The sequence below is a fragment of the Cotesia glomerata genome, unplaced genomic scaffold, assembly GCF_020080835.1.
Source record: "Cotesia glomerata isolate CgM1 unplaced genomic scaffold, MPM_Cglom_v2.3 scaffold_17, whole genome shotgun sequence".
In the NCBI taxonomy this organism is placed as follows: Eukaryota; Metazoa; Arthropoda; class Insecta; order Hymenoptera; family Braconidae; genus Cotesia; species Cotesia glomerata.
Genome location: NW_025402108.1, coordinates 4,241 through 59,503, shown reverse-complemented (window position 1 = coordinate 59,503; position 55,263 = coordinate 4,241). Strand labels below are relative to the sequence as shown.

Below are 55,263 nucleotides of genomic sequence, written 5' to 3'. Positions count from 1 at the left end.
AGCCGAAGGCACAGAACTGAAATAAAACAATTATTTAAAACAATATCGCGATTTATTAACAACAGAATAATTCACTCTCACACTCACGCCGTAAATCAACTTAGGGTACAGGCGGGCAAGACGGATAGAGCGAGTAAAACGAATAATCGTTTCAAATCGCTGGTCGGTCGATAGAAAAATTTTAGACTGCAATAGAAAATGGTAAGTGTAATTACGTACTATATTGATAGATTGCATTCTAAAATTTTTCTATCGACCGACCAGCGATTTGAAACGATTATTCATTTTACCCGCCCTCTCCGTCTTGCCCGCGCGTACCCTAACAATATCTTCCACCCCAGGTAGGGTTTGCCAATGCTGATAAATGGCCCAGCCTTGGACCATTTGTTACTTTGCCAAGCCTTGGTAAGTTACCGCTGGCCTAAGCCTGGCCCGAGGCTTGGCCCAATGGTTCAATATTTTGGAACCAAGCCTAGGGAGATCACAACTGGCCGAGGCCTGGTCCGATGCTTGGCCCAATGTCTCGATACATTTTAACCAAGCCTTGAAAAATCACTACGGACTTAAACCCGAACACTGATAGAAGAATTTAATAGAATTTAATAAATTACTTATCAACAAAAAATTTTTAATAAATATATTTATTAACCGTTGACAAATTATTTTTAAAAATCATTTATTTGTGGCTGAAAAATATATAAAACTCTCGAAACTGCTCAAAAAATATTCAAAAATATTTTCCATGCGACTAAAAAATGATAAATTTAATACTGATAAATATTGAGAATAGTTTAAAAATATTTGTTTCTCTCCAAAAAAAAATATTGAAAAAAATTGTTAACAAGTAAGTTTATTTATCACTCTCTTATACAAATACAAATTACTTCTACAAATACTTCTATCAGCGAAACTATAGTTTTGGGAAGTCACTGACACCCGAGGCTTGGCCCGGATCTAGCTCGAGACTTGGCCCAATGGTTCGATATTTCCAAATTGAGCCTTGAGAAGTTACCATTGGACCAAATATAAATTCAGAACTAGCTTGGTGCTTTAATTGAATTATAGAAAAATTTTTTTTAATGATAAAAATATTAATTTTTTATGAAGAAAATATAACGCTAAAAAATGCTTCAATTATTCATTATCTATAGTCACATTATCTTAAATAATAGTAAGAACATTTCTTTAAAAAAAATTATTAAATGAAATTATAATAAGAAGTTACTTTTCTATAAATAAAAAGTTACAATTTCTTCCCTGGCGGTTTCGGTGACACGGTGAAAGCACGGTCAATTCACGGTTGTTTCACGGTCGTTTCACCGTATAAAGTTCGTTCTTACCGAGCGATTTGTCAGTCAGCATCGGAATATATACGGTGCATACGCAAGTGAATCTACGACGTTATGACCGACGCTGTATGCTCAATATACTGTCGAAATACGGTAATTTTACGCTACTGTCGCGGACAATAAAATAAAAAAAAATATTTTGGACAGTTTAGACCGAGACTCGATCCCAGCTCATCTAAATGCGCGCCCGAGACTTTACCAATTCGGCTATCTGAGACACTGTTTGAAACAACTAATTCAGTCACCTCATAAAGTGTCAAAACCAAGTCATTTTTTTTCTTTGTACAGATAAAAATATCTTAAATAAATTTATATTTTTTCCATGACTTCAAAATAATAATCGTAATAAATGATTAAAATTTTTGATGATTACGAAAACCTTGATTTCGAAATTACGGTAAAATTATTAACTGTATAAAAAAAAATCTGGAAAAGAAATTGCTAAAAATTTAATTGTTAAAAAAAATATCTCATAATAATTTTTCTTGATGGCAAACAATTTGTTCGTAATTTTGAAATTAAAGTTTTCATCTCTAAAAAAAAAACTCAAATCTTTAATAATTGCTTCGAATTTTGAAATTACGATGAAAATATGTGACGCGCAGAAAATATGTTTATAGTTAAGTTGAAAATAAATTATAATTTATTAATTAATTGTCGAATAAAATATCTGCCGATAAAAAAAAATAATATTGATTATTATATTTTTCATAAACAAAAAGTATTATGATTTTTCATTTAAGACTATGAAAAAAATACAACACTTGTAAAGTGTTTTATATCCTGTTACGTGAATGTGGAACGCTTCACGTAATAATTACCGTAACTCCTACTCTTTCCCGCTTCACAGCATTATTTATATTTGTAAAAATGCTTACCGTAAGATGGACGGTGTGGCTTAATGTATATAGAATAAGCGAAAGGAAATTTAGTATAGACCGGATAGCTCAAATGGTAGAGTAGCCGACATGTCTTCGGAAGGTTCTGGGTTCGAATCCCAGTCCGAGCTATCTAATAATTTTTCTCGCATATTCTATAAACTCACATTAAGATGATCCTCTCCACATTCCTTTCTCAATCCTTTCCTACCAATATCCTGTTACGTGAATGTGGAACGCTTCACGTAATAATTACCGTAACTCCTACTCTTTCCCGCTTCACAGCATTATTTATATTTGTAAAAATGCTTACCGTAAGATGGACGGTGTGGCTTAATGTATATAGAATAAGCGAAAGGAAATTTAGTATAGACCGGATAGCTCAAATGGTAGAGTAGCCGACATGTCTTCGGAAGGTTCTGGGTTCGAATCCCAGTCCGAGCTATCTAATAATTTTTCTCGCATATTCTATAAACTCACATTAAGATGATCCTCTCCACATTCCTTTCTCAATCCTTTCCTACCAATATCCTGTTACGTGAATGTGGAACGCTTCACGTAATAATTACCGTAACTCCTACTCTTTCCCGCTTCACAGCATTATTTATATTTGTAAAAAATGTGGAACGCTTCACGATTTTGCGTGTCATCCTTTTAGCGTAAGGATATTAGATAGCTCGGACTGGGATACGAACCCAGAACCTTCCGAAGACATGTCGGCTACTCTACCATTTGAGCTATCCGGTCTATACTAAATTTCCTTTCGCTTATTCTATATACATTAAGCCACACCGTCCATCTTACGGTAAGCATTTTTACAAATATAAATAATGCTGTGAAGCGGGAAGAATAGGAGTTACGGTAATATTACGTAATAATACTTTTTCTGAAAAGTATTGAAATGATGAATCTCTGTTGATTGCAGTGTCTCCAACTCTTGAAAAAGCTTTTCCCTAAAACTTTCAACAAAAGCCCTTAAATTAAAAACAAAATGCCCTAAAACTAAAATTGAAATTATTTAAAAATTAGTCAGATTATTTTTTTTTTAATCAGTGTTTATTTTTTAAAAGGTTTTAAAATAGAAAATAAATTATTTTGTTTCTTTTTTTTAAACTTCCTTTAATAGACTATACATCATATTTTACATAAGTATTCATATTATGTAAATATTTATATCATATAAATAAATAGATTTACTTTGCGTGTATTGTTAATAACAAATTAATAAATAAAAATTTCTTTATCATATAATATCACATATTTAAATGAACTATATTGCATTCGTTATATTAAGCAGTTCTTGAAACTCTACATCACTTTTTCAGTGTCGTTTTTAAAATCATACATGTGTACCGTAAATCTGCTCAGTATTTCTTTAGTGGGCACAAATAAAGTGCACTGTTCGTAATCTCGTTTTAATGAAAATTCAACCATCATAATACTCTGAACCATTTCTAGTGCTAACTTGTTCCTTAATTTATCCTTTATCACAGCATATATGGAAAATGCTCTCTCAACATCAGCATTTGAAATAGGAGTAGTTTATAGTGCTAAAGCAAATTTAGAAACATTTTCAAATCTTCTATTAACGCCTGAATCACGATCCTCGTAAACTTCTGACTAAAATGATACTGTTTCATTCGTATTATCCCACTGTTTATGAGATAGCATGTTCCGTTCTTTGATAATAGTATCTTTTGATCCATATAATGATTCCCTAGTGAATTGTTCCAACAATTTGGATAAATCAGGTTTTTTCTGTGATGTAGCGTAAGTAGGTGTCAAGACATTCATTGATTTCGATATAGAAATATTCATAACAAAAATAAGTCTTCTAGCAGTTTAAATATTTCAACGTTACTACTTTGAAATAGCTTATTTGAATTAGTTAATAATTCTAAATTTGAATGCAAAAAAATCATAAATAATTTATACGCTGGACAAACCATAATATCATATAAGTATTGTGCTTGTAAACATTTGTCATTATTTTTAGCTAATTCAAATAGTAGTTTTAACTCTTCCCATTGCTCTCAAATAGTATTAATTGCAGAGTATCTAGCCAACCACCGAGTCCCGCTCAGACCAGCAATTTTTTTCGGATCCTTTTTAGCTTCATCACCATTCATGACTTTATAAAGTTTTTTATATTCATCCTTACACTTTGGACTATTGGAAAACCAGTTGTGAGCTTCTCTGACAAGATATTCTAGTTGGCGAGGTAATGTTTCTGCAGCTTTTTAAGCGCTCAAATGGAGAGAGTGACAGATACATTTGATAATTACAATATCAGGTACTTCTTGTTTCAAAAGCGATGAAACAGAGTGGTTCACACCGACCATCACATTTGCACCATCAACTCCAATACCGACTAAATTTTTTAAAGAAAGTCCATCAACTTCTAATTGTAATTTCAAAGCCGAATGAATACCATTAGCAGTTGCGTCAACTATTTTTACAATACGATAAAATGTAGTCAATAATTTTTTCTTTTTAAAAGAAAAATAGCGTACCATTATGCATAGAATTTTTTCAGTCGATATATCAGTGCTTTCATCAATAATAAGTGAGTAGGGAGATTCCTTCATATCATTCACTAAGTCTTCGAGCATACACGGGCCTAAAATATTTTTTATAAGTGCTGCAAACTTGGTTCGATGCAATTTCATCTTACTAAAAACATCCGAATCCGGTTCAATTTTTTTCAACAATTCTGTCAAGTGATCAACTGTGATAATTGATGTATGTTCTACTATAAATGCGGCTAGTTGAAGTTCAGCAACTTTAACTTTATGGTTAGAAGGTTTTATCACGTTTATTGGACGACATAATTTTGCTTGTTTATCTTTATCAACAGCATTTTTATGTTTAATTGATATCGCATGCTTGCCTAAATCTTTTTTATGTGCTGCCGATAATTTAGTCGAATTTCCTTATAAAACAGACAAGCAATGAAATAATCTCTTCTCGCTGCAAGCTTTAGCCAACCTAACTTTTTGAAATATGGAGTAACATGTTCATATTTTGGTACTTTATAGATAAATCTAACACATGAATTCAATTTAGGCTGCACCTTTAATAATAATTTGTTTGACATATTCGTATACGCCGCACAACAATAATCAAAGAGAGGAATTATTAAAGTAGATACTAGCTTAATACGTAAACTTTCACTAAATATGTCATTGTTTATTTTTAATTGTGCTAGAATACTCATAGCGCGATTGCACAAATTTGTTACTTGATTCTCCCATGAGAGAGTACTATCTATAGTCACCCCAAGGTATTTTACAGTGCTACTATAAGGAATAGCACACCCCTCCAAAAAGATCGTGTCGGCTAGTCTGCACTCATCACTACTAATTTTTGCTTTACTTCCACAAATAATTGCTTTCGACTTCAAAGGATTCATTTTTAGATGATTAGTTCTGCACCAATCTGTGATTTTTATTATTTCACCGTTAAGCTTATTCACACAAACACTGATTTGAGAAAGATGGCAAGAAAGGTATATCAGTAAGTCATCAGCATAGAATAAGTATTTGCAATCTAAACGTTTAGCTAGATCTGTAATGTATAGTGAGAATGATAACGGACCAAGCACACTTTCCTGAGGTACACCACTTACAATTTCTTCCCACGACGAGTTACCTTCACTAGAGCGTACGGACTGCTTTCTGTTTGCTAAATAAGATCCAATCCAATCAACAGCTGAATTCGACATGTTCATAGATGACAATTTACATAATAATCTTTTGTGATAAACAGAATCAAAGGCCTTGCTAAGGTCAAACGAGATCGCAATTACAACCTTTGACTCATTCACCGCTTGTCTTATATCATCACAGAACTTTACAATGGCAAACTGCGTACCCAAACCTCCACGAAATGCTGTCTGATATTCATCGAAGTAATTATTGTCATTGATATATTTAACAATTTGGTCATGAGCACACCGTTCCAAGGCTTTTTACAAGTTTGGCAATAGCGATATAGGCCTATAATCTTCACAGTTTGCTGGATAAGCCTTTTTTGGAATAGGAATCACATGTGATAGCTTCCAATTCTCCGGAAAGACTCCTGTAGTTAATGACACGTTGAAGAGGTCTGTAATTGCTTGCTGAAAAAAAGGCAGCACACATTTATATGACTTGATAGAAAAGCCATCCGAGCCACATGAATTTGACGTCAATCTCATAATTGATTTTCTAACTGTTACTGTGTTCAATTCAGTGAAAGTGAATTCATCGCCATTATTATCAACCAACAATATGTCTGACCTGTCAACATCTGAATCGATGACGTTACCCGATGCACGTGCAAAGAATTCATTTAATTCATTCAAGTCAACTTTTATAATAGTTTGTGATTTCTTCTGTTTAACAATGCCTAATCTTCTTAGATCATTCCAAAGTTCCCTCGAGTTTTTTGCATTAATTAATTGATTGTCAAAGTATTTTTTCTTTGCTTCAGTAATACGTTTTTTAACCAATCGCCTGACGTTAGAGTACTCTTTATAGGCATAACCCGTCCTTCTGTAGATGCGATAAAGCTTATTTCTCCGACATTGGAGACTTCTAATATCATCAGTGAACCATGGAGCTGGTGGTCGACGCGGAACAACCAATTTTTCAGGCGCAATAGCATTTATAATACGTTCAAGGTGTGCATGTAAACAAGTGTTCATTTCATCAACTGAGCCCAGCTCCTTCAGAGTTTCATAATCAATATCTTCACACAATTCTCGCAGCTTATCATCGTCAATAGCATTCCAATTTCTGAATGTAAAGCTGTTCAGCTGTTGTAATTCGACTTTGAAATTATGTCACAGAAATTAAGTCATGATCAGAAATAAATGGCTCTGAACATTGTTCTGACGCCAACACCTTGGACAGATCATCCACAATGCAAACATCAATCCAAGAATCCGAGTTTTGTAAGTGATGAGTAGGAGCATACTCAACAATATGCAAGTCTAAACAATCACAAAACTTCCGATGTTGATCACCATAAAAATTCTTTTTACTTAAGTCTGAATTTAAATCTCCAACAATAATAATATTATTAAATGGCACCATTATGTTTTCCATCTCCTCCTCTAAATCATCTAAATGTCTTATGTTAGGTGGTTTATAGACCACACCAACTAGTATCTTTTGCTTTGATGAACTCAATATTTCAACGAATAAGTACTCTGGATGTTTGTCTTCTGAGTTTGCTGAAGATGCAACATATTCAGCTTTAATATTATTTCGCACATAAAGAGCTACCCCACCTCCACTACGAAGATGGCGATCATGGCGATAAAGAGTGTGATGTGGGAGAGACACCATGTTATCAGGTATTAACCGATTCAACCACGTTTCCGAAACAGCAATTATGTCATAATTATGATCTCTAAAATATTCTTTGAAAATTTCAAAATGACACTCATTTCTGAGCGATTGAGCGTTTACATGACAAACTTTTAAATTACTTAATCGAGTTGAAGGACTCTGCGATGAGACGATGGACATTGAAGATGGTGAGGGAGCAGTGATTTGTTATTGAATTAAATCCTGCAGTGAGCCTATCCCCACTGTAGGTCTCAACTTAACAGGTGGTTCATCATCTGCATACCTGACATTTACTAAAGTATTCGAAATCCAAATGTTTTTAGGATGAATTGTCGGGTACTTTTTACGGACCTCGAGCCGGAGCTTATACAGAGATGACGGATGCCTACGATTAATATATATAGTAGCATCTGCATCCTGGACCTGAACGCCAGGCATCAAAGTATAAACTTTTACTTTGTTTTTTTTTAATACCTTTAATGCATTCATCAACATGCTTCAAGCTATTGAACTTGACGCAAACACTGCGATGGCTCCTGTTACTCTTCCTTCCCAAACTTTCCGCGCTGACAATCTCATTTTCAGTAACTGGTACTTTTAAAGCCTGCGTTAATTGTACAACGACGTCGGGAAGCTTTTCTCCATCTAATTCAGGAAGACCAGTAATCGTTAACTCATCCGCAAGTAAACGTGATTCCATCTGCAGCATTCTAGCCTCTAAATCACCATCAGCAATATTTTTCACAATAGCTGTAGCTTTTTCCAAAAGATTATTACCACCATCAGGTTGAACTTCCTCAATTTTAGAAACCCTAGCCTCCAAATCCTTGACATTTTTCTGCAACATATCATAATTAGAAATCAGTTTGTCAACCTTGTCATTGACTGACTTCATAGTTTCATCAAACTTGTCCAACTTTTTTCCGAACTTAGCCACGTTCTTATCTACTCCATCTATTTTGTTTAACTTCTCAGAAATTTCCTTTAATATCGGTGACACATCAGTGACACAAGCCGGACAGCAATCCTTAACCTTAGCGGCCGCATGTGCCTTAGATGGTAAACAACATCGCACCTTCACACATGTGTTATGAAAGTAGTGTTTACAATAAGCAATTGTTTGGACAGCTGATGCGGCGTCACTGATGACCTTTAGGCACAATCCACATGACATAGACATTGTCACAAGAATTGTGAGATGGCAGCACAATATATATACCAAACGCAAGATGGCAGCACACTTAAATTTTCTAATAGGTTAGCCAAAATAAAACTAACCTAAATCAGAAATTGCAACTGTTTTCTTTAAATACAAAATCCGTTCAGTAAGAATTACAAGCGATTATTATTTCAAAAAGAAGCCAGTATTCGAAAATATAGTTTAAATAAATTGTCTATATCAGTAAACCACAATATCATTTACAAATAACACACCAAACGCACCAATGCAAAAACACGTCCGCACTATACAGCGCACTAGTGAGATTCGTGTGATGACTGGATATGGACCGACGTAGGGTGCTTCGAGTGGCGCTTTGACGTGGTCACAACGAATGAAGACGTGTGAGCAAGTGGCCAAGTCTTTCAAAATGAAAATCCTGGCTTTGTTGTGGTGCGCAGTAGGTGTGAATCGAATTCCACGCATGTGTTCGCGGAATTTCTCAACGAAGATTTGCGGTTCCGGTGGCATGTCAGCGGTGACAAAGAATTCACCAGGAATCCTGAGGCATGTCCCGTACAGCATTTCTGCTGGTGTAGATTGGATATCCTCCTTAAAACTAGTTCTTAGTCCTAATAATACTGTTGGCAGGAGCTCGGTCCATGGTTTGGGTGAACACATTAGAGCAGCTTTGAATGTTCTGTGCATTCTTTCAACGATTCCGTTCGACTGTGGGTGGTACGGAGTTGTTCGTGTCTTGTTTGCTCCTACGAGCTGTGCCAAAGCTTGGAATAAGGCTGACTCAAACTGCGTGCCCTGGTCCGTCGTGATTGTCACAGGAGAGCCGTAATGACAGATCCAGTGTTCGTACAGAGCGTTGGTGACAGTTTCAGCCGTCATATCTTTAATTGTTATTGCTACTGGCCATCTGGAAAATCGATCAATTATTGTTAGGCAATAAGAATAGTCATTTACCTTAGGCAGGAAGATGATGTCCATGTGTATGTGGTTGAAACGGCTGTCAGGAACATCGATGTGGTTAGGTTTGGTCTTATTGTGGCGATGAACCTTGGCGTGTTGGCATGCAAGACATTCTCGTGACCAGGCAGTGGCGTCTTTGCGTAGACCGGGCCAGATGAATTTTTCCCGTAGGATTCTCGACGTTGTTCTACCGCTGGGATGAGAGAGATTGTGAACGACGTCGAATGCAGTCTTCCGAAGTGTTCGAGGTAAGTATGATCTGACGATACCAGAGGTTATGTCGCAGTATACATCGATACCATCAATTGTAAGTTTCTGGAGCTTCAACGATGTTGAGTTTTGGATTAGATCCTCTAACTCGTCATCGTTTTGTTGTGCTTGGTGTATGACTTGATGAGTGAGAGTTGATGGCATGTCAATTGCGTTGATTCGGGAGAGTGCATCTGCTACGATGTTTTCATCACCTTTGACATAGACTATATCGGTTGTCAACTGAGAAATGAAGTCAAGTTGGCAGACTTGGCGTTCCGACGCTTTGTTAAGCTTTTGTTTGAATGCATATGTCAGCGGTTTGTGGTCAGTCTTGATGACTACACGCCTGCATTCAAGGAGATGGCGAAAGTATTTAGCAGCTGCGAAGATTGCGAGAAGTTCTCGATCGTAGGTGCTGTACCGTTGTTCGGTCGTGCTAAGCTTGCGCGAAAAAAAAAACCAATGGGTTTCCACTTGTTGTCTTCTAGCTGTTCTAGTTTAGCGCCGATAGCCGTTGATGATGCGTCCGTGGTTAATACCATCGAATCTTTGGACGATGGGAGTCAGCAGTGTTGTTGTCGCAAGTTGTTCTTTGCACTTGTTGAAAGATTCTTCCGCCTCAGTGTTCCAGATGATCTTGGTTTTATCATTCTTCTTGGATTCTTTGAGGTAGCTGTTGAGAGGTAACAGCAGTTGTGCTGCGTTCGGGATACTTTGGCGATAATAATTGACCATTCCCGGGAATCGTCTTAATTCGACGATCGTTTCTGGTTTTGGGTAATTGTTGATTGCTTTAACTCGGTCAGCTTTAGGTGTGTACCCGTCAGCAGTGATCGTGTACCCGAGGAAGTCGATCTGAGGTTGAGCAAAGCTGCATTTTTTTACATTGATTGTAACGTGGTTGGTTTAAATGGTCCAAAAGAATTCGCACGTGTTCTTCGTGGTCTTCCTCGTTGTCTGAAAATACCAGGTAGTCATCGACATAGAGGAATGCGAAGTTGAGGTCGCGGATTATTGAATCACCGTGGCGTTGGTATGTTTGGGCCGCGTTTCGGAGACCATAAGGCATACCAAGATATTCATAGAGTCCCCAAGGTGTGATGATGGCCGTCTTTTCTATGTCATCTGGGTGCATGGGTATGCCCAGATAAGGACGCTTTTTCAGCGTCTATCTTGGAGAAGACTTTCTTATGGACCAAACATGGAAATAAGTCTGAGATGAGAGGTGACGGGTATGAATCGGGTTCAGTGATGGCATTCAGTTGGCGATAATCACCGCACATTCTGCAGGTTCCGTCTTTTTTCGAGACCATGTGGATCGGACTGGCGTATTGGCTGCTAGATGGTCTGATGATACCGGCGTCAAGTAGTTTTTGGATTTATTTTTTGGCTGCTGTGGCCTTTTCACCAGCCAGTTTGCGTGGTCTAGCTGTTGGTGGCGGACCATATGTGATGATTCGGTGTGAATAACCTTTTTTGCTCATACACGGTCTGCTGAGTGGTTTGGTGATGTTAATGTACTGTTTGAGGAGTTCAGCGTACCTGGACGGAATCAGTGAGCTGACAGTTGATATATTGTAATGTTCGATTGGTCCCGTTTCGCCTTTTACTGCTAGCTGCGTCGTTGAATCAATTAATTGACGGTTTGCTATGTCAATTAATGGGTTGTAGTTTGCTAGGAAGTCTGCACCGATTATTGGCGTTGGTACATCCGCGATGATGAATGACCAGGGAAATTGTCGACGAAGATTGAGATTGACATCAATGGTCTCAGTCCCGCACGTGGTGATTTCTGATGAGTTTGCCGCGTACAAGGTGAGAATATCTGGGTTGCGATTTTTCCGAAATTTGCTGGCTGGCAAGATGGATACCACCGAGCCAGAGTCGACGAGGAATTTTAATTGTGTGGTTATGTCGAAGACATGAAGACGGAGCTCACGTGGTTGAGTTACAGTACTGTCGCCGACGGCTCCGACCGACGACAGTGACATTAGTTTTCCGGCGGCGTAAGTTTTAAAGTCCCGGAGAGCTTGCAGGGCATAGTGCATTTACGAGCTTCTGCTCCGAATTTGTTGTCGAAATAGCAAATGCCGTTTCTGTTCAGCGTAGTTGACCTTGATCGTGATCGATGTCCTAGCTGGAGTGATTGCAAAGTCTATTGTAGTTGAGCAAGTTGCTGTTGGATTTGCTGCTGTTGCGAAGCGAGGTGCTGGAATTGTTGTTGTGTGTTGAGTTGCTGAATTCTCAACTCATTGATGTCATTTGCCCCTTGGTCAATCGACTGTTGCATTTTCTGCAATTGGCTATCTGCAAGCAGAGGATTAGATGCGTAATTTTTACCTGATGTGGCCATTACCTGGGTTTTCGGTGACATGTCGCAGAATCGGTCAGTGAACTCGGCAATTGCGTCAAGCGGTAGTGTGCTCGAGGTTATCAAATACGGTTGTATCTATGCTGGAAGCCGCTCGAGCCATAGTTGCTGCAAAATGGTATCGTCGATGGATCATTAGCTAGTTCCCGCATTTGTCGGAGAAGTTGGGTCGGTTTTTTACCGTCGAGCTTGACTTCTCGTAGTAGTTTGTTAACCTGCTTCTACCTAGAGTCGTAAATTCGTGCTATAACAGTTTTTTTTAGAGTTTCATACTTATCTGCGCTGGCTCTTGTCGAATCAAGTCAGATAACTGCTCAATCGTCTCGGAATCCAAGGCCTTGATGACCGTGAAGTACTTGATTCGATCATCGTGGATGTTGCAGGTGAAAAATTCCGCTTCCGTCATCACAAACCAGAGATCAGGACGGGTTTTGCAGAATGCTGGCAGCGTTGGTCGTGCTACATTGTATTGTTGGTCCGGACGCAACATGCTGCTGTAAAGAAGCGGATTAATTGGGTATGTTGCCGTTTGTTTACCTGGTGGTAATTGGATTTTCGGTTTTGTGCCCGTATTGGTGTTGTTGTTGTCTATTTTCAGGCTATTAATGATTTCTTCGGAACTTGCGTTGTCCAGGACGAGAGTATTGTCATTCTCGTAGACGGGATTACCTTGGGCGTCGTATCCTAATAATTTGTTGTTGGAGTCCACAGTTTTCTTGTCCGGTGTGCGAGTAAGACTCATTTTTATCAATTTTTTATAGTTTTTTGATTTTATAACTTTTTTATTGCGATGTAATTGGTTGCGCGTCGGTTTATTTCGCGGTATTGTCTTTGGCGGGATGCCGTGTATAACCGCGTTTCGATCACTTTGATCACGTCGGGGTCACCAATTGTGGATTCAAGGGGAATACACTATACTAAAAATAACTAGACCAAAGTGATACGATTATTATTATATATAAGTCCACGAAATATATTTAAATAATTAATTATTATTTAATAAACTTTTATTAGATTGGATTGCATCCACAGCTGTGGTGGTATATAGGGCGATTTATTTGTGTCCGTCTGTGTGTGTTCTATATTCCGTTGGAGGGTCCCAGTTGTTGGCGCTTGGCGGTGTTGAGGCGTTTTTGGTTGCAGGTCTGCTGCCAGAGGCGTGACTGCGCTGATAGTACCGCCACAAGAGTGAGTGGGGACAGAGCCGAGGAAGAAAGAAACTCACCAACAAGATTCAGAAGATTTAATGTGACTGAACAGTCCAGCCAAGTAGACACGCAAAAAGTAATAAACAGCTATCCCAGGTAATTATCTTATTTCGCTCGACTTTTGTGGAACGAAGCGATAAAACTTTATTAATTATTGCTTGCTAGGCCTTTCTGTCAGCTAGCATTAGTTAATTTAATTTGTAATAAGTACTAATGCCGATTTGCAGTTACAGGTAAAATATTTGCTGGGGAGTATGTGACGCGACGCGCTGACCAAGGCTTTGCCGTCAGACCAAGTAACTACTCACCGAGGAGATTTTAGTACCAGCATCGAGACGAGGAGTTTGCAGCTCGACGAGGGAATGCACAATTAAAATCATAATAACTCCAGGTACAACTATTATGTCTAAATGATCTCTTGGTGGTGCGGCGTCAGCCAGGCATTCAAGTCGACTGAAGGTCATCGCCATTTCGCGTTCGGTCACAATCATTAGTTTAAGAATTGAGTCACTAGAATTTACTTAAAATATTGTATAGAATTTATTAATCAGAAATCTTTAGAATGTCAATAAGAATTTAGTCGTATAATTTACTTAAAATATCATTTGGAATTCATTTATTTAGAATTTATTTACGCAGAATATTATTTAAAATATTATTTAGAATTTATTCAAGAATTTATTTCAAATCATATTTGGAATAAATTTCAGAACAATCGAGACAAGTCCAGAATAAAATTAAGAATGAATTTAAGAACAAGTTAGAAATAAAAGTACTAAATATTTAATTAATGAAACCAGGAATTATTTCGATTAATTAATTTACTACGTAGGCAGAGTTTGGATTGACTTTACTAGGAATAATTTCGGTTGGTCAATTCATGACTTCGGTGCCATGTAAAACAAATTGTCTTTGGTAATTGACCTTAAGTGAATTTATCTAACTAATTGCATAAAGTAAAATCAGTAAAACGTTTTAGAGAAGTTTTAGTAAAATCATTTGAAGTTAAATTAATTAAAATCAGTAAAATAAGTTATAATAAAAATTTAATTGCTCAAAATAAAATTTGTCTGTAATAAAATTAGAATCAGTCAAAATCACTAAAATTGTTAATGTAAATTATTTAATTGAAAGTAGAAAATAAAACTGGTAAAAATTCGTCAGAGAAAAAAAATAACACCAAAAACTTGCGACAGAGACGCAAGACCGAGCGAGAGCGTCAGCCATCTTGTCCCGCGCGAAGCGCTGAGTAGAGGACACTCAAGGTCGAGACTAAAATCTTACTGTGTTGCTAGACAGAATATAATCCTCAAATAAAATAAAATAAATGCTAAGTTTTTCAACCAAACACAATAGAAAGTAAAATGAAATAATTTAGGTAAAATAAAACTCGGTTATTCAAGGACAAGTAAAATAGTTTAGTCAAAATAAAACAAACAAAATCAATTAATGAATTTTTAGTTAATAAAAATTGAGTTCTTAATTAAATAAATAATTCTTAAATTCTGGGAAAATAATTCAGACTAAAATTATAAACGACCTAATAAAATATTTAATAAATTCTGGTAAAATAAATTAAGTAAATTTAATGTTAAAACTTGGAAAAATTAATTTGTAAAATCTCGGAAGTAACCAAACATTGTTGGCAGATTATTAAGACTTCTGTCAATAGATTTTAATCTATTAATTCAAGATACAAAGACCTCTTGTAATTAAATATTTATTGTTGTATTATTAAGACCACGGCAATAAATTAGTTAATGATTTTAATTTGAAATTTGGAATTAGGATTTATAATTAAGTTGGGATGAATGGAATAGTAATTTTGGGAAATAAATATATAAATTTTAATCTGTAAAATCCGGGGAAATATTTAGTGTGTTTGGAAACTAATTAATAGTGTGGGTGGGTTAGTATTAAGTATTGTAGTGTTGCCTAGGGATTCATGGTATCCTCCTCTGTTTCCTGGGCACACTTAGAGTCCTTTGCATAGACGCCCAGGTGGGGGTGCAATAGGCGTAAGATAGAAAATTAAATATTGTGGGTGTGTGTGGAAAATATTATTGCAGTGTAGCCTAGGGATTCATGGTATCCTCCTCTGCTTCCTGGGCGCACTTAGAAGCCGTTGTATAGACGCCGGATTTGGGGTACAACGGTAGTAAGCTAGAAACCGCGGTATTGACGCTCCATATGAGGGTACTGTCGGGAATAGTAACTATGATAGAAACCGCGGTATAGACGCTCCATATGAGGGTACTGTCGGGAATAGAAACTATGATAGAAACCGCGATACAGACGCTCCATAAGAGGGTATCGTCGGGATTAAGTTTATTTGATATTTTGTAAGAGGATTTTATTGTATATTAATGGTTAGTTAAATAAAATAAATTGTAAAAATGAATTTCTTTTAATAATTTCTGTATCCTTCCTAATGATCTCTCACGACCCTGAGTCTTCACTCCATGTTCTGGTCCAGTTTCTGGATACTGTACGAAAAATCCAGTGGTGCCCTAAATAAATTTAGGGGCGACCAAGAGAGCGGTAGATTCCCGTTTCAATCCAATCTAAAACAATATTGAAAAAAAGTATTGTTGATAAAAAAAAATCTTTTAATTGTGTAACTAAATAAAACATTCTTGAGATTATGGAAAATGCTTTAAAAATTATCAAAAATATAACAAACTAACCTTTTAAGTTTTCGTCGTGTTCCCATTGCTTCGAATATTTTGGAGCGTATTTTTTTTCTTTAAAACAATTTGTTTTATTGCTCATATCAACTATTTGTGTTATAATAAAGCTGCAGTTATTATACACGATATATTTAAAAAGTAAAACTTGATTCTTACTAGACTAAAAACATGTCAACGTTTAAATGTCAAAATCCACTGGGTATCATATACTATAATACAGGTGCGTAAATCTATAGCTATATTACATCTACAATAAGTTTGTAATGTATATAGGTATAACTCCCGAGGGCTCCACTTATACTTTGCTTTAGTATATATACATTGAAAATGTTCTTTTAAAAATTAATAATTGAAGAATTGTTATTTTTTATTAATTTTTTATTTTAAAATATATTTTCTGACGAATATAAAATTCCCAAAAAAATACCCTAAAAAATTTATCCCCTAAAACTTTCCCGCTATTTGCAAAATACCCCTAAATTTAGGGGAAAATCCCCCAAGTTGGTATCACTGATTATCCCGTATATTATTGTAACCCTTGAGTCATAGTCATCTGTATAATCTCATTATTGTTAATAAACGTCTCTTAACCGAATAACGCGTTCCTTACATATCCTTGAGTGGATTTTGGGATGAATTAACACCATGAGGTAATTTATAACGTATCGGTTAAAGTGACTTCCTTAGTTGGAAAATTTAAGACAAGTAAAAGAGAAGTTTTACAAAAAAATAGGTTAATATATAGACCGTAAAGAATTAGAGGAAATATATATTTTTTTTTAAGAAAGAACTTGTAAGTTGTAGAAGTTAGTTGGATGCATTTTTTCGTTTTAAAATGACGACATCCTTCTAGGAAGAGCGGCCATACTTGTAGAGCACGCAGGGGGTCTTACACGGGTACGTATTCTCGGTACATGAGTATTCAAAAAAAGTAAAGCATGATGGCGTCTTGGTCTAGTCGGATTGGTAGTTAAATTACCTTAATCCCGCCTAGTCCAGCGTTGGGCAGCTTGGTCTGTTTTTCCTAATGTTACCGAGGGTGAGGGACCAGAGGGGGGACAGAGGTATGACACGTGGATAGTCGGGTAACAAGGATTATGCTAGCTCAACGTTAGGATATTTTATCGGCAATATAATGTCTCAGTTTTAACGGACTTTTATATGGTTTAGAATTTATTAATTATAAAAACTGGTTCTAGTTACGCTGGCCGTAACACTGAGAGTTTTATTCTCTTCTTCACGTTAGTTCGATGGAAATACATCAAACTTGAATACTAGTAAAGCTGGAAGCTTGTGGTATCTGTTCGAGTTATAAAGATGTTAATTAAGTGAAAGATAGTGAAAGAAAATTTGAATGAGAGCAAAGATGAACTTTGAAAAAATAAAATGGGGATTGGTTGCCAAGCCAGGAATCGAATCTGGATCTCCCTGATAATATGTCAGGAGCTCTCATTCAAATTTTCTTTCACTTAATTAACATCTTTATAATTCGAACAGATAACACAAGCTTCCAGCTTTACTAGTATTCAAGTTTGATGGATTTCCATCGAACTAACGTGAAGAAAAGAATAAAACTCTCAAACAGTAAAGGGAAGATGGACCGTCCATCTATCGGCTTGAATCAGATTCACTAGTCACTGTGACCAAATAGGCTGAATAAAATTCTAATTTAAATATATACGTGGGTCACTGAAAAAATAACTCTGAAAATTTATATATATATATATATATATATATATATATATATATATATATATATATATATATATATATATATATATATATATATATATATATATATTAGGGTGCTTCATTTAAAACGAAAAATTTTTTTTTTTCGCTCATACATGAAAATTTTGTTCCTTTTATCGAAAATTGCATTTTTTATATTATAAAATCTCTACATGTCAATTTAAAAAAATTTTTTTTTGTCATAATTTATTTGTTACAAAAATTATTAAAATTATCAAATTTCTGGTAAATTAATTTTCATCACAATTAAACAGCTTGATATTAATTAATTATTTTTACTTTCGTTAAAAATATGAACGTTGTAATGTCAACCTCACTTCTTCAATATTGACAGTTAGATTGTGTTTTTTTTTGTTATTTATTTTAATTTTAGCAGTTTTCACCGTCAATTCCGTGCGACAAGGATAGTTTGAGTGCACTAAGAATAATTTGCGTGCGATAAGTAAACTTGTCACACTCAAATAACAGTTTCATCTATGAAAAAACTCATGCGTAATTTTAAAATGCGCAAACAGCTCTTTTTCAACCGTAACAGCGAGCGCCAAGATGCTACTTTTCCCGCATGAGTAATACAAAATTATTTTTTGCATTTGTTACTTTTATTTTTATTTACGGCACTGTTAACCTTAAGTGTTAATTAAGCAAGTGTTAATAATTTTATCGCGAGAAAACAATGAATTAAGCTCTGATTACAATTATTTCAATCTAAGACGCTTTGTTCTCTACATCATACGTTTTACCTACGTATATTTGAAAGCTCCACGATAGTAAAATCAGTGTAATAAACAATAAATTTTTCTATCAATAAAAAATAATTGAATAAAGTTAAATTTGTTAAAAAAAAAGCGTATACTGATTCGATAATAAGGTAGAGTTAAAAAATCATACAATAAAAATTGAAATTTCATATTTTTTTTAGATTTTAATACATTAACCTGTTTATACCTTTTGGACTACGCACCTCAGAAAATTATTACAGGGGTATTTTTGTATGAAATTTAATTTCCTGCAAATTATTGTCTGACAATTTTCTTATAACTTCAACTGTTTTGTTGATAAGAACGAAAATATAACAATTTTTGAGAAAATAGAGGTTTCGAGGCCGACACCGACGAGACGGGTTCAAATACAAAAAAATGTTAGAGGGCACTTTCAAAGGGTCACTAATATACTATAGTATATTATAGGGTCAACATGAAATTTGACTTTGATTGCAAAGCATTAAATTTCGGTAGTTTAGGTCGTAATAAGACGGAAAAAAAATATATGGCATGAAAAACTTTGCTTTTGTGCTTAGAAGACTGATTGAACTAAATTTTTAAAAATCTCGGATTTTAATTTTTGATTGAAAATAAAACTATTGAAATAAAAATGTTTATTATTTTTATTAAGTTTTACTATCAAATTAGCTTACAGAAAAGTGGAAAATATTTAAAAGTGCACACTTTTACTTTTTCTTTTATGTTCATAGCTACTTTCTCTCAATAAACCCCAAATATAGTCGCCCATCATGTTTTCATTGTATTGGCCTTGATAGCGTTGTTCAAAATTCATGATGTCCTGATGAAAACGTTCTCCTTGCTCTTCGGAATAGGCTCCCATATTGTTTTTAAATTTATCCAAATGAGCATGCAGCATATGTACTTTTAATGACATCCTGCAGCCCATGGCCTTAAAATTTGTAAGCATATCCTCAACCAACTTTTCGTAGTTTTCAGCTTTATTATTTCCTAAAAATCCAGAAACTACTGCTTTAAAACTGTTCCAACTTGCTTTTTGAGTACGATTCAGCAACGTTGGAAATTTTTCATCGGCGAAAATCTGTCTTATTTGCGGACCAACAAAAACCCCAGCTTTAACCTTTGCTTCCGATAACTTCGGAAAAAATTTTTTTAAGTATCCAAAAGCTTCTGAAGTTTCATCCAGTTTTTTAACAAATTGTTTCATCAACCCTAACTTAATGTGCAAAGGCGGCATTAACACTTTTTCCGCTTCAACAATCGGCTCAAATTTGACGTTCTGTTTTCCGACACACAATTCTGTTCTTACAGGCCATGACCGTTGAATATAGTGTTTAGAATCCGCTCTGCTATCCCACAAGCACAAATAACATGGATACTTTGTATATCCACCCTGTAGCCCCATTAAAAATCCCACCATTTTAAAATCTCCAATCAGCTCCCAGTTATACTCACGATACTTTACAGATTCAAGCAAAATTTTGACACTTTCATAATTTTCTTTAAGATGTACTGAGTGAGCAATTGGAAGAGACGGAAATTTATTTCCGTTGTGCAATAGAACTGTTTTTAAACTTTTTGTAGAGCTGTCAATGAATAAACGCCATTCGCTAGGGACACAGGATATGCCAATTGCTTCAAACATACCTTTAATGTCATTACAAAAACAAAGTCCATCTTCCTTCGTGAAAAACGTTGCAAACATTTCATGCCTAGTCCGCTGATCCGTGATCTTAACATCATCAAGCAAATTCCACTGTTTTAACCGAGAGCCTAGAAGCTCTGCTTTATTTTTTGGCAAATTTAAATCTCTAATTAGATCGTTAAAATCTTCTGAAGTAATGAGATAGTGTTTTGGTTGTTCAGGTGTAGGCAAAAACTCCTTATCGGAATTACTTTTATAAGAACTAAAAGATGAGCTACTTTTCTGCGATAATTTTTTTGGTGGCTCAGGTACTGGTCGTGTCAGGTCGTGAGCAATTGGAGCAGAAGAAGATTCGAGGTCAGGATATTCAATAGGTTTTGCATTTTTACCCCTACGTCTTTTACTCGGATTCACCATACAAAAGTAGCAGTCAGTAATATGGTCTTTTGGTTCTCGCCAAATCCTTGGTATTGCAAATTTCATAGACCTTTTCTCACCTCAATACCAACCTAAAAATATAAAAATAAAAATTAATATGTCTATTATTTTGGATTCATCGCTTAGTTAAATAAAAATTGCTTACCTTCCAAACACCTTTTACAATAACTACAAGCAACATGTGGAGCCCATGGCTTATCTTGATTCCGTACAGGACAGTCAAAATATGCTTCATAGGCTTCACAGAGAACGTGAGATGTCTTTAGTTCATATTTCACGTCTCGAACTTTAATAAATTGACCACATATAAAACAAAATGCATCAGCATCGTATTTGCACTTTCGTGACGACATTTTAAGTTATTCTGGGCTTGTAAATAACACCTGATGGTTGTTTATCACTCGGGTGCCATCTAGCGGCACAGTGTAAACGTTAATACCCCACTCTCACCGCGCGGTCTTTTTAAAAATATTAAAATCAATTAAAATTTATGAAAAAATTGAAAAATGAGTATTATTATTATAACTATCACAAAAGCAAACTTTATACCGAAAAAAGGTATTTTCTTTTCGTTTTTGTGCATAACTAACTGGAAAATAATAGTATAAACTTTAGGACAAAGAACGAAAATTTTTTTGTAGAGTCGTTATAGCTATAAATTCCGACCAATCGCAATGAAATGCCATCAAATCAAACGGAGCTACATTAATTTAAATTCATAAAATCATGATTTATATGTTATTTAAATGGGAAACATACATCGATCAGAAGGAACCACTTAAAATTAAAATTTAGGGCTCAAATTTTCAGGGGATTTTTTTTTTCGAAAAAAGGAACAAAATTTTCATGTATTAGCGAAAAAAAAATTTTTTTTCGTTTTAAATGAAGCACCCTAATATATATATATTTATATATTTTTTTTTGCCCTCCAGGCGGAAAGTGGCAACTTTCGCCCCACTGCGCTAAACAAAGTTGCCGCTTTCCGCCTTCGTCGGAAGTAGAGGAAGTAAAAAAAAACTCTTAGGAAGTAAAAAAGAAAACCTCAGATCACGTGTAATTGTTGGCCGAAGCGAAGCCTCGGCCAACAATTACATGTGATCTGAGGCATTTCTTATTTTCTTTCCCAAGGGGTGTAATATACTTCTTGTGTAATAAATCATGTTAAATAGACATGCCAAGAATGAAATTTTTCTTTCGTATCTATATGACATTTTTGAATTCTTGGGCGTATTATTTAATCGACTCAAGTACTAAGACAAACATGTAACGTCTTTGACTGATACAATTCATACAGTTATCAAATAAATCGACGGTACTTTGGTAAAACCTCGTATCTCAGAAATCACTATTTTACAGGAATAACAAAAAACTCTCTATTAATAATAAAAATGTATTTTTAATAACTTTTTGATCTTAATATTAAAGGTTAAGTACTTTTCAGTTTATTACAGGGATAGGGAATAAGAGTTTTACTCGTTTTAAGCTATACTTCTCGAGCAAGCAGTTCTGAACGCACAGATACTATACTCACTCAATAAGATATTTGTCCGTCTAACTAGCGTGCTCCTACTCCGAGTAAGAACGAACAGCAGTCTTGTTAAGATACTCTTTTTAGGATACTCGTTTGAGGCGCTCAGTCAACGAGGTGAGTGGTAGTGAAAATTCGTCAGCCGCTCCCAAAACGAGTGATAGGGACCAAGACTCCGAGCCGAATACTCCTCCCACCCTTACTTTTTTCACGATTCATTTCACATAAATTTCGACTGTTAAGTGTTGAATATTAGCGCCCTCTGAAGAATGTAAATAAAAATGTAAGCGATAAGTTTTCTAGTGTAGGCGGTATAGTAAGGAAATTTTTTTTTTCAAATGCCTATTACTTTTTCGAAATTTTATATATTAAAACATTTTTTTTTGTTTTTTAATGTACTTTTCAAAAAAAAAATACGAAAAATTTTTTTGAACATTTTTTTTTCCACAACTAATTTGAAAAATAAAGAAAGTAAAAAAAAAAGTTCTTTTTCGGTCCATTTTTTAACAATGGACGGCGTTTAAAACAACACATTTGATGAATTTTCGCCTTTTCAAAATTTTATACTTTTTGATTCGCTAAATTTATTTCTTCATGGTTTCGAGAAATGACCAAAGAACAACTTTTTTTTTTTTTTTCAATTTAGTTTTTGAAAGAAAAAATACAAATAAAATGTTTGAAGCTTTCTTCTATTTTTTTTTAATTTTTCGAAAAAACCATTTATTTTTTCGATGATTACTAGGGTAAATGCACCAGTTGTTGACCGGTCACCAATTAGTTGACCGATGTATAAAAAAGTTAATTAATTAATATTTTACAAGGGTTTTGTTTTCTTAAAGTATTAAAATAAAAAAATATGGCATTTAATCATCATAATAAAAAATTACGCAATTAATTACGCAGTGATTATAGCTTTAAAAGAATATTCTGAGTTTGTTTACAACGCAACCAGCCATAAAGCGGTTAAAAATAACTAGCGTATAATTGGAGAGTGAGTGCATTTCATCATTAATTTAGTGATATTTATCGCTCTTGTTTTGGAACATTTTTCTGCCTTTTGTGCCCTTGGGCTTTTTCTGTTACAGATACTGTTGCAAGCGCAATTTTTCAATCTTTCAAGGTTGCAGAAAAGCTCTGATATTACTTTATTGGAAACAGAGATATAAATTTTAATATATCTGCTCTACTCCAATTGAGGTTATTGTATCTTATCAAGACGTGAACATAGGCGGATAGTATCAAGGCGGGACTATAGCCAAGTCACCAAAGTCCACCACCACTCTCACTGTGCAGTTTAAATTATCGAAATAGTTATAACAGTGCTCAACAGGTGTCACCACTTACTCAAAACAAAACAAATGGTGCTGTTTACAATTTTGACAGCTCCGTTATTTAGATATTGTATCAAATAAGTCTCAGGTTGTATATTTTGTTATGGACTGCGCTAGATGCAAAAGAACAGTTTTAAAACCTGTCATCTGTAAAACGTGCAAATTATCTTACCATCCTAGCTGTGCTAAAGAAGTTGTGAAAACGAAATTACCAAACAATTGTTGTGTCAAAGCAATTACCGCACCATTATCACCTCTCAGTATACTGCCCAGCACTTCCGATCAAACCTTATCCAGGGCTAGCATCATACGACCGTCTAGTTTATCAAGTTCGAATCGACTTAAATCTTCACAATCTAGCTTTAAATCAGCAAATTCATCACCACTAACCCCGCCTGTGATAAGTACTGAAGACGACTCTGTCTTTCCGTCGCCAAGCACTGGAAATCTTCCGAAAATGGCAAATTGTGTTGCTGAAAAGCCAGATTGGTCAAATTACAATCTGGAGGAAAAGGTAAATCTTTTATTAAATATGTCATATGACAATAGTTTAAATATAAAAAATGTCTTCAAAAGTCTAACTAAACATAGTGAAGACATTAAAAATCTGGTGGGAAATATGGACACAAATAACAACAAAATTAAGCAACTAGCAGAAAATTCACAAGCTGTAAATGAATCTCCAACGGAGGTAACCAAAGTTCAAGCATCATCTTCAGAAGAAATCAAGATTATTACCCAACAACTTCAGCATCATTCCAAACAATGTGATGAAAACACAGCGCAAATTGTGCTACTAAAGTCAACATTGGACTGTCTTGGTGATATATAAAACACTTCTTCAACTACAGAATGTCGCATGTCTTCTCAACTGCTGATTACTGGAGTTCCACATAGCATAAATGTTGATTTGACACCAAACCAAATAGTCCACCAAATATTCGACAAGCTTGGCATCGCAAATCTTACAAATGATGTGCTAACCATTCGTGAGTTCAAAGGTAAAAAGAATCAAAGCAACACAAATTCTCAGCAAATCTCACACTCATTCATCCTTAATCTGAAGTCACCGCAAGTCTGTGAACACATCATAGATACTAAACGTCGTACACCAAAACTCTTTGCAAAAAACATTTTCAATAGTAATGCTGATATTGCTCCAGAAAAATTAATATTTATTAATGAATTTCTTCATGGGGACCTGTACAATTTTCTGCAGCGTATCAAATCTAAAGCTGTTAAAATGAAAATAAAATATGTCTGGGTCTATAAAGGAAATATCTTTGTCAAAAAGGATGAAAATTCGCCTAAAATTCAAATATTTACAGAGAATGATCTAAATAACTGTCAATAACAATTACCGAAGCAGCAAGTTGTTATAAATTCCTCAATAAATATTCTAAATCTAAATATAAACAGTTATCCAGCTCATTTAGCCCAATTCGAATTTTTAGTAAATGAATATAAACCACACATTATCACAATAGTTGAATCATGGTTAAACCCAGACATACAGATCTCTCTTAAAGACTATTCGATTATAAGATGCGATCGAGGATTATTAAATACAAATGGTAATTACATCAGAGGTGGAGGTATAATTTGTTTCATCAATAATTGTTTAAAAGCAAAATTACTTTATTCATCGGAATCTCAAGACATAAACAATCCAGAGTTTATAATAGTTGATGTTATTCTACCGTCTGGATCTCATATTCTTCTCTCATCCATCTATAGAAGGCCACAGGGCAAACTACTTGATAGCTTCTACACTAAATTTGGCAAATTTTATCCATCTTACAAAAATATACTCATAATGGGCGACCTAAATTGTAATCTTCTGAAATCAAATCGACAATCAAATCATCTGAAATCTTTCATCTCAGAATCTGGTCTGTATTGTATACCTTATGGTCCCACATTTCACACAACTGAAACAGAATCATGGTTGGATGTCATTATTATTGATAATGAAGATAAATTAGGAAGATATTCAAAGTCTTCACTTCCATTCATTGGTGGGCATGATTACCTTCTTTGTGAATACAGATTAGAATCACCAATTAAATATGATAAAAAAGTTGAATTTCGAGACTTCAGAAATTGCAATCATGCAGCTCTAGCAAATGATCTAAATAGTAAACTTAATCAAATAAACATAAACTTTGAAGAAGCTGACCCAAATGATCTAACTTCATACTTCAATAAATCAATCATAGCTTCTTTAAATAACTTTGCACCACTTACAGAGAAAAAATTAAAACGTCCAAATAATCCTTGGTTAACAAATGCATTAAGACGTGAATTCCGTGAGCGTGATACACTATATAAACGCGCACGTCGCACAGGTGATCAAAATCTACTCAGGCTCTACAAAATGAAGAGAAAAGATCTAAAAAATAAGCTAAATATCGCCAGAGATATTTATTTCAAAACTATTCTAGAAAACTCATCGCAAAAATCAAATGTATGGACAGATCTAAAACGTGTGGGTATTATCAAGCCTAAGAAATTATCGCCATTAGATCATTTTGATGCAAAAAATTTGAATATTTTTTATGCAAATATTCTAAAGAAACACCCCTCATGTTCCAGAGATTTTATTTTTGAGTTATCTACTTATACTTCTAGAAAAGTAGCAGCTTATTAAATTGGAAACAAATAGATATTGTTGATGTCACTAAAAATCTCCAACTGACTCTACAAAAGTCCAAAGGAAAAAGTCCTGATGGTCTAGACATTAAATGGCTGAAAGATCATTTACAACAAGTATCTATCTTTTTAATGAACAACCTAAATCGTTCTCTCGAAACAAGTATATTTCCTGAAGCTTGGAAATCGGTATTTATTGTTCCATTAAACAAGATAAATTTACCAAAATCCATATCAGACACAAGACCGATAGCAAATTTGTCTCATTTTGCTAAGGTATTCGAACGCATCATTGCAAATCAATTGGTCGAGTACCTTGAATTAAACAATCTCCTTGATGACTATCAGTCAGGATTCAGAAAATTTCACAGCACCCAAGGGGCCCTGCTACTCTTAACCGAGGAAATCAGAAGAGCTATTGATAGAGAAGATCTTACCTACCTCATCTTATTTGATTTCTCGAAAGCTTTTGATTACCTAAACCCAAAAATTCTATATATTACCATGTACGAAATGGGTTTTTCGATTGAAGTAATCTGCTGGTTTCAATCTTACCTAACACGTCGATCACAATCAGTTCTTGATCTGAGCTCTGTACCATCAAGTCCAATCAGTACTACCTCTGGAGTTCCGCAAGGATCAATTCTAGGTCCTATTCTCTTCCTAATCGTTATAAACGGTGTGGCAAAACGACTAAAATACACCAAACATGGTCTCTTCGCTGACGACAAATATACATATCTCCACTTCAAACTCTATGAATTGAATAGAGCAGCCTATAAATTAAATGTTGATGCACAAGCAGTAGCTGACTGGGCCAGAGAAAATGGAATTAAGATTAACCTTCAAAAAACTAAAGTCATGATCTTAGGAAGTAATAGCAAATTGAAGTTACTCGAAGGCTATGATCTTCCCCAGATAACCATTGACGGAAAGGTTATTCCATACGTAAATTCAACTAAACATCTGGGAATTTACTTAACTAACAATCACTCCTGGGACATCCATGTTGCACATATTACTCGAAAGGTTTATGGAGCACTAAATAGCCTTAAACATAGGAAGAATATACTCTCCACATACACTCGCAAATTATTAATAACTGCCACAATTCTTCCGATAATCGAATACTGCTCATTAGTGTTGCTGGATTCCTCTAAACGATTGGATTATAAATTGCAAAGATTAATAAATAATTAAATTAGATTCATATTGGATTTGAAACGAGATGAACATATTACTCCTCATAGACTTTCGCTAAAGTGGCTAAACATTAAGACAAAGAGATTGTATTGCTTGGCGTGCTATTTCTATAAGCTGTTATCCACTGGTGAACCAAAATTCTTACGGAATTTATTCATAGAAGAGGACCAAGACATTAGACGATCAGAAAGAATAGCAGAAAAATACAATAACGTCATGTTTAAAACACCACACTTTACTACAAAATCATATGAAAATTCATTTGTGGTGTCAGCGATACGGCTTTGGAGAGAACTGCTCATTTAAATAATCGAATCTCATAGTTTGGAAACATTTAAAACAAAAGCTTTTGAATTTTTCATGAAATTAGAAACTGACGGTAAATTGTAAATTGTAAATCTCAGAAAAATCTAGACAAATCTCTGGAATTTACATATCTACATGCATATTATATTATATCACTACACTATTATACTGCTAAATCCAATAAAATCCTATCATCATCATTTACTAAAATTATTATTGCGATAAAATGTATCATAAGTATTCATTTGCATAATGTATTATTTATCATGGTAGTACTTGCTATAACTGTACGTGTACTTATTCTTATCTTTATATTTAAATATTCTTATCTTTATATTTAAATATTTGTAAATTTTGCCATTCGGCTTGCTGCCTTGGCATTTAAACCAAATAAATAAACCAAAAAAAAAAAATTCTGAACAAGGAGGAAATTCGGCCCATTTACACTTGAAGTCATAAGCTATCTATATAATATTTTCTTGCTATGTAGATTATGTTAAGTGTACATAGATGAACACTGGGACTAACAGATATAAAACGGATATCATATTTGCGATCTTTCATCTAGTGGGTCAAAAAGCATACATTCTATATAGTACCCAGCAATCCAGACAGTAGAAAAAAGTTATGGGTTTTGTTTAAGACATCAAGTATGCATGGTCCGATTTGGAAAATTTTTGTGAGAACCCTGTATAAATTTGCTAATAAAAATCTTAGAAATTGTGATAAAAATATGAACAATCACTCGTTCGATGCGGAATTAAATTCTGAAAAAAATGTTGTTGCTTTTTTCATTTTTTTGATGAAAATTTCAATTTGTTATTTACAAAAAGTATATCCAAAATAACAAATCTTAGCTTTTTGTAAATAACTCAATAACTATTAGTGATATCAAAAATCAGAAAAAAGATCCTTAAAGAGGAGGAAATTTCTGAAAAAAAATCTCGACTCCCGGAACTCTAACTTGAAAAACAATAATTTTTATTCACTGTTGAAAATAGGGTTCCACGCAACTGCCGTCGTATTTTAGCATCGGCGCAGCCGTGTGACAAAAGTCGCGCGGAACTCTATTTTCAACATTTAATAAAAATTATTATTCAGATACTACGTAACATGGTAATGGTTACCATTCTACATAGGAATAAGTTATATTCTTTTCTCTCCGTGATATTTTGCAAGTAGCTTTAGATTAATCTATCTCGTTAACGAATAAAAATTGCTTGAAATATGCTGGAAACAACATTTAGAGTAAAGATTAACAAATAAAATAAGCAAAACAGGATTTCTCTAGGACCAATAATTTACGTCATAAAAATTTTTTAATGCAAAATTGAAGCGTTGAACGCCAACACGTTTAAGCAAGTAGCTCTAACTTGGTAAATAATTTATCGATTGATCTATTTTTTTTAATCACAGCTTGTACTTACTTTTATTCAGAAAAAATTTAAGCATAAAAAAATTTAATGAAATTTTAATTACCCAAGATCGGTTTTTCAGTTTTTTTGGGCTCAAAAATAGTACAAATATAATACATGACTTTCGATTAACATATACACGCAAGTTCAAAGTGACGAGAGATTTAAAGAACAAGTTATAAATAGGAAAAAATAATTTTTTTTAAGCAAAAAAAAGGTTTGAAAATTTTTGCTACCAACGAGTTGATGGTATATGCCTTAATGTGTAAGACAAGAAAGTAAAAATAAGTATCTCTCTCTTGAGTTTTCAATTCTGAAAATTGGGAGAAGGTAGAAAGGGAAATTATTTTTATTATTATTATTACAATATACAGATCTCCGAGATAGAGCGAGAGGATAAGGTTTCTTATCGTTCGATCGACAGATGAGAAAAATTATTTTAAATATATTTGACGAAGATTCTGTTTCTAAAAACTTTTTCAAAAATAAATTAACTTGCTTTTTTTACTTAACAATTGAATCAACTATTTGTTCATACAATATATGTATCGAAATGCTCGGAATTTTATGATTCTGATAAATAACTGGTCGTCGAGGGAGCTTTATTCAAAAAGTTAATTTGATTATTCATAAAAATTTACCAAACTGTTGACCGAAAATTATATAATCTATCAATTATTATGTTAAAAATGATAATGCTATGCAAGTAATGGAAATGAAATTTTTATTAATGAATAAAATGTTTGGTCAATTGTTAAGTATATTTTTATAAATAATTACATAAACTTTTTAAAAGAAGTTTCCCAGATGACGAATTATTTTTTCCAAATCATAAAATTATATGAGTTGTTTATGATTTCAAGTGAAAATGGCATTTTGTCAAAAATTTTTTAGGTGAATTTGATCTATACATTTTTCTGAGTTTTTAAAAAAAATTTTTTTCATCGAACCATTGCACACTTGATGTCTTTAAAAAAACGCTAAATGTTTTTTCTCCCGTTTGGAGCATTTGAGCGGAAACCTTGAAGTCCAGGTATAGTATATATCATTCATTCTATTACTACAGTATTACCTCTGCTTTAAAATAAAGGTTCAGACGAAAATTGTAATAGTGTTATTTAAGCACTTGCAAACTTAAGTACGTCAGAAGTCAATGATATTATTAAAAAAAAATTTTAATAGTAAATTAAAAATTTTTTATCTTATTTCCTTATTTAAGTTTTTTGAGTGTATAATATTTATAAAATTCTTCGCTTTTATTATATAAAGTAAAAATCGTAGTTCCTCAAGCTTTGTTTAAAGTTTATTTCGAGATACAGAGAAATTAAGCTAACATGGCAACGTTTAAAACTACAGAAAATTCAATTAATTTATTCATTGATGATGTTAAAGAAAAACTTAGGCATGCGTTAAACTTCAAGAATAAAATCGAAATTTTAACTTGTATACCTCAAGAATGGAGTAGCCGCAAAGTTTCACATATATTCAATGTTTCTTATTCATTTGTAAATAAATTACGTTTATATCAAAAGCGACTAAAGCGAACGAAACCAAAAATTGTCTCAGCACAGGTAATTTACTATTATTTTTTTGTATTTTATTTTTAAGAACTAATCTTGATCATTTATTTTTACACGCTTTTTATTAGCTTCACTTGTATGTCAGTATGTCAGTATGTAACTCTCCGTGGGTAATTTGCGCGCCTGCGGCCTTCCTTGGTTCTGGTAGCCGTTTCTCAGGCTCCCTCCCCGAAATCGAACTCTGATTCCCCGTTACCCGTTATAACCATTGTAGTCAAAGAAACTACCATCACTCAGTTGATAAGGTAAAGAAGAGTCGCTTAGCAGTACCTTATTACTGTAAGAATATCCCACTCATATTAGTGCGTTCTTTGGCCGAGCGGTCTAAGGCGCGCGTCTTCTGTGACGTCAGTCTTCGGATTCGCCGGTCGTGGGTTCTACTCCCGTCCACGCCAAAAAAAAAAAATGTTTTTTTCCGGCAAATTCTAAGATTGTAGCCGTACATTCAACTGTTCAATTGATTCGGAAAGTCTTTATTACTTCTTTGTGATGTTGCAGCTGCAACAAAGTTACTTCAGATGGTAATAGATAGCGTCGGTAACTGTTCCCCTATGATAAGTTTACAAAGGGTCATGCTGAATCGTTACTGATAAAATGATCTAGAGTGCAGCGGATGTCGACATTCACTATGGATGACAGTATCAATATTTTCGACAATCGAAAAGCTATACTTACAATGCTGGCAATACATGTTAATCAAAAGAATTCACTTAGAAAAATAACAATTGTAAACATCGAATATGAATTCGATGTCGACGCTTACTATGAACGATAGTATGAATATTTTTGATAATCAACAAATAATAGTTTTAAAAAACTAAAAAATCACGCTTTTGTAAATAAACCAAACTAAAAATTAAAAAATAAATAATAGTTTAAAAAAACTAAAAACACGCTTTTTATAGAAAACAAAACTAAAAAATAGAAAATAAATTTTAATAAATTTAAATTAAGGATAGTGTTAAAAATTTCAATAAATACAAATTAATAATAGTGTAAATAAAAAAAATGTATTTTATTTTAAAAAAAGCGTGAGGTGCTTTTTAAGATATTATCAAAATGATAATTCACTCTACTCATATCTTTCAATAAAATATTTATAACTATTGACACTATATAAATTCTAGAAATGAAAGCAAGATTCTCAAAGAGATTATCTTGTCGAACTTTCATATACTTTATAATGTTTTTTGATAATGGCGTCTGAGTTTTTTCCGTTTGTTCGAGGCATATTAACCACACTGAATAAAATTCCGGCAACGTTAGCTGCTCCTTTTGTAATTTTAAAGTAGCATCTTTTGCTGGTTTTAATGCTTTTACATAATGTTTTATGTTATTCCAATCACTCGCAGTAAGTGATGGAACGTAACTTTTGAAGTCTTCCAATTTAAGCAAAGAGAATAACATATCATACGTAGATGACCAGCGAGTAGGCAAATCGAGAACAGGTTTCGACGCAGTCGGTCTTAAACGCCTGATTTCGTTAATTGTACTGTCGACTCTAAAAATTTTAGCTGCGTTTCTTGCTTTCGACAATGATTTGTGAAGGTTTGATTTATTGATTGCAGCTTGAACTGCAAGCAGCAGCGTATGAGCTGCACAACAGTAGTGTAACAGGGGGGGGGGTTGAACCCCAAACACTAGCGCCACCTAGCGGCCACTACCATGAACTAAGATGAGTTGTTTACCCTCTGTCGGTAATTTTTATGTAATCTTCTATATTGGCTGCTGCGTTTTGGGTCTTATCTACAGTCAGTTTTTGTTATTGATTGTGTGCTTCTATCGATCATTGAAAAGAGGGCGCTAGTTTTTGTGGGGGCCTTGCGCGAAGGTGGGGATGTATACTTTTGAATTTGATTATTTGCATGGCTTACGATTTGGAGGGGATATTATCAGTTTGTTAATAATAATTCTTATCTAATAACTATTGTTATCTTATCTTATATTAGTCACTGGGTGTATAAACTTTCTATTTTATTATTTAATCAATTTTTGATCTGCATATTGATAGAATTAGTCATGTTTTTATAAGTAAAAATGAGAATTTTAATCAGATAAGGTGATTATAATAGGATTATCAATTAATTAATCAGCTTATCAGCTGTATTACTCATTTATTAACAACAAATGACTCATTTTTCTGAAAATTTTATCAAAATTTCCCCCTAATTCAATCAATTTTTGGTGGGGGTTTAGGACTATAAGACAGCATCAGAGCTTGAAATTTTACAGTCTTCAAAAGTTATTGAATGTGCACATCAACAGTTATCAAAATCTTGTGTTGTGATTGACATTAATATCTATTGGTCGTTTGAAGCTAGACTGATTTAGCGTATTACGTGTATTTCTAACCATCGTTATACTAAAAACAAATGTAAGTACTTTAATCTTTATTATTGGAATGAAATAGTTTTAATACTTTTCTAAAACATTAAATACTTTTTCTTTAGTTACATTATGGATTTCTCAGCCTTCAACGATGCAGCTACTTTAAAAGACATTTTACCAAAGAAGAAAATGTCTGAACTTATCCCCAACCAAGAATATGATGTGACAGGACTCAAGATGGTGACTACAAGATTCGGTGATAGCATAGTTGCATCACTAAATGATGAATTCTGCGTTTATCTTCCGAAACGAGCGGCTGTAATTATACAAAAAAATCCATCTTTACTGGAATCATTGAATGAGCAGATTATTGGGAATAAATTGATCCTTTTCAATTATGGGGGTCCATACAACAAATTCGAATTCATTATCAATTCTCATGTTGATGTTTGAAATAAGTGTGGTACAAATTTAAAGTTATAACTTTTTATCTATAGATAATATATTATTAATAAATTTGTACCTTACCATCAGTCGATAAAGCGCTCGTTACCTACTATATCAGACTATTATCATTTACACATGCATTCCTACAATAAATAATAATAATAATTGTAATAAATAATAATAATAACTATAATAAATTATAGCAATAACTCAAAAGTAAAGAAGAACTTAGAAAAGTAAACAAGAACTCAAAGTAAAATCACTATAAATTTTTATAGTTTTTCATCATTGATTAACAATCACTGTCGTAGAATCACTAGGCTCGATACAGTTCTGCATTAAGTTCTGCTCGTTCAAGTAGGTAGTTGAAGCATTTCGTTTGAAACTCCGCCAGGGTATAATAACTTAATAATAATAATAATAATAATAAATTGTAATAAGCAACTGACTTAAGTCACTTCGAAAACTTATCAAAATATAATAAACTATTTTTAAAGAAAAGCATTAAAAAAAAATGCACAACTTCAGGCCAAGACCTTTCCAGCGACACCGAATTTAACCATAAAAATCCATTTTACCATACAAATTTTGATTATTTTCTTAATAATAATAGTAAAATCAATAATAATAATAATAATAATATAAACAAATTTTTTAATAAATAAACAGACTAGTTTTTTTTTTTATTTATCAAACATTTTAATTATACAAATTCATACATTTTTTTTATTTTAAATGAATTCAGGGAAAAGCTCTTGAGCTCTTTTATCAATCTCAGGATCCTGCAGTAATGCTGAATATTGCTCCTAAAGCTGAAGGTTGCGAAGCAGCAAATCCTGGACGTTGCTCCAACGACGCTATCTGGTCCCCTTGATACAGATAGTACTGTTGGTGATTGTACAGGTCATCTCGGAGCTGAGAATTTTCATTCTGCAATCGCTGCAGCTCACGTTGCTGCTCGCGGATTACAGGACCAGATTCCTCAATGTCATCTTAAAAAAAATTTCATAAAAATTAAAAAATCATTAATAAAAAATTAATTATAAATGTAAAATATAAAGAGAATGATTAATAAATTACCTGATGATAATTATGATAATGATAACGATGATGATAGTGATGAGGATGACGATGATTCCCAAGGCTCACGATTTCCACTTAAAATAAATGATTGCGGCTTACCGCCAAATTGGAGTGGTATCACCGTTTGCTCAGTATCTGAGTCATTTAAATCGGTTGCTGCATCAAATGCCTCTCTGATAGAATCATCATCCTGACGATTCCAATTTATTTCATTGTCTTGAAGATCCCAGTTGAAGCTATCATCCGGACTGTAATTAAAATCATCAGGGCTATAATTGAAATCATCAGTATCCATGACTACTGATTCCTCGATATCTAAAAATTCATATAAAATTATAGAATGATAAAAACTTAATAAAAGTTAATGATTAATAAATCTATATATATATATAAATATATATATATATATATATATATATATATATATATATATATATATATATATATATATATATATATATATATATATTAGGGTGCTTTTTTGCGACTATTTTTTTCGTTTCCATCCCGAAATTTTGTTGGAAATACACCCAAAAAAATTCCCTGAAAGTTTGAGCCCTTAATATTAATATTAAGTACTCCTACACAGCGTGTGAAGATTTCCCATTTGAAATATACGAGAACTTTCATTTTTTTTTTTTAAATTTCTATAGCTCAGTGGCATTTCATAGCATCACTTTGACCATGGACGGGTTTTTTTCAGAATTGAATGCTCTACAAAAGTGTCCATTGTCGCGAAGTCGTAACTCATACTGGCGGGGTAGTACGGACCACCAATCCGCATTTTTATAGAATTCTTGTTTTTCACTCATTATCTCATAAACAACAAGACATACAGAAAAATGTTAATGATAATTTTATAGGAAATTCAATTCTCTACAAAAAGGTCCTTAGCACCAAATCACTAAGATCGATATTTTCTGAGATATTAATCATTGAAGTTTACGTAGCATTGAATTTCCACAAAATGTTGAATCAAATCTTAAAAAATAATGATTTTTTTATTCGTATCATAATTATAATTAGTAATTACTTATTGATTAAGTTACAAATTTAACGTAAAAAATTTTTAATTGTATTTTTCTGAAGTTTTTATTTTTAAATAAATTTCTCATTTAAATCACCCCATAATATTTGAATTTATCATTTAATAATTCAATTTCAATGAAATTCTAGATAAAAATATATTGTGTATGATCATTACGAATAATATAGGATGTTTCTTTGTTGCTGTGTATTGTGATACTGATTAATTGCGGTTTATTTTTCTTGCTCTGGTAGTACTACTGAGCTTTCACTTGACCTTGAATGCGTTCAACAAATTTCCCCTTTAATTGCAGCGCTTTCTTTGTTTTCGCGTACTAATCCCGCGAGAGTAAGAACAAAGCTTAGTGGGCATTGATCAGTGTGACGCCGTTGTATGTATACTTTGTTAAATTTGAGGTTAGGTCGACTTTAACCATCATTAAAATGAGTGAAAAAATTGGTAATAAAACTTGGAATTATTTAATTGGATTTGAAAGAAGCCAAATAAATAATAATAAGCTACCTTCGTATCGTGACTTACTAAATTTTTTTTTTTATGTATAAACATCAGTCTTTAAAATTAACTATTCGAAATAGTGCTACTAGTGTTATTAACGATACTAATACTATTCGGGCTAGTTTCAAGATTCCAACTATACGTCCTCAGCACAGTCTTACGAAGTTGGAAAAATTTTATGCCGAATATATAAAAGTGAAGACACATCACAAGAGGGAAAAAAATCGAAAGCACAAAAACAGAATGTTGAAAAGTTTAACCAAAAACTAGATAAATTGTTCGATATTTCGAATTCCACAATGGTTAAGAATTTGCCAAAAGAGCAGCAACAATTTCTGAATGAGTGTCAAAAAGGGAAAACCAATCTTCACTCGCCCGTTACTAATTTCTTGCCGGTGGAAACTTTTCAGAATAAATCTGACACTGAACAGGAGATAACAAATGAAGATAATGAGAATAATACAGACGAAATTGGTTAGTTTCTTCTCACATACAACTATAAATTATCAAGCTCAACAATCAATCATTTTTTAATAATCGAAAACAATTTCTTATAATTTAGTCTCATATTTTTTTTACTTACTTGTAAAATTTAATTCGCATTAAAATTCTAATTTTCTTAACCTCATTTTCTGAAAATTGAATTCTATATAATTTTTCAATATTTTAAAATTTGTTTCTAGATTCATAACTTTTTTTCTAATTATTAGTCTATCATTTTTGGTAAAATTTCTATCAAGTAAATCTAAATAAGTGAGATAAATCAAAATTTATTCAATTTTGACAAAAATTTTGACTTGAATAAAAAAAAAATTTGTTTTCGATTTTTTTGCAGTCGAAAATTCCCACGCTATTAAAAAATTAAAGTCTCTGTAACCAATAAATTTAAAACACATATATATCATTTTGTCTTATTTTTATTGGGGAAAATTGACGGAAACTCAATTCAAAGAATATCTTTGCTTCTGGATAACAGAAGCTGAATATAAAATTTGAAAAATATTTGAATCGATTGGGTTTATTTATTTAATTCTGAAAAAATTGTTTTAGGCATGAAATTATCGCAACATTCGATGCCAGCAAGTTTTTGTAGTCTATCATCAAATTCCAGTGGGTTGAAACGAACATATTCTGATTTTGAGGATGAACTCCCTGTACCTCCTAAAAAGAAAAAAATCAATATTTTTTAAGATTTGATTCAACATTTTGTGGAAATTCAATGCTAGGTAAACTTCAATGATTAATATCTCAGAAAATATCGATCTTAGTGATTTAGTGCTGAGGACCTTTTTTGTAGAGAATTAAATTTTCTACAAAATTATCATTTACATTTTTTCTGTATGTCTTGTTGTTTATGAGATAATGAGTGAAAAAACAAGAATTCTATAAAAAATTCGGTTTGGCGGTCCGTACTACCCCGCCAGTATGTGTTACGACTTCGCGACAATGGACACTTTTGTAGAACATTTAATTTTGAAAAAAACCCGTCCATGGTCAAAGCGATGCTATGAAATGCCACTGAGCTATAGAAATTTAAAAAAAAAAAATGAAAGTTCTCGTATAATTCAAATGGGAAATCTTCACACGCTGTGTAGGAGTACTTAATATTAATATTAAGGGCTCAAACTTTCAGGGAATTTTTTTGGGTGTATTTCCAACAAAATTTCGGGATGGAAACGAAAAAAAAAAAATAGTCGCAAAAAAAAAAGCACCCTAATATATATATATATATATATATATATATATATATATATATATATATATATATATATACCTGCTGATGAAGGTGTAGGTTCCTCCGGCATGTGTATGAAGCTATACACATCCTCATGACACTCATCCTCGCCATCCTCGCAGCAGAGTTTGAACCACCAAATGTCGTTGACCGTTTTCGTAAGGGTCGCATGATGATTATCAATCATGAATATATGATCAAATGCGCTCTCACGCTTCACGTAATCATCATCCTCTCCTCCAAGAAGGGACTCTAGGATGGAATTAATCCAAACTAAGATGGCATACCCCTCCGTGTAATTGATCCAACTTTTCGGCACAAAACACTTGGAAATTGTAACGATCATCTATGAGAGAAAAAAAATAAATAAATAAATAAGATTAAACTTAATAAATTTGAATGATGAATGCTACTAATTTATAACAATAAATAAATTTTTACTTACGTTAAAGGATTAATTTCGCCTAAAAACTTAAGTATTAAACTTGAAAACACTTAAGTAATATACTTAAATGGGAAAAACTGTAACTATTTACTGTTACACAACTCTTTATATACATTTTCCCCTTTTCACATTTCCCGAAAAACTATCCACGCCTCAATATTAATCAACGAATCAGCGATGAGTTCTAAGAGAATTTGGAAGGTAGGGGGTAAGAAATTGGGTGGTTGAATATCTTCTTATACATTTTCAATAAGTCCTCCTACATGTATATAATAATGACAATAATTTGTAAAATAGTTAATAACTTTTTCTTAATTATTTAAACATATTTTTAATAAAATGAAAATATTTGGATCTATTTTACATGATTCAGAAAAATTTACAATTAATCTAACGTGATTTAAAAATTGATAATGAAAATAGTAATTAATAATTGTAACTTTATTAATAACTTTTTCTTTCTTTATTATTTAAAAATATTTTCAATAAAATAAAAAATATTTGAATCTATTTTACACGATTCAAAAAATTCACATTTAATTTAACATGACTCATAAATTAAGAATGATAGTTGTAATAATTAATAATAATAATTTTTCTTTAGTATTTCAAAATATTATCAATAAATAAAATTATTTGGATCTATTTAACATAATTCAAAAATTTATATTTAATTGATCGTGATTCATAAACTTAAAAATGATAGTTATAATAATTAATAACTTTCTCATTATAATTTAAACATATTCACAATAAAAAAATTACTTGGATCTATTTTGCATGATTCAAAAATTTAATTTAACGTGATTCATAAACATAGAATGAGAGTTGTAATAATTAATAATAATAACTTAGTTAATAACTGTTTCATTATTATTTAAACATATTCTCAATTATATAAAATTATTTGAATCTATTTTATATGATTCAGAAATTTACATTTAATTTAATGTGATTCATGAACTAAGAATGATTGTTGTTATAATTAATAATAATATATATGTGTTCTTTTTACATATTTTTTGAATTTGTATATTTATAATTCATATATAAATGTTTATTTAAAAGTCATCGATAAGATAAAAAAAAAAATAATAAAAAACAGAAAAAATAGTATTATTAATTAAAAATAATAAAATGTATTTTTAAAATAAATAAATAAATTTTCAATAAATAAAAGCTGAGTAACACTCAGCTAATAGTAATGAGAATTTAAGAGCTCTGCGTAATTTTTATGAGGGGTAATTAGATAATTATCGTGAAAATCTATTTATTATCTCTTAACCCTTTTTTTCAAATAACAATTTTTACACTTGTATTTATTATTAGACCTAAAATTCCATTTATTTTTAACAAAATCTTACTCACTATCGATGTAAACATCTTAATGAAATTTTCTTAATCCTTTTAATTACATATATATTTATTTTTATGATGTTGTATAAATATTTTTTTATTACGTTTAATTACTTTATTTGCTTCTGATAAAATGACATCAGTGAAATAATGATGGCTTTCTAATATTTATTTATGTAATAGTAAAAATTATTTTTCATTTATTTATGTTAAAAGTTCTATGCTGAAAATGAAAAATACTGGGATCTGGATAGTTTCGGAAGTTTAAATTAATTTAACGTCTTCGTTGTTATTAATTATGTTTATTAATAATTATAAATATCACTAACTTTAATTTCACATATATATTTTATCACAGTTAAGTTGTTTTTACGAGGCTAGAATCACAAACAAAAAGGCAAAAGCGCGATAGAAATTTAATAAGGCCAGGTTAAGTACGTGCAAGCCATGCGGTCTGGAAGCCAGAAGCCTTGAAATTGTTGTAACTAAGCCAAAAAGCGTGTAAAACTGACACTGATAACTGAAAAAACAAGGCAAAAGAATCACTGAAACAGATTAGATTAATATTAGATTAATTTTAAGCATGATTAGATGATTAGATTTAGATTAGATAAGCAAGATAAAAAAAATGCGAAGACTAGGTTAAACAGCACTAAGAAAAAAGGCTAAAAGTAATAACAAACAAAAATAATTCGCCCCAAATATTCGCCAAAGGGCTCCTGTAGCTCTGCTGCTGCAACTGACCTGCCTTTAAGTGGCGCGGCGAAGAAGCTTCGAGTAATTTTAGTTGGTAAGATCGATACTACAGTGATCTACTGCGCGAGCGATCGATGCGACTGATGGGAGAAAGTGAGGGAGATTTGAACATTCTCCCCCCTTCTCCGCTCGATGGAGAAGTAGCTGAGACGCTGCTGGAGCGACGTCATGAGAATCTTCCTCGTGTCTGGGGATTGGAAGAAGTACCAATTTGTGGATTGGTCTTGTATACGTCGATGTGGCCGTCTGGATGGTGACAACTCGAGTAAGATCGTCCTTACCAGGGTGAGTGTGCGTGACACGACCTAGCGGCCATTTTGATGGTGGATATCGCTCGTCCGTGATCAGGACCAGAGATCCGACGTCGATGTCGTGGAATGAGGTATTCCACTTGGAGATGGTTTGATGAGATTTCAGGCAGGAAGCAGACCAGTGAGACCAGAAGCGTTGGAGCCGTTGCTGGATGTCTTCAAGCCTTGATAGTCGATTCGATGGAGTGTCGATCAGTGATGGCTCAGGTATCAGTGTGAGAGGTGCTCCTCTGATAAAGTGTCCAGGAGTCAGAGCTGCGATGTCGTCAGGATCCTCTGAGAGAGCACTGAGAGATCAAGAGTTCAGCACAGCTTCAACCTGAGTCAGAAGCGTGGAGAAGTCCTCGTACGTGAGGATCGTGTCCGAGTTGGTTCGTGTTAGATGATGCTTGATAGATTTAACGGCCGCTTCCCATTTACCACCCATGTGAGGAGCTCCTGGAGGATTGAACTTCCATGCTGTGCCGTCGTTGGCGATAAGTTGCTGAAGATGTTGCGATTCTCTGGTAAAACCAGAGAGCAGGCGTTTCAAAATGACACAAGCACCTTGAAAGTTGGTTCCGCAGTCACTGGTAAGCGTCTTGCAGATGCCTCGTCGGGCTGTGAAGCGTCTGAATGCTTTCAAGAAGCCTTGAGCACTGTAGTCAGTTACAAGCTCCAGATGAATCGCGGAGGTTGAAAAGCACACGAACACTGCAATCCAAGCCTTGTATGAGCGTGTGCCACGCCCTTGGTAAAACTTGAGCGAAACTGGGCCTGCGTAGTCGACTCCAGCATGCTCAAAGACCAGTGAAGGTGTGACACGGGAAGCTGGGAGCTTTCCCATGCGTTGTTGAGCACGGATGCCACGTATCCTGGTGCAGGTGACGCATCGATGAATGAAAGATTTGATAGGAGCACGACCACCAAGGATCCAGCAGTATCTACGTACGTAGTCAAGCGTCAGCTGGGTTCCACCATGAATCGTGCGAGTGTGGGCGTTGGCGATGATGAGCCTGGAGATTTCCGAATCCTTTGGCATGATTGGAGGATGTTTGGCGTCTTCATCGAGTAGCGAGTTTTGTAAACGTCCACCAACTCGAAGTAAACCAGTCTGGTCGATCCAAGCTGTAAGTCGAGAGAGAGGGTGAGATTTAGCAAGACTCTTACCTTGCAATAGTACTCGAATCTCACTGGCGAAGTAGATTTGCTGCGTGGATTTGATCCAGAACTTCAATGCAAATTGAAGATCAGCAGGATTTAGGGGTGATGAGCCTAAGCTAGATCCAGAAACTCTCTTAAAGCATGCCACTGCTCGCTGAATCGTGGCTGTGACACGGAGCAGTTTTGTGAGAGGTCTGTCTTCGTAGAATAGGACATCAAACGGCAGCTTGGTGCTTGTAGATGTGTGTACTGAACTTGGGCGAATCTCGGTGTCGGCAAGTTGATCGTTTGATGCTGTGAACGATGGCCAGAGATGACTCTGCTGGGCTAGCCAGTCGGGTCCAGACCACCAGAGTCTGTGATTAATAAGTTGTGCAGGTGTAAGACCTCGAGACGCACAATCTGCCGGGTTTTGCTTTCCTGAAACAAGTCTCCAGGTGGCGTTTGGCGAGGTTTGCTGAATCGCTTGAACTCGGTTCTTCACGAACTCCTTCCAGCGCATTGGATCGCTGTTGATCCAAGCTAGAGTCACCGAAGAGTCAGTCCACAGTGAGACAGGAACATGATGGAGCTGGAGAGTCGACTGAACGCGAGAGACCAGTTTTGATAGCAGCAGAGCAGCTGATAATTCCAATCGTGGAATTGTGAGGCGATGCAGAGGCGCGACTCGAGTCTTGGAACAGACTAGAGTTACTGATGATGATCCGTTGGAAGTTGTTACTTTGAGGTAAACAGCAGCAGCCATTGCAGCTTGAGAGGCATCTGAAAACCCATGTATCTCGACTTCCAAGTTGTCAGCGCGTAGATTGAGCCACCGAGGAATAGCCAGCTGAGATAGCTGAAATAGCTCATCACGAAACGACGTCCAGCGATGAATGATTTGCGGCGTGAGAGTATCATCCCATCCGACCTTTTCTTGCCATAAATCTTGCATTAAGATTTTGGCACGGACGATGACTGGAGAGATTAAGCCCAGAGGATCGAACAGCTGAGCCGTTTCAGACAAGATGGTGCGTTTGGTGATGGCAGTTCTTTGTGTGGACTGACCAGTGAACTTGAGTAGATCTGGCGCACACTGCCAAGCGAGACCCAGGATCTTTGAGGATGACTCACTAAAGTCATGAGAGTCTGTACCTGGTTGATGCGATAACTTGAGTCTGAAGAAATCAGGATGGTTGCTCTTCCATTTGGCCAGAGGGAAGCATCCTCGTAGGCACATTTCTTCGACTTGCTTTGCGATAGCGTTGAGCGATTCAAGATCATCAGCACCGCCTGTAATGTCGTCGACATAACTTCCCTTTTCGAACGGCTCAGCAGCTAGAGGAAAGTCGTGACCTTCGTCGAGCAGTAGTTGCCTCAGGGTGCGGCCTGATAAGTAAGGAGCTGATGTAGTTCCGTATGTCACCGTGGAAAGTTCAAACTCCTGTGTTTGTGAGTTGTCATCAATCCACAAGATGCGTTGGAACTTGCGATCATCAGGATGGACGAGGATTTGACGAAACATCTTCTCCACGTCGGTTGTGAAGATGAGACGATAACGACGGACGTATAGAAGCACGTCGAAAATGTCGTTCTGAGTCTTGGGACCAACGTGAAGCAGCTCATTGAGAGAGTAGCCTGATGTTGTCTTACTGGAGCCGTTGAACACCACCCGGATCTTGTCATTGCGCATCACCCCGTGATGTGGCAAGTAATAGACATCGGCTGAAGCAGTTGGCGCTTGAACTTTCTCCATGTGACCCAGGGACTCGTACTCGTTGAGAAACTCAGTGTACAGTCGATGAAGATTTGGTTGATGAATGATGCGATTAAGTATGCGAGATAGAGTGCGTTGTGCGTTGCCTTTCGAGTATCCAAGTGGAGGACAGTTGGATTTGAAGGGCAATCGCACGATGTAGCGACCTGAGCTGTCGCGAGAGTGTGTGGCGATGAAGTGTGCTTCACACTCGGCTTCTTCAGCACTGAGAGATTCTTGGTGAGACGCTGGAACTTCTTCCTGCTCCCAAAATCTCGAAACAAGCTCGTGGAGCTGCTGATTTGAGATTAGATGACCTTGATGTGCAGGCGTGGTGATAGAAGATGGACCAGCAGGTCCAAGAACGGCCCATCCAAAAACAGTCTGAATGGCGATTGGCTGTCCGGGGTTTCCCGTGATAACTCCAGGCTTGATAATCAAGCCATAAGAGTCAGCTCCAATGAGGATGTCAATCCGACCTGGTGATAGATGATCTGGATCTGCTAGTTCCAAATCTGCGATGTGGTTCCAGGATTGACTGGCGATGACGACTGGAGGCAGTTCGACGGTAAGAGACTGCAGTACGTGCGCATGAAGCTCAATCTGGTCTTCAGAATGATTAGATCGTAAAGTGATGTCAACAGCACCCTTCGTTGATCCTGAAGGCACACTTCCTACTCCAATAATCGGGATACTCGTTTTGGAAGGCTTCATATCAAGCTGGCGAGCGAGCTGCAGAAAAATCAGCGATAGTTCTGACCCTGGATCGATCAACAGACGTACTGTGCCAGGATGATGTGTTGGCGATACGATGAGGGCTTGTGCTGTGGCCAACAACACCAGAGGTCTTGATGCTGAGGCTGTGTTGCACGAAGAACGAGCTTGTTGCGAAGAGAGTAGCGATGCTGCGATAGGCAATGACGAGGTCGTTGCGGCGATAGGCGATGGCGATGGCGATAATGCGATAGGCGATGGCGATAATGCGATAGGCGATGGCGATAATGCGATAGGCGATGGCGATGTCGTGCTAGCAGATGATGCATCAGGTAGTCAGAATGACGTATTCTGACCTACCTGCTGAGAGGCAGTAGATTGAGAATTCATCATTGTGTTAGATGAAGTTGATGCTGAGCTGAGAAGCGTAGAATCATGTAGCATGGAATGATGCGCTGCTTGGCAAAACCGACAGCGTTTTTGGCTACGACAATTCTCGAACGAATGAGGTCCAAGACAGTTGGGGCACAACGACTTAGAGATAGCCAGCTGATAACGCTCTTTGGGCGATAATCTTTGGAACGCTGGGCACGATACGATGAAATGTGCTTCACCACAGCACGAACAAGGACGTTGTGGTCTTGGAGATGCTCCAGCGATCTGTCCAGGAGGTGGTTGAGTTGTTGTAGGAGGTCCAGTGGCCATAGTGACGTTTTGCGATGTCGAACTGGTCATATGGACATGTGCAGATGATGTCTTAGATCCGTGGGTGAGTTTGCTACCACTCGCGGACTTTTTGTTGACCTTAGGGTCACGTGGTTTGACTGGAAGACGTCCTTCCATGGCTTCAAGGGCTCGTGCACGAGCTAGCAGGAAGCTCTTGATACGATCGTACGGTGGGAAATCTGTAGCCGCTCCCAGCGTGATTTCCCAGTCTTCTCGAGTCTGAGGATCCAGCTTCTGAGTAATATAATGTACAATAATGTGATCCCAGTGATCAACTGGCGATCCGAGAGCCCTCAGGGCATTTAGTACCTCAGAAGTGGTGTTGATAACGTTGTTAACCTCTTTGGCGGCTCGCGACGCCATTTTGGGTATGGTAAACAGTTTGTTGAGTTGAGCCGTGATCAATACTCGCTTGTTCTCATACCTCGTGGTCAGAGTTTGCCAGGCTGTGGCGAATGCAGAGTCTGTTATCTCCACATTAGCGACGAGAGAGTATGCAGTGCCTTGGAGGCTCTGGAGAAGATAGTGCATCTTGTCAACCTCGTTAACACCGTCTTTGTTGACGACGAATGAGAACTTATTTTTGAATGATTGCCATTCAAGAAGCTCTCCATTGAATTTTGGAGGTTGAATAGTTGGCAACTGTGGACGAAAGGCGGTAGCCTCATTTGCAGTGCGATTGTGAGGCGAGAGAGGAACCACACGAGGTTCAATTTCGGCGATGCGGCGCTTGAGAGAAGATTTAACCATTACGTAGCGATTAACGGCCTTGGTGAATCGACCTTCTTTAAAGTAATTGTGGGTGATATCAATATCCTTGCAACTGGTCAATTTGTCATTGGCGTCGGCAATCTTGTTCCACGTAGACTCAAGCACCTCGAGCTTGACTTCGCAGTCAATTGGCTGGATCAGATTGTGCTCGCCGTTTCCGACTTCATTGACCATGGAGTTGAGGGCACCCATGTGAGTTTCGAACACCAGTAGGTACTTGGCAGACATCGTAATAATCTGAAAGATATCGAAAGAGAATGAATTCGAGAAAAAGAAGTAAGTTAGCGATAAAGAGAGATATAAAAGGAACGAACTGACAATTTAGATTGAATCCTCTTGCGTGATCGTTGCGATGAAGATGAAGCACGATGACCTTGAGTAGAGATTTGATCCCGATAATCACTTGTAACTACGCGCACACGGATGACACAGGTAGATTTTCGCACTGAAGGTCCCAATCTATCTTTCCACCAACGCAGTACACTTTTAAGGTACTCAGCAATGCGTCGGAGCTGTCAAACGCGCACAAGATTACCGGAATTACACAAAAACTCGCTCAAAGCATTTTTCACGCGATAAATTTGAACGAAACTATCCAGAATCCGGCTCGAGGGTTCAAAAAATGTTAAAAGTTCTATGCTGAAAATGAAAAATACTGGGATCTGGATAGTTTCAGAAGTTTAAATTAATTTAACGTCTTCGTTGTTATTAATTATGTTTATTAATAATTATAAATATCACTAACTTTAATTTCACATATATATTTTATCACAGTTAAGTTGTTTTTACGAGGCTAGAATCACAAACAAAAAGGCAAAAGCGCGATAGAAATTTAATAAGGCCAGGTTAAGTACGTGCAAGCCATGCGGTCTGGAAGCCAGAAGCCTTGAAATTGTTGTAACTAAGCCAAAAAGCGTGTAAAACTGACACTGATAACTGAAAAAAAAGGCAAAAGAATCACTGAAACAGATTAGATTAATATTAGATTAATTTTAAGCATGATTAGATGATTAGATTTAGATTAGATAAGCAAGATAAAAAAAATGCGAAGACTAGGTTAAACAGCACTAAGAAAAAAGGCTAAAAGTAATAACAAACAAAAATAATTCGCCCTAAATATTCGCCAGAGGGCTCCTGTAGCTCTGCTGCTGCAACTGACCTGCCTTTAAGTGGCGCGGCGAAGAAGCTTCGAGTAATTTTAGTTGGTAAGATCGATACTACAGTGATCTACTGCGCGAGCGATCGATGCGACTGATGGGAGAAAGCGAGGGAGATTTGAACAATTTATAATTTTATGGGGTGAAATTATTTTTATATCCTTATAAATCAATTAAATTCTGATTCACTCAAGCTTTATATCAATAAAGTTTACCCACTTAAATTCAGAATGAGCAATTTTTATATGTGATTAATAGATATTTTTTATTTGTTTAAACATAATTATATTATTATTAGATGATTCACTTCAGGTGAAAGCTACTCTTCAACAATTTAATTGATCATTTTATCAGGTTAATCAATTCTTATCGATAAAAAACATATAAATTGAATGGTTTAGATGTTTAATGAATCAGTTTCATATAAAACGTTGGCATACTAGCATCAAATACCGTGATTTTATATAAGATATTTAAAATGTCAATCGCCGAGTTTAATAATGTTCTCACCACAATCGCTCAAGCATATGATTTATTATCACAGCTTGATGTATTGGATGGAGAAAAGTGTCAGAGATGGGTTCAGATTTGTGATGATACTCATAATCAGTTTAATGGCTTACTATGTGATGTTAGAAGCAGCGTCTATGAAAGAAAAAATCTGCCGGCCAATATAAGTCTATTATGCTGGTATAAGGAAAAATTCCTACAATTATCCACTCCTGTGATTGGTGGTGCATTAGATAGTAATAATCTAATTAAATGGCAAGACTTAGAGAATGCCTTTCAAAATCATATTCAAACAGGGTGCGTCATCAATCAGGGTCACATTGACTTACACGCTTCTTTAAATGATGCTGAGAGGATTGTTATCGAGAAAATAAAAAATACTCTACAAGAAAATGGAAATATTAAAGTCAGCACAACTTAAATATGTAAATTTCAAAATACTAAAAATGATGTTACTATTGAGGAGAATAAATCATTCAAAACTCGAACTACCGATATTTTACATGCAACATCTCTCTCTGATTGGTACAAAGAATCTGTATATGACACTCTTCTAAGAAAAATTGAGGAATTCAATGAAAAGGAATCTGGATGGTGCTTAAATGAAGTAATTAATTTGGGTGTTGATATCTCACGGTTCGCTACGATCCATGGTGGATTCTCAATATTCATATCAATGCCAAAAGAAATACAGGATAAAAGTGCTGTCTTGAACATTCAGAACGATGATATGTACTGTTTCCTGTGGTGTGTGAAAGCTGCATTATTTCCTGCATCAAATAGACATCCTAAACAACGTGTATCATCTTACCCGGACTTAGATAATAAGTTCAATATAAAAGGTATAAAATTTTCTATGAAATTACACGATATACCTAAATTTGAAAAGCTAAACAGTTTAAGAATCAATGTTTATGGTATTGAGTCTGAAATTATCGAAGAGGGGACTAAAAAAACAGAAAATAGTGTAGTGGTTCCATTATATTTAAGTAATAATTTATCAGATAGAAAAACAATACATCTTTTAATGGTAGAATCTGGTAGATGTTATTATAGTAGCGGAAAAGATGATGATGATACTATTACATATGAAAATGTAAAAGATTTTCAAACAATTTTTCACTTTGCTCTGATTAGAAGTCTTTCTAGGTTAATAAAATCACAAATATCGAAAGGGCGCAGTAAATTATGGTTCTGTGATCGATGCCTATGTCATTTTAAATATGAAAGATCTTTAAAAAAGCATCTGGATGATTGTATAAAATTTAATAATGTTAGAATGAGATTACCTGAGAAAAATGAGGATAAAATCTTGAGTTTTAAAAATTATAAATATAAAGATCCTGTTCCTTTTATTATATATGCAGATTTTGAATGCATTCTAATGAATGTATCTGATAATATTGAAAAACATATACCACATAGTGCGGCATATTATCTGCATTGTAATTATGATAATTCCCTTTCAAAATTCGAACTCAATCGTTCACCTGACTGCGTAAACTGGCTTGTTGGTGAATTAGAATCGATAGGTCGAAAAGTCAATAAACTTTTCAAAAATATTATAAAGATGAATCAGCTTACTCCAGAGGAGGAGAATTATCATAAAACGGCTGAAAATTGTCATATATGTGGTAAAGTTTTCACATCCGAGGATAAAATAAGATGTAGGGATCATAATCACTTGACTGGGGATTATAGAGGTCCAACCCATCAAGCTTGTAACCTGAATTATGAACAATCATTTACGATTCCAGTAGTATTCCATAACTTATCTGGTTATGACTCGCATTTTATTATAAGCTCATTAGCAACAGGGTTTGAAGGAAATTTAAATATTCTACCTGTGAACAAAGAGAGGTATATCTCTTTCACAAAAATTATCGCAGGTACATCTGTTTCACTTCGCTTCATTGACTCATTTCGATTCATGGCTTCTAGCATTGAAAAACTAGCTAGTAACCTTACCGACAATGATAAAAAAATAACTCGGAAATATTATCATAATTTTGAAGAGTTCAAATTAGTTACTCGTAAAGGTGTATTTCCTTATGAGTACATAGACTCAATAGATAAGTTACAAGAAAATCATTTACCCGAGAAAAAGTTATTCTACTCGAAACTTAATGATGATAATATTTCCATTGAGGATTATCAACGTGCTCAAAATGTATGGAATAAGTTTAATATAAAAACTCTAGGTGAATATTCAGATTTATATTTAAAGACTGATGTACTATTACTCGCAGATATTTTTGAAAATTTCCGTTTTAATTGCTATAAAACCTATAAGTTAGATCCCGCGCATTATTATACAGTCCCAGGATTAGCGTTTGATGCTATGTTGAAGCATACTAGTGTTAAATTAGATTTATTGGATGATACTGAAATGATACTCTTTTTAGGTAGATTTCTTTAGAAATCTAACTATTGTAGCCGGTCTCATGTCTTAATTTTATTAAAATTTTGTCATAATATGTTTTATTTCATCGAGTAATGTCGAAAAATAGCATTGGCTCAAAAGTTTATGTATGTATTTATGTATGTATATATATATATATATATATATATATATATATATATATATGTGATATAACGCGCCATGTCAGCAGGATTGCGCCCACAGTTCTCAACCGATCTTTATGAAATTTGGTGGACTTATTCTATGGATCAATACCAAGATCAAGTTCGAAGATGAGCAAAATCGGCTGGTTAGTTTTCGAGTTGTGGGTGTTTGAAAATTTTTTCATTTTCAAAAAAATTTTGAATTTTGTATATTTTGTGAAAATAATTTTCCAGGTATCAAATCAAGATAAAATCTATCAAATTTATCTTAAACTTCAGTTTATTACCTTCAATTTAAACTATCATTTGTCTAGTTTTGATGATTTTTTTAATTAATTCTGTGACTTTGAAAATTTGAAAAAATTTTTCAATGATTGTGTTTCGGCCCTTTTTCTTCACATAATTTTTAAGCCGTAAAAGATAGCTTAAATCTATCAAATTTTCGTTAAAATTCATATAATTATCTTGTTTTTAAATTACGTATTTTTTTCAATATTCATCTAAGAAATCTACCTATCCATGTCGGGTATGGCCGAATGGCGTTTTTTTGAAAAGGGAATTCGAGGTGGTGTTTCACAGTGTAAAAATCGATATGCTAAAGCTAATAATCGGTTTATGGATAAAAATTATAATAAAAATGAAGCAGAATCTTACATAATGTATTATGATGTTAATAATCTTTATGGAGCTGCAATGTGCTCATCTTTACCGTATGGATCATTTGAGTGGGTTGAAGATCATGAATTTACCGATATTAATGACGTAAATAAATTTATCAATAGTAACGATAATGAGGTAGGATATATTTTAGAAGTTGATTTGGATTATCCACTCGAACTTCATGATCACCATAAAGATTTACCTTTATGTCCCGAACATTTCATTCCACCAGGAAGCAAACAATCCAAATTAGCTACAACACTTTATTCAAAGAGTAAATATATAATTCATTATGAAAATTTGAGGCAAAGTCTTGAGCTAGGTTTGAAGCTTGTAAAAATCCACCGAGTTCTACGATTTAAACAATCAGCATGGCTCAAATCATACATTGAAAAAAATACTGATTGTCGTAAATTAGCTAAGAATGATTTCGAAAAGGATTTTTACAAGCTTATGAATAATGCCGTTTTTGGAAAGACAATGAAAAATGTCAGGAAGCATAAAGATGTTAAGATGACTGATAAATGGCTTGGGAGATATGGAGCTAAGAATAGGATTTCTTCACCCAATTTTCATAGCTTTATGATTTTTAATGAAAACTTAGTCATTATTGAGCTTAATAAAGTTAATGTATATTTTAATAAACCGATATATATCGGTTTTAGCATTTTAGACTTATCTAAAACATATATTTATGATTTCCATTATAACTATATTAGAAATAAATTTAGTGATAATAAATCTAAATTATTATATACGGATACTGATAGTTTGATATATCAATTTAATGTACCCAATATAAATGAAAATATCAAGCAGGACATAGATAGATTTGATACCTCAGACTATCCCCCTAATAATATTTATAATATCCCATTAAAAAATAAAAAAGTATTAGGTCTCATGAAAGATGAGAATAATGGTAAAATCATGACTGAGTTTGTTGGTTTAAGAGTAAAGCTCTATGCTTATAAAGTTCCTGATGTTTCTAAGCCTGCAGATCGAATTAAGAAGAGAGCAAAAGGTGTTAAAGGCTCAGTTGTACGGAAAATTATGTTTGATAACTATAAAGAGTGTCTAATAAATCATATTAATATAAGACGAGATCAATATATTATTAAAAGTAGCAAACATGAAGTGAGTACAATTAAGCAGGATAAATTAGCTCTAAGTTGGCAGGATAATAAGCGGAAATTAATTGATAATTCAACTGATACTCTACCCTGGGGGTATAAGGAGTCTAATAAAAGAGCTCGACATAATTAAGAACTTGATATATGTATATATAAGTTAAAAATGTAATTAGATTAAGGATTATCAATAAAATGAAAAACTTGTAAAAATAATTTTTATTTATTTATTCTTCCATAATTTTACATATCAGATTTATTAATCCAGCTATTATGTGGATTATCAAAACCCAACCACTTAACATAGACCTTATTTCCACGATTTTTTAAAACTTTCTCTATTAAATAAATATCTGAATATTTTACTTTGCTTCTTCGGTATAAAAGCCTCCCTGAATCGGTTGATCCTGGTAGTCAACTAATTTATAAGTTGTAGGATTTGTATTTTGCACAGTCTTGATAGTAAAAATTTCTGTTGTCCAGTTTGGTGTGTATCCTTTCTCGAATATATGTTTATACTTGCTTATACGAACTTTATCTCCAACTTTAAATTTAGTTTTCAGCATGGGAGTTTTCTTTTTAAGAGGTTCATATATCATTTGCAGTACTTGTTTTTCTTTACTAGCAGTTACATCGACTGGTTTCATTTTAATTGTTCGATGTTTAGTGTTATTAAAATTATGTCTAGTATTATTATCCTTTCTTCATCACGCAACAATGACCTTATTAATGAACTAAGACGACTTTCCAATTTATTTATCTTATTTTCTTGATTATTAGTAATGTTATTCAATGTGATCACTTTAGCTTCCAATTCGTGAATGATGTTATTTATTACGGTAATTTATTTAAAAGACTTATCATTCCCAGCTCCTATTGTAACATCAACCACATCAACATCTTTGAAATCCCCGGATTCAAGATCAGCAATACGTTTTTCATTTTGATGTATTATAGTTTTAAGCGTTGCTATCTCCCGATTGACAATTGAATGCATGCTAGATAATATAACAACATTATTTTTATGTATAGGTTCAGCAACATTACACATTTTTTTTCCTTCCAAATCAAAATTGCCACCACTAGTTAACTTATAATCAACTCCTGGTGCACCCGGAATACCTCTATTATACTGAATGTCATTTTTAGATGACGACGTACGTCCAAATATATCAATCATCATTTTTTATGATCCACTTGACTTGACGGTTCACTTGTAAATGATGATATTATAAAGAAAACTTTAATAAATAATCTGAGCCTCGCGCAATTCCTCAATAAATGATATTATCTCGTTAGAGTGACTAGATTTACCAGCTGCTTGAGATGCCATAAGTAATCGTAATCTATCAACAAGCTCATTAGGATCATCCCAGTAAACATAATCAATATTTTTCCGTTTTCTTGAAGCAGTCATAAAGTTAGGTAACCCATGACCCTCTATTGACGACTGAGTTAGCTTGGATATATATTTGCTATATTTGATAGACTTTTCAGTGTAAAGACTTCGGTTCGACTCGTAATGCTTTCTATGTGTATTGGTTGAAATTACAAGATCTTTATAAACATCCAAATCATTTGAATTTATTAATTTCTCTTTAGGTTCACTCTTGAATAATAACTCAATCAGTCCTGGAGTTAATGAAATAGTTTTGTTTTTCACAATCAAAGTATTATTTTCATGAAACTGCACTGGTGAATCACCCATAAAAAGCTGTTGACCTCTTCGTCGAATCCCAAATCTAGTGTCTTGTCCTCTAGGATTTTTGTTTCTAGTCAACGCTGATACATATTGTGATACAGAATCTCGCTCTTTTATGGGTGTACTGGTCATTCCTGGAGATAATGGGTGCATAATAGTTTTATTTATTATGCTTGATTGATCTAAATCAGAATGTACAGTTGATAATTGAGGGGTATCACTGTAGAACGTTTGATATTCACTTATTTCAGGTTTCTTCAAAGAATAATTTTGTGAGTCCTCTTTCACCTCCTGTTTAATTTCATATTTTATAGCTTTAGAGTTTTTAACTAAAGCTTGTAATGGTGTTACGATTGGTTTAAATGCTTCATTTGCTGCTTGTTCAGAAGAATCCCTCCCAATTTTCAATATTTTACATTTTTGTCTGATTGCATCGCTAACTTTGGATATTTGATTCAGCATCTCAGTCTGTTGGGGGATATTTTTATATGCCATGTTTTCACTCTTGAATGCATGATACAACTGTTCAATTTCATACATAATCATCTAATTTATACTTATGAAGCAGTCAAAACCTTTTCTATAACGACCATTATTTACTTCACTATCTTTATCAGCCACTACGAATCCATGCTTATTATCACTGTTTTTATCATTCCAACATGCTGAACACAAGCTTCTGAATTCATTATAAGGCATATCAGTATTCACATGATCATCGTAAATATGTTTTAAGTTCATTTCATCTTGACGAAAAAGTACTAAAAAGTTGGTATTATCTCTAATTAAATGTTTTGGAATCTTCGAATAGGTTTGCGATAGATAGAAACGTCGATATTTTTATGTCGCCCCATACAAAAATAAGCTCTGATATGATCCTGTTTCTCACAAGCTACATCATCGAATATCATGAGTGAGTTTGATTGAGCCTCATCAGGATTGATAACTGATTCATGATCACTGAATGGATGATAACATACCCCCTCCACAGGTTTTAATATAGATTCCAAAAACTTATACTTTGGTTGGTTTAAAGATTTAGAATAAATATAAATGTTCTCGAATCTCAAACCATTAGGATGAGTGACTAGAGCTAAAAGAGCGTTAGTCTTCCCGCAATTTGATGGCCCACAGATAATTGCTTTGACAGTATTTGGTAAGAGCGCTCCATGTCGCTTTGGAACTTTTTTTTTTTCATCACCTTGTACAATCGCATCAAAATTTATAACAGGTAATTTAGCACTTTGTTTTTCAAACTTCATCTTGATTATCTAAAGATACTAATTAATGTTACCAAGGTGACATTCAAATCATAATTCATCAATTTGACTATAAATATCCCGTATTTATACAATTTGAGTCAGTGTGGCCAGATCGCACGATTTTTTTACCCCTTCTCTAGGCGTCGCGCGCGCCCGTACACAAGTAAGCGATGTGTGTCTGTGAGTCGGAAAGCCGAGCGGAGCCGAGAGAATCCGAGACACGTCGACAAATCGAGGGGAATGAAGCCCCTGCCACAAGACACAGAGGAGTAACTCACACAACAGTAGCTCTCTGTTCGTGTGAATTTCTCAGAATCCGATTTCAGCCGAAACATACAGCGGGAAAAATAATGCTGTAATTTTTATTAAA

The 55,263-nt window shown here is 34.3% G+C and overlaps 6 protein-coding genes across 6 annotated transcripts; 2 read left to right on the top strand and 4 right to left on the bottom strand.

The window, feature by feature from the left end:
* Positions 1–11,334: 11,334 nt before the first annotated feature.
* LOC123273931 lies at positions 11,335–12,003 on the bottom strand. Its single transcript, XM_044741415.1, has one exon. The coding sequence runs from the start codon at positions 12,001–12,003 to the stop codon at positions 11,335–11,337; it is 669 nt and encodes a 222-aa protein (XP_044597350.1).
* A 7,339-nt stretch (positions 12,004–19,342) lies between these two features.
* Positions 19,343–20,778, bottom strand: LOC123273930. The gene is made up of 2 exons (XM_044741414.1): positions 20,364–20,778; positions 19,343–19,706 (listed from the first exon to the last, which is right to left on the bottom strand). The coding sequence occupies exons 1-2, from the start codon at positions 20,776–20,778 to the stop codon at positions 19,408–19,410; spliced, it is 714 nt and encodes a 237-aa protein (XP_044597349.1). The 3' UTR covers positions 19,343–19,407.
* A 3,739-nt stretch (positions 20,779–24,517) lies between these two features.
* LOC123273929 lies at positions 24,518–27,510 on the top strand. Its single transcript, XM_044741413.1, has 3 exons — positions 24,518–24,861; positions 25,078–26,125; positions 26,290–27,510. Exons 1-3 carry the CDS (start codon positions 24,518–24,520, stop codon positions 27,508–27,510), a joined length of 2,613 nt encoding a protein of 870 aa, XP_044597348.1.
* A 7,165-nt stretch (positions 27,511–34,675) lies between these two features.
* Positions 34,676–38,343, bottom strand: LOC123273945. The gene is made up of 2 exons (XM_044741433.1): positions 37,990–38,343; positions 34,676–34,987 (listed from the first exon to the last, which is right to left on the bottom strand). The coding sequence occupies exons 1-2, from the start codon at positions 38,294–38,296 to the stop codon at positions 34,680–34,682; spliced, it is 615 nt and encodes a 204-aa protein (XP_044597368.1). The 5' UTR covers positions 38,297–38,343; the 3' UTR covers positions 34,676–34,679.
* Positions 36,255–37,481, top strand: LOC123273946. Its single transcript, XM_044741434.1, has 2 exons — positions 36,255–36,689; positions 37,266–37,481. The coding sequence occupies exons 1-2, from the start codon at positions 36,515–36,517 to the stop codon at positions 37,403–37,405; spliced, it is 315 nt and encodes a 104-aa protein (XP_044597369.1). The 5' UTR covers positions 36,255–36,514; the 3' UTR covers positions 37,406–37,481.
* Positions 38,344–40,534: 2,191 nt separating the features above from the next.
* On the bottom strand, positions 40,535–46,135 carry LOC123273928. The gene is made up of 3 exons (XM_044741412.1): positions 44,775–46,135; positions 41,169–44,723; positions 40,535–41,105 (listed from the first exon to the last, which is right to left on the bottom strand). The coding sequence occupies exons 1-3, from the start codon at positions 46,133–46,135 to the stop codon at positions 40,535–40,537; spliced, it is 5,487 nt and encodes a 1,828-aa protein (XP_044597347.1).
* Between the last annotated feature and the right edge of the window lie 9,128 nt (positions 46,136–55,263).

Bases quoted from the DNA above. Each gene is read 5' to 3' on its own strand.
- LOC123273931 (XM_044741415.1), bottom strand. From the start codon at position 12,003: ATGCACTATGCCCTGCAAGCTCTCCGGGACTTTAAAACTTACGCCGCC.
- LOC123273930 (XM_044741414.1), bottom strand. From the start codon at position 20,778: ATGGTGAATCCGAGTAAAAGACGTAGGGGTAAAAATGCAAAACCTATT. The intron at 19,707-20,363 runs GTATGTTTGAAG...CTGGATTTTTAG, and splicing joins TTTTTGTAATGACATTAAAG to GAAATAATAAAGCTGAAAAC.
- LOC123273929 (XM_044741413.1), top strand. From the start codon at position 24,518: ATGTCTTCTCAACTGCTGATTACTGGAGTTCCACATAGCATAAATGTT. The intron at 24,862-25,077 runs GTACAATTTTCT...AAATATAAACAG, and splicing joins GAATTTCTTCATGGGGACCT to TTATCCAGCTCATTTAGCCC. The intron at 26,126-26,289 runs GTATGGACAGAT...TTATACTTCTAG, and splicing joins ACTCATCGCAAAAATCAAAT to AAAAGTAGCAGCTTATTAAA.
- LOC123273946 (XM_044741434.1), top strand. From the start codon at position 36,515: ATGGTTAAGAATTTGCCAAAAGAGCAGCAACAATTTCTGAATGAGTGT. The intron at 36,690-37,265 runs GTTAGTTTCTTC...AAATTGTTTTAG, and splicing joins GAATAATACAGACGAAATTG to GCATGAAATTATCGCAACAT.
- LOC123273945 (XM_044741433.1), bottom strand. From the start codon at position 38,296: ATGATCGTTACAATTTCCAAGTGTTTTGTGCCGAAAAGTTGGATCAAT. The intron at 34,988-37,989 runs GTATATATATAT...ATGAATTTTTAG, and splicing joins ACCTACACCTTCATCAGCAG to ATATCGAGGAATCAGTAGTC.
- LOC123273928 (XM_044741412.1), bottom strand. From the start codon at position 46,135: ATGTCTGCCAAGTACCTACTGGTGTTCGAAACTCACATGGGTGCCCTC. The intron at 44,724-44,774 runs GCAGGTAGGTCA...ATCATCTGCTAG, and splicing joins TCTCAATCTACTGCCTCTCA to CACGACATCGCCATCGCCTA. The intron at 41,106-41,168 runs GTACGAGGACTT...TTGATCTCTCAG, and splicing joins AACTCGGACACGATCCTCAC to TGCTCTCTCAGAGGATCCTG.